The 70,295-nt window shown below is 51.8% G+C and overlaps 1 protein-coding gene across 1 annotated transcript; it reads left to right on the top strand.

Moving 5' to 3' along the window:
• Positions 1–31,359: 31,359 nt before the first annotated feature.
• ALX4 (ALX homeobox 4) lies at positions 31,360–69,977 on the top strand. Its single transcript, XM_042791230.1, has 4 exons — positions 31,360–31,884; positions 58,730–59,040; positions 65,706–65,834; positions 67,945–69,977. The coding sequence occupies exons 1-4, from the start codon at positions 31,482–31,484 to the stop codon at positions 68,266–68,268; spliced, it is 1,167 nt and encodes a 388-aa protein (XP_042647164.1). The 5' UTR covers positions 31,360–31,481; the 3' UTR covers positions 68,269–69,977.
• The last annotated feature ends 318 nt before the right edge of the window (positions 69,978–70,295 follow it).

Raw genomic sequence — 70,295 nt, 5'->3', positions numbered from 1 at the left:
AGCCATGCAACTCATTATATTATTCTTATTCTTACGCATAATAATTTCCATTGATTTTTATAAAACTTTATGAAATCTTCCTGGAACCTTTCCTAAAGGTTACTGTCAAGTTTGCCACAGTCAGGAACTTATCTAAGTGTTGGGGTACCCCCTCAGATCAGCACCCCCATTTGAGTTCATCTCAGACTGTGGGGTAAACGCCAGCTCCTCTGCATCCTCTTCCTCATTTCTGGCTTCTCTTCTCCTGATGCTCCCACTTGAGCGAGTGTCTCCACTTTATGCAATATAAGAGCTGGGTCTGGCATGAGAACTGTCCACAGCTAAACACATGGATCCTACCGCACCGAGAAACAGTCATTTATGGGGTCTGACAATGTAATGGCCCCGTGACGCCCACTTAAAGCATTTGTCCCATCAATGTGGGGATGCAGAAAATTCCCTCTTATCATTGTGCTTTATTCCTTTGAAGCTTCTTTAATTCCCCTTAACATTTCTACAGACACCACCAAAATTTGATAGGCTGATCAATGCTACATCATAGCCCCACTAATATTAATTGTCCCTAATGAGCCCCGCCAACTCTAGATTTCTGATAAATCAAGACTCTGTGGTAGGTGTTGATGTGATTAACTTGTTTCCCTTATTTGACATTATGCTTTCTGTAATGTAGAGGGCCACCCCCCACAAGCACTATCAGATCTGTCTTCCCAACCCCTGGGTGGTAAATTAATGCTGTCATTCATATTTATCCATGAGTAAGTACTCTGAAATGCAGACAGCTGAGGGGCCCCGAATGTCAGCCTAGACCATAAGCTCCCTGGGGCAGAGATGGCATCTTTATTGCGTTTGTAACCAAGCTGTGCAACTTTCCAGGCTTCACCATTTCATTAGGTGAGGGGATTTGGCTGAACCACAATGTTCAAAGATTAAGTTGTGTAAATTTTTCCAATTCTCCAGGTTTCACTCAGCCAGCTTCAACAAAACGGCTTGTGAGCTTCTGGGAGCCTTTTGATGAACTTCTGCTGAATTTGCAGATGGTCACTAAAATGTAACCCCGGATATATTTAACAGAGCTTCTGGGTTTGCAGCTGAAGTTTAAATGTGAGTTCTTTCATCAGAGACACTACTAAATCAAACTGGGGTCTCTTAAACCATTGTATCTTAGTGATGATTCTCATCCACATGTGAATTTTGCCGTTCAGGTCAACACTCTGTCAAGATCAGATATTAACATATGTGGTTCTGCATCTGCCTCCCGCAACAGAGTGCTACACTTTCCTAACTTTCTCCAGACCTGGAAAGACTCTCCTTTGCTTGGAGACAGCCACAGCACAGCGTGCCCAGATCACTTTCAAGTAACTCCTTTATCTTTCACAGTTGTTTTTTCCTAACATCTCTTTTCCTCTGGATGAATCTGCTTATACAAAGTCAAAGCTTCAAACATGTTGTATTCGTTAACAGAAAAATTCAACATAGTTAAACTATGCCGTAAGCTTCTTTTCTACCCCTCTTCTCTGCTGCAGAAGGAGAACAAAGGTTCTGCCCCAGGAAGGCGGGAGGTGCGGGAGGACGGACTGGTGTAGCTGCTCTTCCTGCGGATGCATGGGAGGGATGGGAGAAGGGAGGGATGGGAGAAGGGAAGGGAGGAAGGAAAAGGGAGGGAGGGAGGGAGGGAGGGAGGGAGGGAGGGAGGGAGGGAGGGAGGGAGGGAGGGAGGGAGGGAGGGAGGGAGGGAGGGAGGGAGGGAGGGAGGGAGGAAAAGGAAGGGAGGGAGGAAAAGGAAGGGAGGGAGGGAAAGGAAGGGAGGGAGGGAGGGAGGGAGGGAGGGAGGGAGGGAGGGAGGGAGGGAGGGAGGGAGGAAAAGGGAAGGAATGACATTTGGGAGAAAATTTTACCACTTTTAGATTCTGTAGATGGAGGCTAGTGGAGGGCAGGAAGAAGGAGATAGGTATCTTGTAAGAAGTGAAAATAATCCCCTGTGTTTACTTCTGCTGAACATAGGAGCATTGACCGTCATCTGGCTTTCTAAGTCATTGGGTTAGGAGGGGCCGAAAGTGGTTTGGGGGGAGCTGGTGGTTAAGTGGCAGAACAAACATGTCGATTCACAGTTCATGCTACAGTGTGTTAAACGGCTCTAAGTAGCTTGAGGACTGCCTGAAACACAGCCCATGGCTGTCTGTCTTGTAACAGTTCATCTTTTATGGCCTATTGCCTACTGTGAAACAGAACATTTATGGCACAGCCCAAATAAAGAGGCAAGTGATTCATCCACATCCAAGATTTTCAAAGACAGGTTGAAGGGCTGGTTAGGTTTTAAATTATAAAGATAAAAAATAAATTATGAGAAGATCAGGTGGTAGGTTTTGATCGATACCGGAGGTTGAATTCCACAGAAGACGACATAAAAACAATACCCCAGTACCTGTCTCGTCCTCCATTTATTTCTTTCCCACTGTGCGTTTCCCCCTGCTATCTCAGGAGTCACAACTCCTCTTAAACGTGAGTCACAAAACTGTCCTGTTCATCTGCATTTGGATATTTTAAGCAACAGGGTCAATGCCACATGAAACAGGCTGAAAGTCAGCCCACGACCAGTGCAGTACTTACGTCCGTCCCATCTCATTCCCCGGAAAGCAGAGGTGCAATTCAAAATGTACAAAACCCTCCACCATCCGGGATAGCAACCGATGAGTGAAGGCTGTTGGGACTGAAAATGATGTAACTGCCCCCACCTCCAGACATAGAGCAATAATGTTTCTTCTAAAAGCAAAATGGTAACAAAGCACCTCTAAACATATAAAAGCCCTTACAAGGCCCACAGAGTTATTTCTGTAGGCAGCCTACAAGCCAGAGTTGCACCGCTTCCAGATGTTCCCCTTCATCTGGCTGCCACGTCCCCATTGTGCACCTGCCTTTCCCCTTACCCTGTAAACATATTATCTTCCACAAGCCAGGACATATCTTCCTGCTGCTTTAACCCATGACCTAAAAGCTTGTGATGGAACTGTAAAAGTTTTTTAATGAAATGATCAGAGGTAAAATGACACAGTAATAATATACCCATCCTACACTATGCGTCTTATCTGCAAAACAATCACCCACATCTTAAGGCAGCTCAAACAGCTGAAAATCCAGAAGATGATAGAAGGTCTGCCCAAAGATGCTGGGCTAAGGTCTGCAGAGATGTCAGCGTGGGAGTGAGGCCCAAAAGTGTGGAAAAAAAGACCCATGATTGTCTCGAATACCGTCAGCCTCAGCCTTTTTCCATGGCATCTTCTCCAAAGACCCACGGAGGGGAAGGTCATCCCGTGTCAGCGGTGGATTGCTTGGGGGATGGTCCAAAGAGCATCCATTTGCCAAATCGGGCAGTTTCAGCAATGTTTTACTCCTCCTCGGCCGGCTTGTGTGATGCTGTTCAAGGCTACTTGCCTGTGCACATGTGTGTGGCTACGCTGCATACCTCGCTATAGTAGCGTATCTTTATTTCCTAGGGGCATATGGGGAAGTAGCTCCATTAAACTAGGAGCTGCAGAGCCAGGCTGGTGACTGCTCAGAACCCACAACCGAGACAAGAAGTTTTGCTGCACCATCAGAGATAGATGTCCATGGTCAGAGCAGGGAGGGATAGTCACGATTTTCAAGTGCTGGCTTCTGCCCACGTGCAGGAACCGTCACAGCCACCACTGCAGGGCAGAAAACCTGGCCGTGGAAATCCATGCAGTGCTTTGAGAACAAAACGTTCCAGTGCGTTTGGTTTGCGATCCCTTGTGCCACAATCTGACTTTGTGGCTTGCCTTAGTCAATCGAGGCTGTAAAAAGTACATGTGTGTTCTCCCACCAAAGGGCAAAGAGGTGGCTTCTCCACCTCAAAGGGAGCGAATTGATGAAATACCAACATTAAGCAATGTCCCCCATTTGGAACCATACAAGACTTGAACTTCAACTACCCTGTAGATATATTAATCAGCTCTTATTTAAAATTATTTTGGCTCCTATTTTCACTTCTTATTATGTCTTTCTCTGCAGATAAGACCCTTTGGTGGGATCCTTCCCACCCATTCTAATGCCTGGTATTATCTACCCCCTTCTAGAGGGAAGATTTAGTATTCATAATAAGAATATCCAGATGGCACTAAGGTAATTAACAATAAAGGACAGCATGCTTCAAAACAGGCCAAATTCCAGTTGCCTGAGGTCTGGAGAAAAAAAGAAATCTCTTAAGAAAATTAGCCCCCAAATTGTCCATAAATTATTTTTTTCCCAGTTTCTTATGAAGCAGTAGGCACTGGCCACCACCCAGTTTGTTCATCCAGCTAGTTCATCAGATCTAGCCCAAGGATTTCTACAGTCAGAAACCAAGCAAACAAGTAGGAGCACCTCAGGACCCGGGGAAAAACCAAAGGCTGGCACCCCAGCTCACTCTGATGCTTATCGTTGCCTCTGGGAGGCACTGACTGTCAGCCTGAAGATTTTCACTGCAGGAAAAATTCCAGATCAGATCTTTGGAATGGTGCAAGAAGGATAATTAATGTCCCCTGATTTTATTAAGAAAAGCTCATAAGGACAAAAGGCACAGAAATCAAAACTGCACCTGAGTTGCAGTTAAACCTTACCCCTTTCTGCTCTGTGCCTCACCCCCCAGGCTTCCTTCCTGCTCCCATTCACCTTCTTTATTTATTACATTTATAAGCTGTGCTTCCCAGACAACACATCCCCTCTGGGGAAGGTCTGCTGGCCCCTCTTCCTCCCTCTCAGTCCCCGCCTCGGCTCCTCCTGGGTCGCCTTCCCTGTGCCTGTGTCCCCACACCCCGTGCTGAGCAGAGACACCTCAGAGCCGTCCCTTCTACAGGTGACAGTATGGTAGGAGATGCCGAGGTGGCTTCTGAAGCCCTCTCTGCTGCCAAGAAGCCACCAAGAAGCACCAAGAAGACGGGGTGTCCCCTTGGCTGGCTGCTCCCCGTGGCGCCTTTAGCTCCTTCTTCAGCAGGGGGGCGGATTTGAACAGAAGGTGATTGATTGTAGAGCCACTGAGCTTTGCACTGATACACTGCATCTTTGTCCATTAACTTCCTTCGGTCGCTATCTGCTTGATCTTACTATTTCAAAAACAGGTAATTTATCATTCTTTTGCCAAATGTACGAGAAGCACAAAGCTCAATCTGGTCAGAATATGTCTATTTTATTTGGTTTTAACGAGGGAAGTTGACTGTTGCAAGAAAAAAAAATGTATATTTAAATAAATATGTCACAATTTCACATTTTAAATGTTTTCATACAAATGTAGGGATTGCCATCTCAGAGAAGCCTGAAGTCCTGACATCCTCTTGTCATGGCTCCAAAACTGTCAGATACTTGAGAAGAAGTTGTGATAAGTGACATGTCAGATATCATCCTCAGGTCTTCATATAAAGAAATTGTCCCACATTCCAAAGCATAGAGTCTAATGTCACAGCCACAAAAATATCATTATCAGTTATCACGATGAGGCATTCCCTTGGTGTTCTTTCAATGTCTGACAGGCAAAGGAACCACCTAAAACATCAGTGAGTCTGTTGGAACATCAGAAGTTAAAGCAAGACCCTGACAATGGTTATTTTTCCCTTAGCTTTGGGGTTTAATTTCAGGTAGCTACTTCAGGTACATGATCAGGTTCTTTTCACTTTTTTTTTTTTTTTAATTAAAAATCGATTTCTAAAACCAAATCTGATTACAATTTTTCCAAATAAGATTATTAAGTAGATTTCATGTACTTGGCTATCTTGACTCAACCTAACGCTGCCGCAGCAGAGATGCTCTGCCACTGACAGCCCTCTCTTTTCCCCGGGGAGCACGGCGGGGCGAGCACGTCCTCTCCGCAGGGAACTGGCAGCGCCCGTTTTGGCAAGGCACACAGCTTGGGGTGGCCCGATTCGGGGGTGGTCCACCTTGCCCCCCGCTGAGGCAGGCTGCGAAGGACGCAGGGACGCGCCACGGGCTCCCTCTGCTCGCTCGCTCACTCCGAGGGGAAGGACCGATGAGCTCGAGGATTTCATGGCTTCTTTGGGCAATGGCTATCAGTTTCAGGGGCCTTCTCAAGGGGAAAATGCGCCAATTTCATGCAGATTCTGGTGAGAAGATAAATTTCACAACTCTTCTTCCCAAGAGGCATGAAACCCATCAGTCATGAAAAAGAGCCCTATCACTAGAGACGCCCTCCAAAGAGGCAAGTTTGTTCAGGTTGGAAATGGCACATAAACTTACAGGACACAAACTGCAGCCTTTACAGGTCATAACACCAACCAGGCAAAGGAATTTGGCTTCTGCTGAGCAGTCCTTTCACATCCAAGACTTCACCCTCCTCTTATTTTCTCAGATACCTCTTTACGTCCCTTCCCTTCAGTCACATCAGCAGGGAGTCCCCTCACCTGACATAAGAGGCCAAAAGCTTCGGACCCCCTTGCACACTCATGTCTGGTCAATGGAGAGAAGCTGAGACCTCCACCGGGACAACGGTCACCCCTTCCCTGTGTCCCCCTGTCCCCATGGAGCACGTTCCTCAGGAGGGGGTCAGACTCCCGGCTCAGCAGCGAGCATTGTTATAGGTAGGTGAGATGGAGGTGGGGATGCACTTAAGCAAAGTCTTTATGATTCTCAGACCTAAGGGCTCAGACTGGTAGTATCCCCCCACACCACTTTTTATCCAGCTCTTCATCCTCAGAAAACACGCCTTGTTTCACCCTGAGCTGTTCCTAATTTTGCCAGAGGGACTACAGCTAGAGCAGTCAGCAAGGCAGTAAAAGACCGTCACATTGCACTGAAGACTCTGGCCTATCTACTTCTCCCAGTCCTCCAGGAAGGCCAGGTGGATGTGTACAAGGCCAGGGAAATAATGTGACTCTCACAGATGAAAATTTGTGTTCTCTGTTGGGAAATATTAGTGCTTTCCACCTTGCCGGGGCACTCCAGTCACACCCCCATGCCTCATTTCCACCCACGGAACAAGGACTTTCAAGGACCTTCAGCCTTCCCCCACTGTGGCCAATGTGCATAAGACATATTTTCTGCTTCGACAAATGTCAATATCTGGGCTAGGGGAGGCTGTTATTCACCAGCATGAGGAATAAGTCCGATACGGTGAAACCTCGGGAAGAGTTTTGTTTAGAGAGTTGAATCCTAGGTCTGAGTAGGTCTGGGCAGACCATTTAGCTCAGTACTAACACTGCACAAGTGAGGGGGGGTTTTAGTTCAGATGCCAAAGTGAAATTTGGGCTAAGTTAAAACTGAAGAGTTGGCATCAGGCTAAAAATTTTTAAGTTTTGAGGGAACAACAGAAAAGCTGACCGTCTTTTGTTTTGTTCCAGCTTCAAATGCTTCCTCCAACTCAAAGCAATTGGGAGCTGTTTGATTTATTTTTCTCTCACTTTCATTTTTTAACTTGTGTCTTTTTGTTAAGCTGCATTACAGTTTTACACTTCTAAAATTATTCATACCACTGCAAAAAAAAAAAAAAAAAAAGCTTAAAAAAAAAAGGTCTTCGTTTGATATTTTCCATCTAACTTTTTCAGCTGAAAAAATTTTGGTCCTTTCAGAACTCCCTTTTCCCTTTAATTTGCCATTTGAAGAGCCAGTCCTGGTTCAGTCCACTAAAAACAGCGCATGCCATTTTGTCTGAGACAAAACCAGACAACCTCTGTCTGCCAAACAGTTTCTGTCTGGCAACTGAGACTTTCAGAGGCTGGTTTAGAAGATCAGGATGCCCTTGTGGCATAAGGCACATCTGACCAGATACCTCGACAAGATCCTTGTGCCAGGGGAGCACCAAAGCAACCTGCAATCGCGTCAGGAGTAAGTGGACGATGCAAACCTGTTGCATCAGTTGAATTCATTGCTGCCTGCAAGGATGGGCACAAGGCAGCTGGGAAGAGAGGGGGCAAGACAAAGACCGTGTTTAAACAACTACTTGGACCTGTTGGAAATAATCAGGTTTTTTTTCTCCGGTGGATTATACCTGCTATGTGTCTCTGTTTGCCCCAGCCTTTTCCTGAGCTGAAGCCAAGGGATTTTTCCATGTCCCCGAGGAGTGTGTTAGAAAAGCAGTGTTTATGTTAAGGGACTTCATTAACATTACGAGTCAGGCTGTAGTACCCAGAGACTATCAGGGGCTGAGCAGGACGGCGCAAACGAGCCCTTGTTCCTTTGCGTCATTGGCCCAAGCAGCCACCAGGCTGAAACCTAACCCTGGCTGCTTGCCTTCAGGGGAAAAAATAAGAAGGGTAAAGTAAACAAGGCCCCTGTTCAGCTTTCCTGAGCCTAGATGGGAATTGCTTGCAATTATACATCAAAACTCAGAGCTGACTCCGAGCAGGCTCAGCTCTGCTCCTCTGCAGCTGTGACCATGGGGAGAAAACCCGTGCCCACAGCTTGCAGCCACTCCAGCCGGCTGCCTCCAACCTGGGCCACGAATCCAGGAAACTCTTAAATACGTGCTTAAATCTACCGTTCCTTAGGACAGCACTGATTCGACACCAGTGGGGCTTAAAAGCAAGCATGAGGTTACCGGCTTTCCTGAACACGCTTGCTTTACCAAGCCTGGGCCTCAGCCATTTGTTACTTTATCCCGATGACAGCTGAGGTTTGGGGTTTTTTGCCTGCAGAGCTCTATCCCCCTGCTCCCCTCTCCATCATGGCAAGCTCAGCCGTGCTGTCCCCCCCCCCCTCATGCCTGCCCGCTCCAACACGTCTCCCGCTCCCGCAGCCACGCTGCCCCCGCTCCTGCTGCCCCCTCCGCTCCGTGGGGATGCCTGGGGGTGCCAAACAGCTGCTCACCTGCCACTAAATCCCCCCCCCGAGCATCCCCTGGGGGTCTGTCCCCCTCCTCTGCATCTCCCCAGGCCACAGGCAGTGTCGGGGCAAGGAGCCACAGGCAGGAGCAAGGGTTCTCCCCACGTTTGGCTGTAATTTGAGGGACACGTACAGAGTTACCCGCAGAATTGCTTAGATAAGCAGAAATGCCCCAGGGGCTCTCGTGACTGGATGCATATCAGGGTGCTAAAAGTCCTCTGCTCCCCGCCTGGCCCCAGCAGGCCGGGGCTCGCTGCCCACCCCCGAGAAGAACGCTCCAGCCGCGACGCCTGCCCAGCCTCTCCCACTTCCAGCGTCACACACGCCAACACCACGAGTCCCCCCCACAAAGGAGAAGGCACCGGCCACTGCGGGAGAGGCAGCAAAATGTACTGCGGGGTGCAGGTGCACTGGGGTCCCCTGCACCACCCCATCCCCTCCTGTCCCCTCCTCTCCCATCCCACCGGCAGAGAACCAGAGCTCCTGCTTTCCCCCCAGCCCTCCCCACCCATCAGGCACAGGGCCCTATATGCACCCAGATAGGACCCTCAAGACTTTGCTGCCCTAAAGCAGCCTATTTTCTAGCCTGCCCCTCATTCTTGGGAAAAGACAACTGGTTTCCACCTGTCCTGTGAGTTCTAAGATTTCCCCGCTTCTCACCAAATCAGCTGCCTGCGAGCTGGGGAAATGTGTCAAGCAAAAGCACTCCTGTCCTTGTCTCGTAGTCTCTGATGTTATTTTATGTATCAAGAAGTTCTTCAAACATAGACTTGCAGAATCTAGAGACTCTTGTGCTGGCTAGATTTTATTTAGATAGCAGTAAAATTTAAGCTTGGGATTTGAAGCAACTGCTGAAGCCTTATTTCACCATTAATTTCCCCTCCTTCCCAATACTGCATAAACCAACTAGGAAAGCACTTCTGGCCAGACAGGGTTCCTCTCCTCTCCTCTCCTCTCCTCTCCTCTCCTCTCCTCTCCTCTCCTCTCCTCTCCTCTCCCTCTCCTCTCCTCTCCCTTTTCACAATTCATGATGATGCATTTAAATAATTGTATCTGTGCATAGAAGATTTCTGGGCAGCCGTATGACAGCCACATTAACACCAGATGAGCCCAAAATTGTTTATTGTTATTACAGTGAATACCAAAGTGAATTAAGAATGATTGATCGGACACTTATTATGACTTGACCAAATATATACATATTTAATAATAGGATGTTTCAGAAGAAGAAAGAGAGACTCTGGCAGAAGAGAAATTAAAACATATTTGCCTCCTTGTTTTTTGTTTAAAAAAAGAACTAATTGGGTGAATTATGTGGCCAGAATTCAAAAGAAACAAAAGTATTCGCTATGCTTAATACCACTGCGCTAACCCAAGGTGACACCTACAGAAATAACTTGGAAGTGTCACTTGACAATCAATCAATTCCTTATGGTCACAAACCCGTTTCAAAAACTGTAGCACCAAAGGTACTAATAAAACTAACAGGGCATTTAAAATCCTTCTGAAAGACAGAGCCGCACCAGGCAGGGAGGATGGCAGGAGCAGGAATGCCCTGCCCGGTGTCCCCCCCCCCACCCCCACCCCGAAGCCCCCGGAGATTCGGCACGTCCCCCGGCGGGGAGAGCTCCCGCGCCGCGCTCGCCCAGTGAAGCCCCCCCCAAAAAAAAAAAAAAAGCAGGAACCCTTATTGAAAAGATTATCTTTCCCATCAATAATCCCCCTCTAAGAGTTCTTTATTAGTAAACCCCATGGCAAAACCTGACATATTTACAGCTTGCAGTAAACTTTATGTATCTGCAACAATATTAATAATAAAGAGCCGGTGACCACAGCAAATCATTCTGGCCTTCAAAATGATCAAGTGAAAGCTTAATTGTACTGAAAAGAGAGAGCCCTGACAAGTTGGAAATCCTTCCCACACACCCTTTCCAAGAAAGAGAACTTTGCCGAGATGAAAAAAGTGTGTCAGAGGATTGGAAACATAAGAATACATATTTTAAAAAAAAAAAAAAAAAAAAAAAAAAAAAAAGCCCAAGTCTGATATCACAGGCTGAGCTGAGACAGAAACCTGATCTTTTACATGGAATGGGCAACATTTGGGTCTGTTTTATGTGAATTGCTCCAAGCTGTTTTGGTTAGAAATGTATAGATTTTAAGGTAAGGCGTACCGTATAGGCAGTGCAGGTCGTTCCCACTTTTGGAAGACGTTCCCCATTACTTTTCAGCTGACAAAGGTAGGGTCCGAACTTTTCTTTCTTTGCTGAGTAACTTATTTGCTTTAACGCTGAGCTGGATTTGGCAAGAGAGGCACTTGCATTTTGCTGCCTGATTGTGCTTTTCAACACTCTTTCTTTCCCTTTCCCTCCCTCTTAAGAATTATCTCATTTTAGTCATCAACCTGCAGAAAATTTTATTTTCCTTGTTGCTTCTGCTGTTACCAAAAAAAAAAAAAAATTATTTCTCAATAATTCTACGAACTTGTCTCTGCTGGGGAAAATAGGAAAAATCATGCTGTTTAGAATGGTATTCTTGAGAGGATAAATCTGAAGAGCTCCAACTGGTTTTATTTGCCTTTCATTTTAAACAGAACAAGAGTCAAATAGGCTTTGTTTCTTATTAGACAACGTTCACATTTCTGCATTCTTATTGTGATTTCTTTGCTAAAAAAAATGGAACAATACCTTCCCATTTTGCCAGTCAAAAATATTTCATTGTCTTTATTTTACTTGGCATAATAGCTTGTGAGTATCTTTATATTGACTGAAAAAAGAGAAATATTCATGGTTGGGAAAAGGCAACTGGAAATGCCAAACACAGCATAAAAATTTTTATAAGAATTGTAACATCTTCCAGGATGTTTACTAAAGAGTCTGTTCCCGCTACAAAAAATATCAAACTTAACTCCACTTTTATTGCTTTAATTATTTAAAACTATATTTTGACAGCATCACATTGCTTTAACATGCATGTTAAAGCAAAGAGGAGAAATATTGTAATTTATTTTTTGAATGGCTGATACGTCCCATTTGTTGATTCAAAATTTACCACTGAAAAACTTAATAAGAAAGCCATAAAACTCTCTTTAATATGTTATGTATTTATGCTGTGCTTACTTGTCACATTTTGGCTAATAATTGTGTAGACTTTTAAAATGAAAACAAAAGGTCTTGACCATGATGTTGTAATTACGCGCAGCGCGTTCGTTCCCATTCCAAGAATCATGTCCCCGCGTTATTCTGCTCTGATAATCGCACAGCGATGGCTTTGTTACGCCGTAATTTATTTTTTGTCTTCAGAGTATTTCTTCTCTAACAAGAGTTCACATTTGTACGGGTAGCATATGTACCGACAAAGAGCTACAAATACAAGTCTCTCTGTCCCCGTGTACGTATATACATAGAAAGAGCAACGGGCAGCAGGTATAGCCAACTTTTACAAGAAGAAAATCCTTCGGGAACCCACTCCATTAATTCCCTGCCTTCAAGCCGTACTGTTTTACCATCGGGGCTTGTGCGTTCGGCACACAAACTTCCTCTGAGTTTGTCCCTTCAGATTTTTATCTGGTTTAAACAGGTTTGGGGTTTTGGTTTTTTTTTTTTTTCCTCTGAGCATGGGGTCAGATCTTATTTGTTTGTTTGTTTTGTGTCATCATTTGTCACAAGGCACATTCACCACTAAATCCAGCTTGCGGCTCTACAATGTAGTTTTAAATGTGTGTCTGGGGGGGGGGGGGGGGGGGGGGTGGCTGCCGGGTGACTTGGTTTTGCTCTCAACTGTCTTCATCAAAATAGACAGAGATTTCATAAAAAGGAGGAGGCAATCATTTTGTTTGAAACAAAAATAATGCAAGCAGCAGAAATCTGCTGCCTACTGCCCCCAAGAAATTACCAGGAGAGACTTTGAGAAAAAGCATCATCTATTTTTGCTTTATGATTCTCTTTAATTTATTTTTATTGTCTATTATTATGTAGACATACATCTGTCCATAAATAGATCGCATTACTTGCTTTCCTAATATAGCTCTGCTAATTAAATCGACCTCAAAAGAGAAATATTTTCTTGTCACATCTTCAGCTTAATTGCATCAAACTTGGAATTAAAAATTGTTTTAAATTCAGCACACTGGGAAAACTCCTATTTCAAAAAATAAAGGAGCATTTTCTAAACTTATCATGATTTTCCTTTAGCCCATTAAGTTTTCCAATAATCTTGAATTGCCTACTTGGCAATTTTTAAAGACGACACCGCTATAAACACAGCTCTTTCTGTATACACAGGGACATGTACATATATATATATTCTAAAGGCAGGTTATAAACTGCACCAAGTTGGCAGCTGTCGGGATTATTTGTGGAGCGAGCGCTTTAGCCTAGGGACGTAGTGGTCTCTTAATAATAAGCGAGGGGGGGAAAAATAATGTTTTCTTTAAATTGGGACTCAAACAGAATTGTTTTAATGAATATCCAGAGCTAGCAGACAAACTCACAGGCTTCGGTTTGCCCCTACTCTAACAAAATTTCCTTTGTGGTTTTCACTATAAGATCAAAAGGAGCCAATTAACTTTTCTATAAGGTAAACAAATGGGGAACTAGAAATATCCCCGCGAATGATCCGGCTGGTGGGGTCGGCCCTTTTGTTGTTTTCCTTTATTTTTTGGGATGCCATTTGCCCCATTGCGGGGGTGCTCCCCCGGGCTGGGGTGTGTGGGGACCCGAGCAGAGTCTGCCCGGCTGCACGGGGCCGGGGAAGGCAGCCCAGATTTTCAATGTAAGATGCTCCTTAGCACTCCAAGGCGGATAATATAAACCGAGACCGCCGTATAACGGGGGAATGGGAGTATTTTTTCACCCTTGGACGTGTTGTGTGTACCACCGAGAGACGAGAGGGCACACGCTGGGGATGCTCCAGGGAAATCTGGGGTAGGTGAGAAGCAGCAAGTTCACGGGCAGACCCAGAAACACAGGAGCAGGGAAGGCAAAAAGGAAAGCATGAGAAAAACTTTCAGCCAAAACCTTTCCAGTTTTCTTTGCACATTGTGAAAAAAAAAAAAAAAAAAAAACACAACCAAACAAAACAACAAAAATATGCAGTTCCTTGCCCCTGCCTTGCAGGTAACCAGGAAACCTGCTCTTTTTAGATTATTTTTTTTTTTTTATTTTGCACACTGTTTGATTTGCTCCCTGACACAGCCTCACTTGCTCGGTTAGCCATGGAAAAGCTGCTTTGCTCTCCCAGGCCGGGAAACAGAGCCCTTGGGATTGCTCCTGTCCGTAGGGAGCGCCATGCTGATTCCCCCAAAACGTCCCTGGCTCTGGGGAGCAGCCGCTGCTCCCCATCATCCCCCAGGCTGGAGAACCCAGCCGTCTCCCTGCACCTCAGCAAAGTCACTTTGGTTTTAGGGAGCGCCAGCTGTATTAATAAATACAAATGACAGGATAAAATCACCTCCCCTGGGAAAAAGGGAAGGCTTGCTGGAGCTCAGCTGTTATGTTTAACTGAAGTGGCCATTTTATCTTTGAAAGAGCCGCTGAAGCAGAGTGTCCCACAGGTAGGAGAGAAGGCTGCTCATTTTTGACAGGACCACGGAAAAGCAGATACTTGAGGAAGGCAGCGAGCTGCGCTGATGCCAACATTCTTAGCTCCCGCGGTAGCTGTGTCAGAGGCAGCTGAGGATCCTCCGATCCCCACCACCTCGTGACGTGGGGCCCAGAGGTTCTGGTTTGGAAAGGATGAGGCGATGCCCCCAGCCCTCCAGCCCCAGCAGCGTTCCTGCGTGGGAGAGCAGCCCCCACGCCAGACAAAATACCCGGGCGCAGAAGCCCCCGAAAGTTTCCGCGGGTGCAATGTGTTGCTTTCGGCCACGGGGTCAGGGAGCCTGGTTTTGCAAGATCTTGGGCATCCCTGCGGTGATCACGTCAGCATTTAATTGCCTTGCAGTGCCAGAGCTAGAGGTAGGAGCAAACTCAGTGGCAGTGACACCGACCCCCGCAGCTCTGGAGTCAGATGCTGCCGTCGCCACCAGCATCATGGAATTACGGCAGATAGACAGGCTGAAAGATGCCAGGACGCAGACGTGAGTCACATACTTTATCACTGTATAAAAAGCTCAAAATACTTCCAAACCTCTGAATAACACAGAAATGCAGCCAGCTCTGGGACGGAGGGCAGCAGACAGCAAACCGGAGCATTACAGAGTAACGGCAGGAAGGAAGGATTTGGCAGGCTCCCCCTCGCACCGAAAGGCATCCGTGGCATTTGGTATCTGGGCAAAACTACCTCCTCCCTCCTGGTAGAACCAGAAAGTTGCAGAATGATGCTCATCTACGTGCCCTCCTTCAGCGGTGCCAGCCCCGGGTCATCCCCCCAGATGCCACCCCGGGGAGCAGCCAGGCATGCCCGCAGCCCCCGGGGACCACGGGATCTTGCCGGCTTCCATTCCAGCGCCGCAGCCTTGCTGAACGAATGCAGAGGGAGGGGGGTTTTTTGGGAGGGGGTGTCTCCTCATGCCGCCGCAGGCTTGCTCCCACGGTTCAGGAGCCCAGCAAAGCGTTTCTGCCCCAGCAGAGCGTGCAGGGTCCACAGGGCAAAGCAAGAGCTTTGGGGAGCAAGGAAAGCAGGGTGATGACTGCATTCAGGTGAATACATTGCTATTTTAATCCTCAAAATGGGTTTCATTACTAGGGGTTTTTTTGGGTTGTTTTTTTTTTTTTTTTTCCCAAGGAGCAGCTAATGATTTCTTGGGTTTTTTAGAACAGGCTTTCCTGATCATGTCACCAGTAAGTGAAATTAAGAGTCTCTCTCCCCGCATTCCCAACCCCCACATCTTCCTGCCAGATCCCTTTGGTAGGGAAGGAGCGTTAGCAATATTCACAGATCCCAGTCATTAGGCCTTTCCTGCATAATTTCTAAAATGCACTAAGAGAAAGGGGGGGGGGGGGGTGGGGGGATAAAGAAAAACCCCTTTATTGTGCTGAAGCTCATAAATTCACTGAGGGATGATTTATAGCAACAGAGCGTAGCACCTAACTCAAGTCAATGCAAGAGGTTAATATGAAAGGTTAAGGAACTTGGTTCTGGCTGATTTATGGTTGGTCTGTCGGCTTTTATCCTGACCACAGCTCTGCAACTGTAGCTTGGGACTCTACAAAGCACAAGAGGGGGTGGCGGTGTTAAAAAAATAATGTGTATTTAGACATTATCCCTGCCTATAAAATAAAGACCCCAAAATGCTTAAATGACCAAGGAGCTTTCGTATCACCACATGCCACTGCAAAAGCAAAGCGCCTCCACTCTTTTATTCCCAGGCTCACAGACCAGAGGGGACTGCTGTGATCATCTCGTTTGCTTCCTGTATTACACAGGCAATAGGTTTTTCCCAGAAGCCGGGTTAAAGCATGTTGTTCCGAAAGCTGCCCAAGCTTAAAGCCTCCAAGGGCCAGGAAGCCCCTCTGCCCCCGGGACAGGCAGAGATGCCTGGGGTGACAGTGAAATAATACCTTGCTCCAAGGATAAATTTGTTTGACACCAGCACCCAGCCATTGCATCTTAGGATGCATTTACACTTGCAGGAAGGAAAAACCCCATGCACGTAGACATTTCTGTTTGCAAGTGCGCGCAGCCAGTGATCCCCCAACCTTCTGTCTCCAATAAGACGACTGGATCATGCTCTACACAGCCTCTCGCTACGAGATTTATTTGCTTGCCTTGTCGAAAATCTTTTCAACTTCCTCCAGTTGCTTGCACAGCCAGAGGAGAGCGGAAAGTGGGTGCAACATTTGAGTAGCAGCCTTACCAAGCATTGCACAACCTCTGCTCCCAGAAACAGGCAGCGCTACTACTGGTGTCACACCGATAGTATTTCCATTAAAATCCACGAACGAATTTGCTTTTACTTTAAGAGGTTCCATCTTAATTCCACATACTACAAGTTTTTAACCTGGCAGTGTTAAGACAGGCACCGTCAAGAAATACGAGTAGGTAGATTTAATGTAAGTTGGCTTTACCAAGCAGGCTGTATTCCTGTTTAAAAAGACAAGCAGTTCCTCTTACAAGACCCGTTCCTGTGAAGCCGTGTATTGGCAAAAGACTTTTGTCCATGCTGATTACCATAACCATTGCGCTATTTAATCCATGACTGATATCAGGCTACTCCGTCTATATCTCCCTGAATCTTCTCTTTCAGTCCCAGACTTCATATTGTTTATTCCTGGGGTCTTGTGAATTTGCCGAGATTTATCTCTGTGTAACTGAGAGCCCAGCCTGGGCGACGGGGAGCAGTTCTAACTGCACGTGATGAAGAAGGGACATAGCGAGGATACTTTTGCAGTAATATTTTGCAGCAGCGATCCAAATCCACAAGAAATTCCTGTGCCTGTAAGTCTATTACTTTGTCAGAGAAAATCAGGTTCGTCCTTCGATTATAATTTTTTTTTTTTATTATTATTAGAATATCAACTGTCTGTCAAAAGGTTTGGGGAGCTGGGCTGTGTCAAGGCTCCAGCCCAGTACTGACCACGAGGTTTTCCCACTCTGGGAAGGACTGGGAGCCAGAGGCAACCCTCAGGCCCTTGGTCTTCCTTTCTCTGCCGTGCAGGGTGGCAGGTAGCTAACTCAGCCGCCCCGGCCAGGGCACGGTGTCCTTGGCCGGTGCCCTTGGCCCTCCTGGTCTTCACCCATGCCGTGCAGAAACCCCGCTCCCACGATTGCCGTTCCCACGCTGCTTTTCCAGCCGCTGCCTCCCAGCGCGGCAGGGAAAGGATGTCCCAGTACCAGCTGGGCAGCAGCACCGAGGGGACAGTATCACTGTCTGTTTGCAAACGCTCCCCGTGCCAAGGATACGCTCCCGGTCAAAAATAGCCTTCGGGTTTACATACGTTGGCTAAACAAATCATAAAGCTTTTAACCCCACTTGAAACGCAAATCTCCTGAGGATTTCTCATCAGAGAGAGAAAAAGGTACCCTTTTGTGTTTGGGAAAGACATTATTTGCTTCTTTGCTGTGTAACTAAGCTTTTTGTTTTCACTTCATTTTCTTTTTGGTCAATTATGGTTGAATGAGCTCAAATTTTAATATCTGCATGTTTATGCTACTATCCACCATTCCTGCTGTTTCTGGAGAACAGAAAACATTGGTTTATGGCCCATATGAGGCACAGAGAGAGAGACAGAGAGAGGAAAGAAAGTTAACTTTAACTTTAGGCAATTCTGTACCAAATTTTTGAAGAACAACTCATGGGCATTTTCCCGCTTTTGGCTCTTAAATGATTTGCATTATATTTGAAGGGCTTAAGAATATCTTTAAGACTTATTGTGCAAAGGTGAAGTACAGAGTAACATTGCCAAGTTATTCTCATCTGGGAAGTGAGGCGTTTGCATAAAGAACTCTAAGTTTTTTACACAACTGGTAAAATGCTTAAATGCTCAATATGTAGTATTCCAAGTAAAAAAATATCATCTCTCCCTCTCCTCTCTCCTTCCCTATCATCAGTTGACAGCAACGGTTAAAGGCCTTCGCAGAAAAACTAAATCATAGATAAAAAAGTAATACAAACAGAAAGCCTCATCCTGCTGCCAAGGAGCTGAACAGCAAAACTTTTATTGACTTTAGTGCAGGCCAGCTTGGGCCAGGCGCACAGAAATTAGGACAAGTCACTATCTAGATTGTATGAGCAACAGAATCTAGACTCAGGGAAAATATTTCCCTTTGGAATCACATCCACCCAAATGTTTGAAATGCTGGAATTTCATATGACTAAGAGAAGGAGACAGCTCCCAAAACTCAACTTCCCTCACAGACCTGGACATATGTTTCCTGGACAGCTCCAAAAATTATATGTATTTATCTTTTTAGCAGGTACAGAAAGAAACTTTAAAGTCCATGTGCTTGTACTAGTTGCACATACGTGCATGTGTATTTTTTTTGGAAAGATGAGCTGGAGAAAGCAGGTTTTTGGACACGTGTCAGAACTGTTGCATGTTCTTGCACCCCTCAGCTCAGACATGTCTTTACAGGTCACAGGTTTAATGCCGTGAGCGGCCACTGCTGTAGGCAGGCCACACTGCTGTATGTGATCCTTCGTACTCTTACCAGAGGAATCTCTCAAGAGTTTTAAAAAACAGTACAATGACCTCGAATTGGTCTCTGGTTCTGCAAAGGAGGCAACGCAAGAGGTGTATCCTCAGCAGACCTGAACAGTAACATCACCGCATGGAGCTTTACTGGAGGCTTTTTTGTTCAGTGGATTAATTCTATTTCCAGATAAATTCAGTTCCCCGTGACCATATTTGCAACTCAAAGGACAGGGACACAATCTTGCAGCCCCAGTCAAAACCCCACCGCTTTTCTTTCACTGCTGTAATTAGTCAGGAATTTCAGAGGAGCACAGTCCGAGAGGATCGGCTTAGCAAATGGAGTCTTGCCTCCGTTAGCAAAACAAGAGAGCGCCTGGCAGCCTGGCAGGTGTGATTATGAGGCGGAGGGGAAGCCCCAGAGTCCGAGAGGACACCCCCAAACCGCCCCCGCCGCCCCTTGCAGCAGGTTTGCTGGGCAGCCGCCGAAGCCAGGGCCCTGACTCAACCTGCCGGGCTTGCACCCGGGGTGACACAGAAACGGTGTCCAAGGGGAGGGGGAGCCGCACACAAGGCTACAGGTAGAGTTTCATTTCGTCCTCAACCATGGAAGTAACCAGACCCATGTTTCCCTTGTATCTGTGAGGTCTCTGTTCATCCGTGCAGTTCAGTGATCTCATCCTTGCTGCTTGTCCCAAGGTAAAATAAATTTATGGACTTAAGGTGACTGAAGGTTTTTAAAACAAATCTCTTCTCGTCCCTCAAGAAATCTAAAAAAATCGTATTTCAGCTCTCTGTTTTGTTTAAATGGCATCACACAACTCCATTGCCCTCCCGGAAATATCACCCAAGAGCTGCCTCGAATATGAGCTGGAAGAGTGCTGATGCAGTTGAAGTAAATCACGCCAGTCATCCAGAGTGAACTGTTATTCCCATTCTCCTTATAAAAAGAATATTAACCTAGTAAAAAAAAAAAAATATAATAATAATACAGAATAGAATGCTGAGTTTCTTGGAACTGGCTATCAGTCCACTGGGTCAATTTAAGGACTTTAGTGAATATATTTCCTTTGTGCTGCTTGAGGCCTTGAAGAGGAACACTCTTCCAATATTTTGCAGTGCCGTGTGTTGTATAAAAAAAAAAAAAATCAGATGGACACATCTCTGGACTCTCTCCTCTTGTCCAGGCTGGCTGGGAGTCTTGCTGATTCTGACTGTTGGAACGCAGTCAACCCAACCCCATGCAGCCCTCCTTCTGAACAGCATTAGCCTTTTTAAGCATCATTAAATTTCTCCTTTTCTGAATTGAGACAAATACCAAGGAGTCAAACGCCTTGTGTGAATCACCCTGATGTCACCAGAGCCATGCTGATTTCTAGGAGGTAAAAAACCACCCTGGGTATTCAATGCACTAAGCCTGCTGTAGAGAATTCTGCTGGGAAGAAAGATGTGAAAACACAGAACAGGTAGAAGGATATGTCTTAACCCCTCTAGAAACGACAGGCTCATATTTCAGACCCATGAGGTCGCAGGCTCATGCGTTTCTTAAAATGAGCCAAGAAGTCCCAAATAGTATTCACTGAGCAGATGTTCTCCAGTTATTCGTAAAGGCATGTTTGATTAATAGTGTTTTGCTGGCATATTTAACAGCCTTGCCCTACAGAGTTGTAGGCTGCTCCACTAAATTTCTGTTCAAGAGAAGGGTGAGAAGAAAGCAAAGGTTTAAACCTAGTGTCTAGGTTTAAAACTAGTGTTACCCTCATTGGAACCACTCATCAGCACTGAAGCCAATAGAGCAAACAACTTGAAGTAAGGAAAAAAAATCTAACGTTTTCTAGCCCTCTTCTGGTTGCAAATACGGTTTTGACAATCATTGGCAAGGAGCTAAGAGCTGTTCCCATTCCTGTAAGCAGAGAGTTTGCCTGTGGGCAGGTCACCGACAGCCTATTGCTTCCAGTAAAGCAGGCATGAGTTCACACGCACCTTAGGCACACCTCATGTGACGTGTGTGTGACTCGGATTAATTCAAATGGAAATAATCACATTCGTTCAAAAATGGAGATCAGAAAGCCCTTACAGGCAGAGTGACACCTTCACTCTGACCAGTGTGCTCAGGACAAAGTCTTGATGCTCATTTCATACCACTGAAAAAGCAGAGGCCCATTGGAAGACACCGTGGGCATGAGTGTCTGTGATTTGGGGGGTTCTGTGCCTTCGATTACTTGATATGACCAGATGCAATGCAGAAGTCCACTCAGATGGCACGGAAATTTCTGACAGTCACAGACAGCACAGAGCCCCTTTGAGGAGAATCAGGATTCAGTCCCGGTAAGGTGCTGTTGACACTTACAAATCTGTAATTTACATCAAGATATGAGAATTAGTGTGAGATGATAGCTGCCTCCACTTCTGGAAATCATGACCATAATATGTAATTTCTTAGAGACCACTTGCCCAATGAACCTAATGTCATAAGCCAAACATCTCAGTGGAGGTTGAGTGTACAGCGTAATTCTGCCCATAGACACCTCAGCGTTGGACGTGAAATCAAGGGTGAGGTTGGCCTGACTGCAAGAAGGAATTGAAATCACCCCTGTGCCACCACAGCAGAACTGTTTGTGACAATTCAGTGCCCTTGACCCGGGGCAGTGAATCTTTCTGATTTCCCTGCTGTAAAGTAGGGAGAAGTGAATGCCATCTATAAGTATTCAGAGACTGAAGAAACACCATGGAAAGGGGAGCACTGGTTGAGCTGGTTGAGCCTTCAGGGACCAGTGGAGTTTGTTCTGAGTGTGTGGAGGCACTGACGGTTCAGTGAAACATCACGGTAACAATATGGGCAGCCTCTGAATCTACCTGGGGTCTAGAGTGATCTGGGGAGAAGAGGAAACCCGGAAAAAAAACAGATCTAGCCACAGCTGGATTCATACACACAAAGGCAGAGGCACAGCCATCGCAGCATGTGCCTAGGATACCGGCCAGGGAATGCAAGGCAAAGTGTGCTTTGCAGAAAGGGCAACCCAAAAGCTTCTGCAACACTTAGATCTGGTTACTTCTTAAGCCTGTTGGCTTCTTCTGGGCTGATGCGCAAAGGTGGGTTTCACGCGCTCTGGATGTGCAGTTCTCCAGGCTTAGCCCACGCAGACTTCACGCACGCGGGCTCCCCGCGAGCCTGGGACACAACTCTCATGAGTTGGCAATCTGGTTACTTAGTGCTGCTGCTCTCAGCACATTTTTGTTTAACCACATCTGAATCAAGGCGGACTCAAGGGTTGCTACTTCTGGGTAAGCAATCAAAAGTTGAAATCCTGTCTGGGTAAATATTCACCGTTGCATGAGGGTTTAAGCTACTCTCGGAGGAGTCAGGAGTCATCTCTGGGAGCGTGCATGCTGGTTTAGGAAATGCCCATGGCTTGTCTGGGTGTTCCACCATATGCCTGCACGGTTTTGTCTTATTTCAGTGGTAAGCGTGGGCTCAGTGCTGGTGCACGTGAAGCTCCGGTGGCTTCACAGAGAAGCAGGTGCTCTGAAAGCTTGAAAAAGCCCTGTCACGTACTCCAAACACAACTGGCAGCACTCCTAGTATCCTGCCCTGACTTATGTGGCCAAGAAGCCTCAGTCTTTAACTTCCAGACTCGGCTATTTCAGCCTCGAGCCTCCACATGTCTCAATCCTTTGGAGCATCCCACCACTGAGCCTTGCTTAACACAGGTACAGCTCCCTGGGGTGCTGTTCAAACATGCCAAGGGAGGAGGACATAATGAGAACCCATGGCAGGACATCTGTAATTTAAGCCAGGATTTGAACCCAGGCCTTGGCAGATGTCTAGGAGAATTTTGCCCAAGTGTGCTTGTTTTCCTCCTTTCTTTTTCCAAGTGTTTGTTTCCCAGTTTGCACTAAATTTTATTGAAAACATCAGGCTAATAGCAATGGGGAGAGTGGTTGAGTAGATTTTGCCTCTTTTTCCCTTTTCTTTCTGGAATGCAGCCATCAAAATAAACATTAAATACAAAATGCTGGGGCTTGAGTTATTACTTGTGAGGGTGCTGGGAAGGAAATTTATAGCAACATTACTGTGTTTTGCTAGAAATCTCTTAATGCACCAAAGTGGAGAGGTGTGTGTGTTTTTTATTAAAATGTTACACTCTATAAATCTGAGCAGCAGGGAGGACACAGGTGGCCCTGGGGCTCAGCTGACCGGACTGTCATTTCTGACTTGGGGAAGGTCCGTCTGTCCGTCCTCCTGCCCCGTCCCAGCATCAGCACAGCCACAGGCTGTCTCCGTCCCATTTCTTTCATTGCTGTTGTTGCTGTCGGGTTTACTCCTTCTTTGTCATCCTTCCAGTCTTCAAGCCACCAAAGATAACAAGTCACACAGAGTCATTGCTCCTGCCTTGATAGTGGGTTTCCTAATGATGTCCTTCAGACACTGCTCCTTTTTGGACTTTCTCCATGACTTTCTCTCTCCTCCTGGCCACAGTTGTGTCCTGATGAGAAGGTTTCGTGGGTGGACGACCCCTAAAAGCTGAGGATGGCTGCTGGGCAGAGATCTCTGGCTGTGGCTGGGCAACACAGTCGGCCTTGTAATTTGGAAACTGGGTGCACACCACCGGGGTTTCTGACTCGGCAGTCTAAATCACACTGGCTTGATTTCTGCCCGAGCTACTGCAGCTCTCGCTGGCTCCAGGGGAAGCTGGAGAAGCTCAGGATCTGGGGAAATCCCAACCGCTTGTGCGTCCCTGTGTGGTACTTCTGCCTGAAAGCCGGGGGCCGGCTGAGCCGCTCACCCGGGAGGATGGTTGGTGCTGCTGAGCGGCTCCTGGGGAGGGGGGCAGAGACCCACCAGGCTCCTGGGCTCTTTCCCAGCTCCCTGCCCATAGCTTGGTGAGAGTTTGGGCAATCTCTTGGTTGAGACAGTTTCTCTGCCTTAAAACAAGGGTGCTTCTCTCCGTGCAAGACTTCACAATAAATAAGCGGCATCCTCATGGGATGTACATCCAGGCAACCCCCCTCTGCCTGCTTCGCTGCTTGCAAAATTTCTTGAGTGCTTTCTGTAAGGAAGAGCAACCCTGGGCCATCCTCTGGAGGGAATCTAGGAGCCCTGCAAACTGATTCCTCATTCATTAGGAATGGTTCTGACACAATCAGCCCTGATCAGATTTTTTTGTGGGAGCTGGGAAAAAAAAAAAAAAAAAAAAAAAAAAAAAAAAAAAAAGGGGGGGTGTGTGGAAGTAGCGTTCCTGGAAGGCTTAAAAAAAATAAACAGGCAAATGAGCAACAGAAAAAAAGAGTCACAGCTACGGTCCAGCCTGGGCCCCACAGCTGGTAGTAGCAGGGCAGGGAGGGGGCAGCGGGGCAGCGGGCAAACTGCAGAGCATCCAGAGAAGAGAAGCCATTATTTGCAAGTCCCCCTTGTCCTGCTCCTCTCCATTTTCAGGACATTTCTGGAAAGGACTTTTCCACGGCTCGCCTGAACTCTTTCCCTCCACCCCCAAAAACAAACCAAAAAACCCATGTTCCCCTTCCTGTACCCCTCCCCGAATTAACCTGCTGAAGAAAGAGGGAGGGAGAAGGGGGTTCTTCCAGCTCCACTGCCCTGGAAACCAGCTCTTGGAGCAGCGGGATGAGGGCAAAGCCACTGCCATGTCCCCGGGGCACGCGTGGGAGCGGCAGGAGTTCCATGGCACGATGCACCATTGCCCTGAGCGCTTCAACCAGGGTGGCTCAAGTAGATTTTGGTGCATAGAAAATAAGTTTGTTCGTGGGGCACTAAGCGCCTGCCACATTGCCGTGATAGCTGTAATTGGGACTCTGTTGTAATCAGAAAAAAAAAAAAAAAAAAAAAAAAAAAGGTATAACGGTTCTTCTTCTTACCAGTGGATCAGGAGTTGCTTTATTTGAAGAGCTCCATTCTTGTTTGGTTCAGGGGTGGTTTGGGGGAGTTGCTTGGAGATTACAACGAGAAAGGTGGATTTTTTTGACGAAAGACCCAGGATGGAAATATCTGTCAGAGCGTAAGGCAAGGAGAGGATTAAACGAAATTCAGCAGCTGGGTGGTGACGGGGCCGGGGCTGAGCCGGGCACCGCAGAGCGCGGAAACGGGCACAGTTCTGCCACTGCCTCTGCGAGCCCTGAACACCTCCTATTTGTCATTAAATATATATATATATATATATATATACCCAAGTTTCCCTGGGAGTGCTTTCCATCCGTCCCCAGCAGCAGGGCATCAGATGCTTTTTTTTTCACCAGGGGATGCTGGAGGTGGGTCGCCGGGCTGGGGCACAGGCGTCCCCGGGGCACGAGTGGAGGGAAACGGGAATGGGGATGGAGGGGAAGACCCCCCCTTTTTCTCGGCCTGCGCCAGCGTGTCCCCCTCCGCGGGCTGTCCCGGCTCTGCCCTGCTCCTCAAGGTCAAGGGGAGCCGCTCCCGCTGCGCTGACAGGTGCACTGGCAGCATCTGGATGCCTTCGCCTCCTCTTCCTCCTCCTCCTCCTCCTCCCCGACCTCTTTGTTTCGGGCGCAGGGCAAAGAGGACATTCCCAAGCCAGCGCACCCCCACGGGGAAATGCGTCCCCCGCGGCGCATCCCCGAAATGTCCCCGGGACTAAAGCCCGGCGCTTGGAACCGTGAGGTGTCTCCCCGCCCCGGGATGATACACAGAGCTCAACGCCGCATCCCTGGGGTCCCGCCACCTCCCTCTGCATCCCTGCACCCTCCCGGGGGGACATCCCCCCCCCCACACACACACCGATAAAACCCACGGGGCAAGCCCGGCCGCTAGCCCGCCGTGCCCCGTGGAGAGCCGTCGGGGCTCTCTGCCTCCCCCACGCCGGGGTTGCGGATTCAAGAAAAAAATTGCCCCTGAATTCAGAGAGAGGTCTGGCAAGGTCACACGCACAGGGGAAAAAAAAAAAAAAAAAAAAAAAAAAAATCGAGGAAATTAATAGCAAGTGGGTATTTTTTTCCCCGCAGGAAGGAATTTACAGATAGCCACTCAAAATTTTAGTCGTGGGATGGCATATAAATATAGGCACACACACCACCCCGCCCAGACTAGGGTCCGGGGGGAACCCGCTGGCCTAAACCTCCCCCGCCTGGCTCAGCCCGGGTCCCACCCGTGTCGGCCGGCTGCGCTCCGCCGCTGCCCACCCGAGGCGCCGGGGCACGGAGTGGGGCGCGGAGGGGGCGCGGGGGCCGCCCCTGCTCCGCCCACCCATTGGCTCCCACGTAGCGGCGTCACCGGGGGCCCCGCGAGAGCAGTGCCAAAAGCAGTGATTTTCCACGGTTTTCTGCGGACGGGGTTGGGGGTGGGGGGACAGGATGGGACCGAGGGGTTTGGGAGGCTCCGGGGATCGCCGGATCGGGCCCAGTCGCCCTTCTCCGGCCGCGGGGACCTCGAGGGCTGCGCGCAGAAACGGGTGGATAAATGCCCTCCGCCGCCTGCAGCTTGAAGCGAGCGCGGCACTTCCTGGAAAAGGAAAAGAAATTAAAATGAAAAGAATAAAAAAACTTTAAAAAATTAAAAGGAAAAAAGAGGTTTTAATAAATAAATAAATAAAATTAAAATTAAAAAATAAAATAAAAATAAAGTAGTAAATAAAATTAAAAAAAAAAAAAAAGAAATAAAAAAGAAAAAGAAAAAAATAAAAGAAAAAAAAAGAAAAAAAGAAGAAAAGTAAATAAAATTAAAAGAAAAAAATAAAAACAAAAGGAAAAAACGGAAAAAATATAATAAAAATTAAAAAAAAAAAAAAAAAAAACCTTGACTAGAAAGCCTGAGCGGAGCCGCTCGGCCCGCAGCGATCCACCGAATCCGAGCGGCCTCCCCCGGCCGGGCAGCCCGGGCACCCGCGGGACCGAGCAGGTGCCGCTTTTGGTGAAAACGTAGAGGTGTACAGCCACGCGTGGCGGGGCAACCAACCAGTGGACCCGCGTGGAGCAAACCTTCGTCCCCGCCGCGGGCTGGCGGGCGGGCGGGCCGGGGGCTGCGGGACGGGAGGCTGCGGGGAGCGGAGCCGGGGGGGTGAGAGGCGGTGGGGGGACCCCAGCCCGGGACGTGGCGACAAAAGCTTCGCCCTCACAAGCCCGGAGGGGCCGGGGCCAGCCTGGCCCGGCTCAGAGCCTCCTCTCCGCTTTCCCCGGGAAGGAGCGGGAGCGGTCGGCAAGTCTCTTCGTGACACCAGGAGCGTGTTTTAAGAACAATCGCCGACATTGCATAGGTACGGCATATACATTTATCCCCGAGTAAAGGCGCCGAGGGCAGGAGAGCGAAGTTAGGCAAGCTCCGCTCCCTTAGAAATAAATAAAGATGTAACCTCCGTTCCGATGGAGACAAAAAAAAAAAAAAAAAAAAAAAATTGGGGGAGATTAGCACGAATATTTTTTTCCCCTCTCTTCCCTCTAGCAGTGGTGTTATAAATAGGTCGCTTTCGGATCTCGGCCCGGTACAAAAGGAGCCCGCAGCTCTGAAGTGACCACACAAACCGATCAACCCAGTGGGGGAACAAACTGGAGGCAGTTTCCAAGCGCAGGGCTCTGCCCAAGAGCCGGGAGGTGTGAAACAACCCCCCCCCCCTCCCTCCATCCCCCTCCCCGGTGAAATGACCCCACTCCCTGCACCCAGCTATTTACTCCCCCACCGCCGGGGGGGACGGGGACGGACTTGGGGTGCTGGACCCGGCCCCCCGAAGGCTCGGCGTCCCTCTCTCCAGCCACCCCGCCGACTGCAGCTCCCGAGCGGCCGGAGCCCCGGGAGGACAGGGGAGGAGGTTTGGGGGGCCGGGGGGGAAGGGGGGGGGGGGGCACCCGTCGGGTTTCTCTCTCTCGGCGTTGGCTGGGAAAGTGGAGAAGCGCGGTTCTGCTTCCTCCCCCCCGCCGGTGCCCGGTGTGAAGGGACCAGCGGGCACCTCTGCTTTTTCCCTGGACGTGATCCAAGCCCGAGTGTTTCAATCGCAGGGAAATCAAGATTTTTATTTCTTTTTTTTTTTTTTTTTTTTTTTTTCTTCTTCTCGCAGAGATCCGCCCGTTATCTCTTGCGCCTCGCATCGGGTCTTCACCCCGGAGCGATGCCCGCTCCTCGCTCCTTCCCCGGTGGAAGGGAAACGGCTCCTCGGGGGGGGAAAAAAAAAAAAAAAGAAAAGAAAAAAAAGAAAAAAGCCAGACAAGGCTGTCCTGGGCTGCTCCCCTCTCCCTGGGGTGTCGCCGGGAGGGGACACCTGGGTCGCCCGCAGCTGGAGCCCCGGCCGTTTCCCCAGGCTCCGTGGGGGCTGCAGTCCCGAAACGCGGGACCACTTGGCTGCCACCCGTGCTCCCGCAGCCCTGTGTGGGAAGGGACACCCGGAAAGTGACCCCTTCCGAAACCAACAGCGGCTCTACCTGGAAACGGTCTCGATATAAAGCACAAATACGCACGGAATTGGCAACCGGTTGCCGCGGACCTTTCGGCCGCTCTTTCGCCCTTCCCTTTTGGACGCATTTGGTGCCGAGACAGGGCAGGTTTGGGGTCACCCGGATGAAAAAAAAAAAAAAAAAAGGGGGAGATCGGGTTTCAAGTGGTTGTGTGTCCCTTTCTACCCCAGCTCTGCCGATGCCCGCTGCCACAGGCGGGGATGTTCCCCGTTTAACGGGGAGGGGCGGCTGCAGGCTCCCCGTTTGCTGTTATATCCCCCAAACTCCGCTCCCAGCTAACGGGGGCTGGGGGAATCCCCCGGCAAACTCGCTGAGAGGACTTCCCGCAAAACCCAACCCAGCCGAAACGAAAACCGTTGAGAAAAGCGCTTCCCCCCGTTATTCCCCCCCCCATCCTCCCCGCCAGATCGCACCCTTTCCCCCGGTAACGATTCCCGAATTAACCTCCCGCTCCCGGGGACACAAATTGGCCATTAGAGAGAGGGTTTTATTGCGGTCCTTTCCGCGGGCTGCGGATTAGCCCTGATTGGGAACTAATGGACTTTTCGTTACAGTTTAATGCAAGGAGGGGCTGGCGGAGAGCTCCGAGCGAGGCAGACCCCGGGGTTTGCTCGGCCAAACCGGAGTGTCCCTGCGAGCCCCGGTACCGCGGCGCTTCTGGAAAAAAAAAAAAAAAAATCTATATAGATATATTAAAAAAAATATATATCATCTCCTCCACGATCCCGGAGCCTCTTCCTTTAGTTTTTGTTCTTGCTGTTATTTAACTTTGCCGAACAGAAATCCCGAGGCCGAGCATAACGGCCGCAGCATCGAGGACTGCCCCTCGCATAATTTCTTTCCGGCTGCTTCTTCGTTCGCCCAAAATAATTGCCGGGGAAGTAACTGGTTGAAAACCCCGTATTTAATGCGCTCACCCACCACCACCACCCACCCACCCCCCCACCCCCCCCCCCCGCGAATCTTCTCGCTGAGTGCGGCTGCGAGTCCGCTGCAGCGGAGCCGGGGATGCGGAAAGCGGGGTACCCGCAGCGCCCCGTTTTCCTTGGCCGCCCCGAAGTTGTTTTTTGGAAAGACTCTCATGCATCGAGTCGCTTTGCTTTTTATTAGGTCGTGGACAAGGGAGAGAGAGAGAGGGGGCTGTGGTGGGGGAGTTTGGGAGGGGAGAGAGAAACGACGAGGAAAAAATTAAGCAAGGTAATAAAGAGAATAAGGAAGGCAAATCCGCTGAAAACTTTCTTGGACCAGAAAGCTGAGCGAGCCCAGCGCTGCTCTGAGGGAGACTCGGAAAATGGTTTGAAATCTAGTAAATGAATCCGTCTCCGGCTGTTTTTAACAACGACCTCGCTAGAAATCCCTTCTGCTTCTGGGGGGGGTGGGGGGAAATGTGGGGGGAATAGGGGGGTGGCGAGGGGCAGGGGGGGCTGTTCTTGTCAGATCCAAGTTAATGGAAACGGCGGTGCCGGTCTTGCTCCTAGAGTAAAGCCGAGGCGGGGGGGGGGGGCGGCTAAGGCCACGGCCACGAGTGTGTGTGTGTGTGTGTGTGTGTGTGTGTGTGTGTGTGTCCCCTCCAGCCCCGGCGGCCGCACCCCCATACACGCACCCAGAGGAAAGGCACGACTCTCCTCCATCTCTCCATGGGAGGCGGGGGGGGGGGGAAGCCAAGGGGAGAAGGGGGGGACACAAGGGCCGAGCCCCGGGGGGAGCCCGCCGGGAGCCCAGAGCCGCTGCTCCCGCTCCCGAAGGGGTTAAGGGCATTTATTTTCTTCCGTTTTCTTTCTTTTTCTCTTTTTTCCCTTTTCTTTCTTTTTTTTTTTTTTTTTTTTTTTTTTTTTTTTGACTGAAGAACTGTGGATGTAGTTTGCGTAATATCTTTATTACTGAAAACTTCAAGGTAAGCGAGCAATAGAAACCAGATGTGGGGATGGGAGGAAGGCAGGGTAAGAGTAAGTGTAAGGGGTAGCAGGAGTTAACCGGGGGAGGAGGGCAATCAGGTTGAGTGGCGGGAGGTGGAGGGGGGCGAAGGAAGGTGAGTATTGATTTATTTTTAAGCTCTTTTTGGGTTGCAATTGACCCCTCAAACCAAAAAGGGCTCCTGCCAGCCTCTGTCCCTTCGTAAGCTCACCTCTGGCAGCCCCAGAAGCCGCGGCCAATTTTGTGTGCACGGCGACCCTGTTAAAATCCCTCCTTGGCGCCCTCCCGCTTGCCATCCAGTTGTTTTACACCTGGAGAGAGCACGGGTTTTAGAGGTAAAGAAATAACGACCAGCAGCAGCGTAGCGCCCGGCGATGGGCGACCGCAGCACCGCCGTGCCAGGGGAGGCCAACGGCTCCCGGGGAGAGCTGCCGACCCCGAAGGGGTTAACGGCGGGGGGAAGGCTTCAAGGCATATAGCTGCGGGGGAAAGCCGAATTGCCTTAAAGCCAGAGGAGGGGGGCGCGGAGGAGGGGGTCCCCGCGGAGGGGGCCGGGGCCAACCGTTCAATCGGCCGCGGTGCTTCCGCCTGCGCGGATCCCACATCTGTCCCTTTTCTATTTTTTCTTACTCATAAAAAACTTTGGGGATTGTTTGTATTTTTTTTTTTTTGGGGGGGGTGTTTATTGCTTTGTTTTTGGTTTTGTTTTGGTTTTTGTTTTTTTTTTTTTAATTTTGTTTGGGTTTTTTTGTTTTGGTTTGGTTTGGGTTTTTTTTTATAACGCAGAAGATATGACCTCCACCCCTCTCTGCTTCCACACACCCCCATACACATACACACACCCCTTCCCGGGCCCCCTCCCCTCCACTGTCATCATCTACATATTAATTGGGGGAGAGGTCTCTCTCTCTCTCTCTTTTTTTTTTTTTTTTTTTTTTTTCTTCCCCTATGTTGGGGGGGAAAGTGCGGAGAAGAGCTTCTTTAGAGTGTAGATAGTTTGGAGGAAGAGACGTAGGGCAAGTGTGTGTGTGTGTGAGAGAGAGAGAGAGAGAGAAGAGGGAGGGAGGGAGAAAAAGAAAAAGACCCCTTTTACTGTGCGAGATCTTAAGGGGGTTTGGAGATCTGGTCAGCTTTCAAGAACATCTGAATCCTCTTAGAGCTCCCTAGCCCAGCTGTGAGTGTGTGTATGAGAGAGGGAGAGAGAAAGAGAGGTTCCTGGTGCCCCTCCAAGCGCATTAAGGACACTCGGGCCTTTTAATTTTAGGAATGAATGCTGATACTTGTGTTTCTTATTGTGATCCGGCTGCCATGGATTCCTACTACAACGCAGCCTCCCAGGGCACAGAAGGCTCCTCGCCTTTTAGGGCGTTTCAAGCAAGTGACAAGTTCAGCCCGGCTTTCCTGGCCAGCAAAGGACAAGGCTTTGGTGACAGCAGCACGAAGTGCCGGAGCCGCTACAGCCAGCAGGAATGTCAGTCCCTGGATGGCAACGCGCAGGCTGCGGGCTCGGCTGGGGCTCCGGCCTCCTTTAACAAATACCCCCCGCAGCAGCAGCAGCAACCCCCCCACCTCTACATGCAGCGAGGTCCCTGCAAAACCCCCCCGGAGAGCAACCTCAAACTGCAGGAGAGCAGCGGCCACAACGGAGCTTTGCAGGTCTCCTGTTACGGTGAGTCCTTGGAGAGGGGCGGGGGGGGGGGGGGGGGGGAAGCGGAGTAAGAGGCGCCCGGGGCTGGAAGGGCCTCTTGAGGGGGGGGTGAAGGGTAGGGGGGATGTGTTGGGGGGGGGGGACAAGTCCTCCCAGGGTCAAAGAGCCCCTGTGCAGCTCCAGCGCTGCCAGGCGCGGAGCACAGCGCGCCCGCGGGCAGCCCCATCGCGGTGCGGGGCTGGGAGGGCCGCTGTGCCCCCCCCCCCCCCGATTATTTTTATTTCCAGACGGGTTTGGAGCCCGCCATGCCCAAGGAAAGCCGCGTTTCTTTCCCCCCCCCCCCCGGCTTTGCGGTGATTTTAATGGTAATTTCGAAGCGGGGCCGGTGCGCTCCCGGGAAGCTCTTGAGCAATTCGGGGAAATCCGCAGCAAACGGGGCGAGAAACAGAAAGAGAAAGGAAGAGCGGGCTGCGCGAAATATGCTCCACGGGGATCCTCTTCCAGAGGGAGAAATTCCGGAAAATATCACCGAAATCCCCGCTTTCCGCTGTAACGGTCTCTCCCACTTTCCTGTCTCTCACTTTCTCCCCTAACAGTCACTCCTTTAATTGATTTCTACCCGGCTGCAGATAACCCACTCGCATCATCTCCGCGGGTCATTAGCGGTAATTAAGACACTCCCTTGCGCTGGCGCTCGGCAGGAGAGTCTGGAGCGGGGTGGCTTCTCCTGTCGTGTCTGAGCGTGGGTTTGAAAACGCTTCTTCGGGAAGTGTCCGCTGTGTGGAGACGATTAGGAAAAAAAATCCAAGAAACCCCAAACACACACATCAAAAAAAACCAAAACAAAAACAAAAACAAAATCCCAAAAAACAAACCAAACAAAAAAAGCACACACACAAAAAATCCATCAAACAAACAAATTAAAAAAAAAAAAAAAAAAAAAAAAAAAAAAGAAGGTTATTTTTCCGAAGAAGAGAAAGTGGAAATTAAATCTCTTCCCCTCCCTCCCGATGATCTCTGTGCGGGCAGAGGGGCGCAGCGCATCGCCGCGGGTGCGGGGTGGCCGTGTCTCCATCCTCGATGGGCCGGTCCACGGTGACCCCCCCGGGCAGGGACAGCGAGGGGACCGTGACGGGGTGTCCGGGGAAGCCCCGATGAGGGCGGGGGGGGCCGGGAGAGACCCGGTTCAGGCCGGCGATGCCACCTCGAGGCTCTCACCTTTATTTTGGATACTCTTCGCCCTCTTTATTTTCCCATTTCCCCCATCTCTAGATTTAAAAAAAGAGGCAGAGGCGCCTTCTCCCTGCCCATCTCCCACACCTCGCCGGGCCGGGCCGTCCATCCCCCACTGTGTGCAGCCAAAGTGTCCTCGCACCCTTCCCTGTCCCCGGATCCAGGTTTACACACCCGGTGTCCTTCCTCCCCTCTCCCCAGGTGGCTCCTTTCCCGGGGAAAATGTCATTAAATCCTCGCCAGGCAGCCGTGCCGGGCAACCGCTCGTTCTGGCCGGGGCTTAAGCTGAGGTTTTCTCCCTCTTTCCCCGTGGGCGGACAACCCCACGCCAGCGCCAAGGCCCTCTCCGCATCCGCGGAGCCCCACGGGTGTCAGGCCGGGGTCCACGGGGGAAGGGTACGGTGGGGCCGGGGAGCCCCCGGTGCCTTCCCGGCCGCCCTGCCACCCTCTCCCCGCTAACCGGCTCTCTTGGGTTTGGAGGCTGCAAACCCCAGGGCGCAGGTTTAGCCCATCATGACGCATTCCAACACCCCCCCACCCCGCCCCGGTAGATCCACGCGAGTTTATCGCCCTCCCTCACACCGCCGGCGTCCCCCTTGGTTTCTTTTCAGTGGGAGCCCCACGGCGGTGGCAGGTCGGGTGACCGGGCCCGGGGCTTGTTGTGAGCCCCGTGTGATGTGGCTGGGGACGATGGGCCGTAATAAGAGACACATGGATAATTAATGGCAATAATAATATTATTATTTTATTATTATTATTACTATTATTATAACGGTTAAAGATTGAAGAGAGACACTCGCTAATAATAGCTGGATAGGGGGTTCGCAGAGCGACTGCAGCACCACTAAACTCCTCGCCGTCTTGTCCCAAAACTCGCCGGGAGCAGGCGTGGAGCCCCAGGAACCCCCTCGCCCGGCCAAAGGGATCGGGAAATCACCGAGCCCGGTAAATCCCCTCGGCGAGGGTGAGAGCGGGGAAAGAGAGAGCGAAAATGAGAGAAATAGAGAGACCTCTTCTTCCTCCGCAGCGCGGGCGGCTAAGGGACAGGGGGTGCAAGGCGGCGGGGGGACACACACACACACACCACAGGAGGGGTTTTTGGAGGGAGCAGAAACAGCCCCGGTGCCTCCCGGTGCCCCCCGGTGCCCCCCGGTGCCCCCCGGTGCCTCCCGGTGCCGCCGTGCGCGTTGTGCAGGAGCGGCAAGGAGCGCGGCGGGGAAGGCTGGCTCCCCGGGGTTGAGAAGGATGCTGGGGCGGTGGGGAGGCTGTGCCCATAAGTCCCTCAATTTAAAAAACACCCCCCACCCCCCGATAAAAATAAAAATAAAAATAAAAATAAAACCTAATGAGCCGGCTGCCGGTTTCCTCCCGCTCCCGGCCCGGCGCCCGGAGACGGCGGCCGCGCACCCGGCTATCACCTCGGGAAAGCCCCAGGCTGGATCCCACGCCCCCCCTTCTTTCTTTTTTTTTTTTTTTTTTTTTTTTGGTGTTTAATTTTAATTCTTTAATAAACAACTCGTTTCCCCTTATAAAAAGGCCCGTGCCTGCCATCTATTGCTCTCGGCTTCTATTTCGAGATCTAAGCCCTTCCATTGCATTGTACGGATAAATATAGGCGGGGGAGAGCTGTGGCTGTAAATACACGGAGGACACGAGTGGCAGCCGCCGAAGCGCTCCCGGCCTGGCTCCGGGGGGGTCCCGGCGGGGCCCCCCGCCTCCCCCCGACCGGCTTTCCCTGCTCTAAATAGGGGTGCGGGTTATCCCCCAAAGCGGCACCGGCAATTAAAGCCGAAATTTTAAATAAAAGCATTCAGGACAGGTTATATATCTTGCGTTGTGGGGGGGAGGGAAGTTTTCAGATGATTTATGTGCTGTAGTAACCTGACTTGCTATTTCTTCTGCGTGGAGCTGAAGTAAGTTACATGTCTTGAAACACATGTATGCATATACTCATATACACACACAAATATGTACGTATGATGCTGTCTAGAAATATGGGCTGAAAAAAAAGATCCTTTGGGGAGTGAAGGTGAATGTGATGGGGATGTTTGCTCAGAGGAAACAGGAGAAAGGAAACGGGCTTTCTCTGACAGAGGAAATTCTTTAAGTGCCGGGTTAGGCAAATAACGACCGTTTCTTTTATTTAGCGAACAAATAAAATTCGCAACTTAAAGCGCGTAATTAATAGAAGTGCAGAAAGCAACTGCCGTCGGAATCGGAGGCTCGATGCGTGCTTTTATTATTATTATTATTTTTTTAAGACATTTTTAATGCATTTCTCCTCTTCCTCCTCCCCCTAACGTAATGTAAACTGCAGGCAGGGCACACAGCAGCTCGCTCCCGGTGTGTGTATGTGTGTGTGTGTCCCCACCTTCCGGGAGAGTGTCCCCCCCCCCAGCCCCCCCGGGCCCCCGCCGATGTTGAAGGGCGCTGCGGAGCTCCCGGCGCACCGGGTGGGTGGGGGGGGGACACACACCGGTGGCATCTGCCCCCTTGCCCCGGCGGGAAGGGGGTACCCATCCACCCCCCCCCCCCCCCAACCACACATCGGGCGATGCCGGGATAAAAGCGCGGGGAGGGGGATGCCGCTGCCTTGATTCCCCACGGGGAGCAACAGGCGAGTGTAAAGGGGGGGGGGGGGGGGGAGCGGGGCGAGGGGGGCCGGGGGGCGGGCGGGGAGGGGAGCGGGGCGGGGGGCGGCCCCTCCCCGGGCGCTGCGGGGCCGTTGCCCGGCCGGGCTCGGCCGGCGGTTCCCGGCGGAGCTGCTGACGCCGCCCTGGCAATCGCCCTCTCTTTTCCACAATAGGGCCACCAGATCTGCCATTCAAGGGTTCCGGCACCCTCCCAGGGAGGGGAGGGAGCTCTCGCCGGGAGTTTTGGCTAAGCCTCTGTTTGAACAGACACTCGGAGGTGCGGGATCTCCTCCGCGGAAACCTGCGGGATTTCCTCAGGGAGCAGGACGCGAAGGTAGGGCTCACGCTCCTTCCCCCCGGCTGCGCAGGAAGATTTTACGCGCGGCTCTTCCCAAAGATGTTTTAGCGCTTTGGCTTGGCCGGTAGATCTGGCTGGAGGCTTTTATAGGATCCCTGACCCGAGCTGTTTATAACACTCATGTGTCAAAGGACCGGGAACCTCCCTCCCTCCCCCCCCCCCCCCCCCCCCCCCGTATTCCTGCTGCTCCCTCCTCGCAGGGAGATTTCTTTTCGCACCAGAGCTGTTTATTTTCGACTTGTCCGCTGGTGATTGGGATTAACTCCCGCTTTAGCCCTCCGCTGCTTGTAACCCCAGCAGGACGTTACCAGCAAGAAGGGTGCGGAAAGAGAGAGAAAGAGTCTTAAAACTTCTACTGGTCTTAATTGTTTTGAAAGCAACACAGCGCGAAGCAGACGGGAAAAATACTGATGGGGAGAGAGATTTGGAGATGCTTACTGAGCGCGTCTTTTCCTAAGGGTTTGGTGTAGGAGTCCTATTAACAATATATGCTGATGCCAGATAGCGCAAATGAGCTGTGTGTGTGTTATCTGGAGCTGCAGGCTGTTTATTTTGTGCAGCCTTTTGAGTGTACATTCAGTGTGGTTGCATGACTAACTGGCTGGAGTGATTCACTGGCTGCTTTATGGGTGACTGCTCAAAACAAGTTGTGAATCAAAAGAGATTTCTTTGGCTGTGGTTTCTAACCTCCCAAGTTAAATGCACTCAGGGTTTAAGGGGAGCTAATGTGCAGACTTCAAGCCCTCAGATCTTGAAGATTTATTCCTTTTCCAAGCCCTGCGTTCAAAGCCGTGATGAGTTTCCCTTGTAAGAGGGAGGTGGTGTCTGGGAGGCTCCGAGCCAAGGTCTGCCGCTAAAGGACATCTCCAGCCACAGCCCCGTCCCTTTGGTCGCCCTAGTTCCCAGCTATTCAGCCACTTTCCCTCCCTGGAGTCCTTAAGCTGCTTTATGATCTTGTTCAGGGCAACTCTCAGGTGAAAAAAAAAATGCAGTGCGTCTGGTGGCAGTCGGAGACTTTTCTTCCCATTTTGCAGTTAAGAAAAACTGAGGCTCAGCACCTGCGAGTGGCCTGTGCAAGGCAAAGCCGCTGCCACTCAGGGGCATCAGTGTGACCTTCCCAGGGCCATGGCTCTGGCAGAAGGAGAATCTCCACGGGCTGGAGAAGGACCCCACTGCCCGAGACAGAAATCTCACAGAGTAGAGGTCCAGTGTTTGTTTTTGGAGGGGCCTGACCTTAGATTTCCTGACAGCCAGGTGTAAGAAGCTGCAGCAATTGGTGTGTTCTCATATGCTGAGGCCTCTCCGTCCATAAACCAGGCTCAACCTGCACGTTAATGGTCTCATCTTTAAAAAGCAACTCACCAGCATGGGCAACCTACATTGGCCAACACAAGGTATGAGTTGGTCCCTGCTTTTCAGAAAATGCTGAGAAATCCCTGCTCCAAAAGTCGTATGTTTCTGAGGTATTCCTCCCACATATTTGGAAATAAAATAAACATCCCATCTCATTGTTAATCAGCTTGGAAAGCATAGGTTTAATGTCTTCATATAGATAAATTTTCGAAAAGAAAAGAGAAATAGGTATGGATTAGGAGAAGCCTGAGCAGTAACTCAGATAATACAGGACCCCTGTGTCTTGAGAAACATTTGCTAAGAGCTGGATGAGAATGTTTCATATGAGTAAAGCGTTAGAGTAATTTTCCATAGTTACACATCTCTCAGCTGCCTCAACTTGTAAATGAAAGTTCATAAGTAAAGGAGGAAAGCTACTTACACATATTAAATAAATGACCTCCACTTTATTTTCTGTGTAAGTTCAGATGAATCAATGTTATTATACACACTGGTGAATCTGCTTGGCCCTGTTTTCATTCATGCTTGCAAATCGTCTTCATATTTTGTCTGTCACAGAAGTAGACAGGATGTGAAATAGCATTTGTGATCACCACGATACTTCCAGGGCCATTTTTTTGATCAAAGAGAGACAAGTCAGTGAGGAACAGGGCAGAGGGACGCAGGGAGGAAGGAGCAGAGATGAATGAGAAGGGACAGAGGAAGAAGAAGAGGAGATATATTGGACTGGTGATGAGCAGTGGCAGACTCAGCACTCTTACGGGAGGTGGTCTGCAACTGATATTATGGACTATATAAGTATGAACCCACCAGCATCAAATTCTTTATCTCTCTGTTGAGAAGAGCTGTGATTCAACATTGAGGAGCTGCTATCTTCAGATCCTGGCAGGATTTAGCCATGGCAAGCTGGTATGCCATGAGCTATGGTGTCTCCTTATCAGTGCCGATCGAAGACCATTGCATCACCTAACTCGGCAGTTAAATGCTTATTTATGTCTGATTTTTTTTTTTTTTTTTTCTTTTTAGCAAAGATGAGGTTTGAGGATTTATCCTGTTGCAGTTAATCTACTTGCTGGAAACAGATAGTTGAATCGGTATTATTTCTAAATATATTATTTATTAGCAAGAGCTGTGTTCATTAGCTCTAAGACAAGTGGGTTTTCAGCTGGTGATAGAGCTGCTTTAGTCGCTGATAGACATGCTGTACACTGAGGCTGGGTGAAAACTGCGGGGCTTATGAAGATAGCAACCACCTTTATTCAGTAAAAGTCTGAAAACACTACAAAACCAGTGTGGGGGGGAGTCAACAGAAAGTCAAGGCCCATCAGAGAAGTGGATGGGAAATGGGGAACCTGAGGATGAGACAGAACAAGCATTGTGGGCACGCTTCTGTCTGGAGGAAATAAAAGGAACTTGTAATGTCTTGAGATAACTGCTGTCGGATTGCTGTTGTGTTTAGGGAGATAGGGCTTCGTGTGCAAGCATCGCTGCATGAGAGAAATACCTCAGATCTCCCCAGTTCCTCCCTGTAGTGGAAGCTGCCTCCTCAGGTCTTCGGATATTGGCTGGCCTCTTCGTTTTGGGAGCAGTCACACCGGTGTCGGGGTAGGATGCAGTTTCCAAAGAGGGAGACGGGGAGCCGTATTCATTCTTTTGATGCAAGAAGGATCAGATAACAAAGGTACTTGCAGACATCTAACCTATTCAGGAGCAGTGGAAAGTGAAAGGAATTCACACCAGAATCAAATAAAATAATAAAAAAAAACAGTGTTGTAAGCTGTGTGCAGGGAGAGAAGGCAATATCAGGAATTTTCCCTGAAAGGGTCAAAAGCAATCAGAGAATGACTCTGTGCTGGGACAGTGCCCAGAGAGAGCCGAAGGCCCAGCGGTAAGACCCCGACCCCACGAGGTGCTGGGGAACGTGTGTGACACAGGCCAGAAAATGTTTCACCAAACAGGGGAAACGGGGAAACGTTGTTCAGCCTGAAACTTAATAGGAGGCCCGAGCCACAGCAAGGTTTCTGACAGAATAGAAAACCATCTCAAAAAGGAAACCGAAGGCTCACTGGGGTACCAGCCTGCCAGGTGTGGAGCTGGCCCCCGGCCGCTGGGCCTGCCAGGAGGGGCTCGGGTCACCCCTAGGACTGGCCCACAGCATCTTTTTTTTTTTTTCCAGCCCCAGCCATGTCACTCGAGACAGGACCCCGTGGCAGGCGGGTGCAGGACGGAGCCTCGCTCCGCAGCCCTTGCTCCCAGAGAAGAGCCCTGAGGCCAAACGTGGGGCTGGGGGGCTGGGGGGGGGGGTCTGTTCTGCAGCCAGGACAGCGGTGCTGGTCTCTGGTTCAGGAGGCTGCGAGAGCTTCTGGAGCACCCCGCGGTTCTTCTCCAGCCTTCCCTGGGATGGTGCATGCCCAGACCTCATCCTGGAGCGGAGTCAGGAGCACAGCTGTGGCAAGGACCCATACCTGAGAGCTGAGAATCACCGAGTTACAGACATAACCTGGCTTATCAAGATTTGGTCTGAACCTTCATAAGCAGATTGGAGCCAGATATCAGTCTGAGCTAGACAGGACACAGCCAAGTGCTAGAAGGCAAGAGGAAGAAGAGACCCACCTAAATTGGCAGAGGACCTGCAGACATTTTGTGTTCTTCACGTCTCCAGATGCCAGTGAGGACTTCCAAGATAAATAGCTGGTGGACCAATTGCTAGACACTTAGACAGATCGTGCAGGAGGCCAGAAACACTCCATGAAGCTGTGGGATTTATGGTGGAGCTTAAATACTGCATTTCAGCCCTTGAACAGAAGTCGGAAAGCTGCTACTGGAAGAGAGGGAAGCCGGTTGCTTTATATAGGTATAAAGTCCTGCGCTAGAGAGTATTTTCATCTAGTTCATACCACTTCAAGCGATTAGAAAAAGGGACTTGTGCAGGACAGAAAGCAATGGGAGATTGGCTACAATATCAAACATGACTGAGGGAGCTCGGTTAAGTGCGGCTCTGATGGGGAGGGGAAATATCCACAGAGAGAGTTGTTATAAATATATGGCTAGTCAGGACAGAGCCTCATAAAAATCTACTGAAAGGCCCAAACTTAACTCAGGAAACCAGGGGACCTGAAGCTGCACATGCAAAGCTGGGGGATGCTGGTTTTAAGTTAGAGTTGAGGCTGTAGCAAGGCTTTGTGGTGCCCGGGGCTGGATGTTACTTTGGTGTTCAGAGAACCCCGTTTTTCCCTTGAAGCTTTTAATGAGTTTGCTTTTGGGAAGGATACTTTTGTGGCTGGTTGTCCTGGGAAACCGTTTTTCCTTGGCCCTGGTGGCAAAAATTGGAGTTCTTAGTTGAACAATGTGTTCGCCTCCATTTAGCAGCGGTTCACTTCAGAGGGAGGGCTATGGGGGAAGCCAAGCAGCAAGAGAGGGGTTTATCACCTGTGCAATTTAGAGGCACCGCAGATGCTCGTTCAGGTACTGCAGTTGGTAACTGAAAGTAGACAGAGAGGGAGACAGTGGGACAATCCAAAATAGAGCCACCCCATAGGTATGAGGGAAGGCAGGGACTGGGGAAAGTGTCCTTGATGTGTGCAGGATACTGGACTGCTGGGATCCAGGAAAATGCTCCGCATAGCCAAGGTGGGAGATGAACTAATGCTCAGTGTGTGCATCACTGTGGCTGGGATCTGGTCAGTGCGCACCAGGGCTTTCAGCCTGCAGTGTTTTCCTTTAAAGACATGGCTTATGCAAAAGAAAGAGGTTTGGGCAATCTGTTTTTGGCGCCTGGCTCTGTGGGCAGGCCTCTGAGCTGTCTCTTTGAGATTGTAGCCAGTTCTTGGACCTCATCTGTTGTTCTGGTTAGAAAAAAAGGCCAGCAAAGGCTTTGCTGGGTAATATATTAATCAAAGGGTGCTTATGCCTTACCATTAATAGATAGTATCTGGGATGTGCCTTACTAGGTTCATTTTGGTTTCCACAGTGGATATCTGGAGGTGAAAACGGCTTTCTTGTTAGCACAAGTCCATAGCAAAGTGTAGCGTGGGTCTCCCCTCCCGCGTGTAAGGCAGCCCTCACCCCAGAGACCAAGAGAGCAGGTAGTGTGTGGCCAGCCACCCAGCCCCTGCGGTGCAGCCGGGGCTACGCGGGGTATGGTGAACCTTTTGATGGGATCTGCTAGTGGTTTAAAAACAGACTGTCGGGAGCTCGAGGTTCCCAGGCTGAAATGGAAGCCCGAGTGGAGGCGGGTGGTTGAGAAGAGGCGTAACGCGCGCACCCCAGGCAAGCGCTCAGGCAGGGTCGATGGGGCAGCGCTTCCCCGACGCGAGGGAGGGGAGCACGGCGCTGTCAGCCTGCCCGGCCTCGCAGCTCCAGGCTCGGCTGCAGGCTTGCCGGAGTTCCGAAAGCTCCACGTGCTCCTCGTGGGAAGAGGAAGCTTCCTCGGTGGCTGGAGGAGCGCGGCTCAGGCATTCTCAGAGCTGAAGCAGCTCCCGTTGAGCACAGCTGGGGGTGCCTGTGGGGTGGGGACAGCACCGACGTGAGACCATAGTCACCAAAGGCTAGTTCTGCCAATGCCTTATTCAAATCCTTTTTCTTTTGGGCAGACGCCTTCCTCAACAGGACAGCAAGAAAAGATTGAGACTGCATCATTTTTTTTTTTTTTTTTTTTTATTTTTCTCTCCTTTCTTTCACAGTCTGCAGGAACTAAAACGCTCCTGCTTCATCCAGGGTGTAGATATAGGTTTGCAAGGGCAGAGTTCAAGGAGCTAAAAGGATCCCTCAAAAAAGGCTCCTGGTATCAAGACAAGGTGTGATTTAAATAACAACAAAAACAAAACCCAAACCAACCCATTCAGCAGCTGTGTCTGCTTCTGAGTATCGACTCTCTTCAGAGCAGCAGGGTAGAGCTCTCTGGTCATGGTGGGAAAGCTTGGAATTTAAAGATGAAATGTTGTATAGGAGATGGGGAAATAAAACAATGGGTGATGAGTATTCATGAGAGCTCATTATACCCAAAACACTCAGAAAGGAGGTTCTGAGGTTTCGTTATGATGTCAAAACCATTGGACATCTTGAGGTTGCAAAATCCTTAGTCAAGCCAAGAGAGAACTGGTTTTGAGGAAAATGCAGACAGATGTTGGAAAATTACTACAGGAAATGTGATGCATTTCTTGCATGCATTGTATTTCAAAAGTGGGTCCCCAAAGATGGGGAGAAACCCTACTGAGCAGTGTCTCCTGGGGACCTTACTTGCGATTCATTGCTGTTGATGTTGTTGGGCCTTTGCCTGAGTGGAATCTGCCAGACAATATTTGTTGGTAGCTATGGATTTCTTTAGAAAATGACCTGAAGCTTACCCAAAAAGGAACCAAGAAGCTGTGATTGCAACCAAGCTTCTAAGGGATGAATTTTTCACCATATTTGGGGACCTAGACATGAAGAACGTGCAGCAAGGCAGAGGCTTTGAGGCCAAAATATTTCGGCAGGTTTGTCAGATGGTAATAAATGTAATAGGAGGTAGTCAGTGTCCTATGGATGGTGGAGAGGGGAAGCTTGGCTGGTGCTGGGAGGATGCATTGAGCCAACTGCATGACACTGGGCCCCATTTACACCGCCTGGTGTAAATGGGGCCCAGTGGTGTTCCTCAAGGCCTATGGCATCTGCCTGCCCCGTGTTGGCATCTGAGAGACCTTAGTGTGTCTTGTACAGCACCAAAAACCTATGAGTGGGCAACTGAATCGCCCCCCAGATATTTTACAAGAGAATGACAACAGGACTGAGACTAATCCAGCTCTTTGTTCTGTTGATTTTAATGACTTTCAGAGAAGCAGAAAAAGAAAGTGCCGTCTGACTCCAGTTCTCCTTTTCAAACATTAGCCAGGAAACATAGCACACTCCTTGCAAGAATTTTGTACATTTAGGTCATTTTGCATGTACCAGGCCAGCCTGTCTGGACTTTGTAAAAATCAAGTGGAAGGGCTCAGGTTTTTCTAGAGAAAAACAAAGGTGAGTATTGCCTCAGGCAACATGTATGTTCTCTGATGTAGGCTTCTATGTAGAAACCTGGCTGATGCCACATCCCATAGAGGTGGAGAGAGCAGGAGACCAAAGCAGATAAACCATGGTGTGTAGCAGTGACCACATACATGCAGTAACATGTGAGAGGCTGGTGGGTCCTGTCCCAGGAGGAGTTATGAGGGGAACTGAGAGGGTCCCGAAAGCCAAGAACGCAGCTGTGGATGTCGAGCCTGACAGAAATTAGTTCCCTACTGGGGAAAAATAAGGAATGGCTTGGTGTAGCCTACAGTTTTCATTAAAACCAAAAACGTTGCTGAGAACTCCTTCTCAGGGGGTCAAAAGGAAAGGGAGCAGCCGCCGAAAGCCTGCAGTGGCATCCCAGTGGGAGCAGAGTCAGTCCAAGCTGGCTCTGTGAAACTGGCCTGCCGGGAAAACGCGATACGAGTATGTAAATAGCTAAATTGGTTGCTCTGACGCTCTTCCTCCCTGTATGTCTGAGATGGAGCAGGTCCATGGGTTGGGGTTGTGCTGGCCGGAGGCTGAGCAGGAAGGGTGGGTTTTTTTTCGGGGGTGCCTGGCAGCGGTGAGCGAAGCGGCTCCCTTTCGCCAGCGGTGTGAGGAGCCGATGAGGGCAGCAGATGAAGGCGCCGAAGACTGCTCGAAGCACAGCCCGGAGCAGGCTCGGTGTGCCCCGGGGCAGGGCCAAGCAGGGGACCCGCCAGGGTGGCGGGGAGAGCAGCGTGGCACCACGGCTGAGCCCCACGGGGCTGTCCCTGCCCGCTCCTCGCCCTGCCGTGTCCTGCACGAAGGGACGTTGTGTCAGGCCACACCTTCCCCAGGCGGGCAGCTCTGCTCCACAGCCCCCAGCTCTTCTGGTAGAGTTTTCTCCCATTAAATAAAGAGATTACACGCTGGCTTCCAGACTCATAATAATCTATAGAGCTTCTTGCTGTAGCATCTGAATGCCAAAGTCCATTTACTGACAGGAGATGAAACACCAAAGTTTTATTGTCTATTTACGTCAGATTATGTTCTTGATAAAGTTACACACACACAAATCCCCCATCCCTCTGAGCTCGGAGTTATTTTACAAAGGATTTACTTACAAGGGAATGTTATTTAGTCTCGTATGGACTACAGTTTGAAGCAAATTGGACTGTACAGCAGTAGTGCTGTCCCTGTTTATAAGTCTTGGCTTCATCAGCTGTTGGAGGTGTCAGTGGGGAAGAACGGTGTGATTTGAGCTGATTCAGGATGCATCTTTGCTTTGGAAAACAGAGGACATGAGCTGCAAATACTTGGAGTCCCTAATTCCAGACAAGCTTCTCGGTACTGGCAGGCGTGGCACCGGGGCTCTCTGACCCCTTCTTTGGGATGGAGAACCTCCATGGTTTCCTCTAGCACTAAAACCTTGGCTCTAAAACCCTGGCTTGTTGGAAGCTACAGCCTCCCAACTGTGTTCACTGAAGGAGTTTTGTAGTTTGGAGCCCCATTATTTACATCCGACTGTATATCTTCTCCTGAGAGCAAAAATGAATTGCAGCTGAAATCATACATTCCCGTACAGGCATGTCTGCCTCTTGTGAAGTCTACAAAACCATGACCCAAATGTACAGTGAGACAGTAAATCCGAGAAGACAGCGCCCGGGAAGCCTAGTCTGAGATAAGAAGGATGGAGAAAGCAGCCCACCATACCCCCCCGGCAGCTTCCCTTGGGGTCCCCCCGAGCCCAAGGGCTGGGGATGCTTTGGGGCGCGGAGGCCAGCTGGTGCCGAGTGACCCCGCTAATGCCAGGAGTCCTCAGACACTGGGAACCGAAGTGTCTATCTGTTCTCCCCAAACCTCATTCTTTCCAGACCCGTGAGGTTAGGCTTATTTCTAAAGAGTGGGGGGAGGAAGACAGAGCGGGTGAAAAAGGGTCTTGCTTACTCTCAGCTAGGAAACTCTGAAACAGGACGTACCTTTCAGACAGGCACTTTCAACATGTATTGATTCCAGCCCATGTTTTATGACTGTGTCATTTATTCTCCCCTCCAGGCCATCCTGCCTGCAGTTGCTCTCTCCACGTGCTGTTAAGGCCTCCCATCGCTTTCCACCCTGCTAGAAAAGGCAACTTTTACACTGGTTTTACACAGCCAAGTACTGGCGTAGGGGTGGCGTCTTCTTTAGGCAGAGCCCTTCTGAGTTGGGGGCTGTGTCGGCACACAGACACCCACACGTAAGTCAGGAATCTCCCAAAACAAGGGCTCCCCTAAGGGAGTATTTGGGGATATGGAGGGCAGGAGGAACCAAGGCCCCTTGCAATATATTTGCAAATTGTGAGCAAGGTATGATTTTTTTGAGGTCTGTCTGGGGCTCAGGATTGTTGTTGGGATGATGTTTGTGAGTAACCTTTGGTCAGCAGATTTTGTGTGTGTGGTGGTGAGCGGAAGGTAGGTACGTGGTGGACGCATGGGATAAAGGTCTTTTCCCTCACTGCATGAGCACCACTGGCAGAAGTAGGTTTCTGGGGCAAACACTCATTTCTCGAGCTCCTAAAGATGATTTCTGTAAATATTTGTTAATGTTTACTTGACAGTTGCAGTCACTCATGTCAGTATGATCCCATCCTAGAATGTTAACTGGAAACAAACACAAAAGTGAGCGCAAGCTCAGCTGATGTGGATACAGTTTTTAATTTTCACGGTCATCATCTTTCACGTAATCATCCAGTTCCGCTGAGAATTCGTGGTGCTCCAGGAGCTTCACTGTCTCTAAGAGTCCTGATTTATTTGTTCTCTGTTAGGAAGTGTATTACCAAAGTCACTGTTGTTTGTGTCTACTGTCTGACACTTCCTACCAAAATCCTGCTTCCAGTTGCTTCTAACTTAATGATTTGGCCTAAAAGCTTCCACGGCAGTTGTTTTCCTCTGGCTGTTCTTTATAATACTAATTTTTTGAAAGTTCACCTGAATCAAATAAGCTGTTTCCAAGAATGTAGCTAAAACTAAGCACATGTTTGATTTCTGCGTGTCAGAAAAAAATCTGACAATGTCTTTTTTTGTAAGTTCTGGTGCACTGTGATGTGGAGCAAGATGGTCAGAGTTGCAGTGGAGCTGGGCTTTGGGTAGGAAATGTGCTTCGTGCCTTTCCTGTGAAAAATTATCTAAGAACAAGCCTTAAGGAGTTGTGGCTCTCAGTTGCTCAGTACCGACAGCTTTGATTTTCACACCTAAACACACTGCAGATTTCCCGTGTTCTGGGCCTATTTCCACCCAGGTCTGAACTCATCCTCCTTGCAGTCGCTGTATTTCCCCGTAGATGGTCCAGCCTTGCTTGGACCCAGGCGAAGTAGGGGAGCACATTGTTCGATGTAACTACAGACACAAGAAAAGCTGTATCAGGGGAAGCATCAGGAGGCTGGGATAAGAAATCTGGACGTGGCAGAAACTTGGTTTGAAGCATGTTGGATTGAACGGGGGCTTAGGACTAGGTGACCAAGATACAAAGGTATCTCATGTTTTAGGGCATCTGCTGGGGCTAACAGCACCTTTGTCTCCGAGCTGCAACAATATGAGTAGTACCCTCAAAACGCAGGCTTAGCTACCTCAGAATGGCTGTTGTGCACTTGGTGGCTCTCGGTCTCGGTTTGCCATCCGTACAGCACGAGCAATAGCGGTGCCTCGTCCCACCGGGCTTGTCGTGGCTCAGGCATCTCTGTGCAACCCCCTGGTACGGCTCGGGATCGAATGCCGTGGGCAGCCCAGAGGACACTGCTGAACAGGGTGTGAGTGAGGATTGCCTTCACCCACCCGACGGTGAGAAGAAAATGGGGAACCGTTCACCGGGGGTAGGGCTCCAGCATATATAACCTGAAGACCCAGGAAGCAAGAAGTACATTAGAAAAGAAATAAGAGGAAAGGCGCGAAAGCCCTTCGGGCGGTGCTCTGGTCCCGGCGTTGGGTGCAATCGTGGTGCCGTGCACGGGGGGGTCCCCCCCCTCCCCGACAGCGGCCGTCCCTCTGTGCCAGCGGAGCCACGGCAAACGTCTTCTCCCACTCAGTCTGTCCCCAGCAAAATTTGGTCGCACAGTGGTTTTATAAAGGAATTTGGTGATGGTGAGAGGTCCACGTCTTGGCCCAGTTCGGTCACCGGCACGTGCAGTGGCCAGACCCCAGTACGCTGTGGGAGGGCAGCTCCCCGGGCATGGGCAGACTTGGGGGGAGGAGAAGTGAACCACAGAGGTGGAAAAGAAAGTAAAGGTCAAATTCTCTTGGCTCATGCAAACCTACTTCTGTTTTGTTTGGGTTTTGCCCTGTTTTGTTTTGTTGTTTCTTTTTCCCTGGTGACAATTCAGTGTGTTTCAAGGTGAACTAGTCCTCAAGTGAAATGAAATCCCCCTTCCCTTCTCCGACCTCGGAGTGCGTAGCGCTCTGAATTACTTGACAAGCACAGTTTACCCTTTGAGCAAGTCACGACTCTGCTTTCGCACGTAAGAGCACACTTCTGTGGCTGTTTTCCTTGCTCGGTACTACCTAATGGATTTTTCTTAATAACTGTCATTGCCCTGCACCTCGCTATTCTCAACTTAAAAGGGAAAACGTAAGTTGCTGGCTGCGAACACTGTTCATTATTCATTTACCAGAGGGATCTTATGCACATTCATCCCATTTCCTCTTAGTGCCTCATTATCAATAAACCTTTGCCTCACTGCTTCTGTAAATCATTTTCAGCCCCTTCCTTTGCAAGCCATGTGCTTGGGCTCTTGCACAAATGTCTCATGAGAGTAATTGGCCAAGTCATATAGTCTCATTTTTACTCCTTGATAAGCTGACAAAACTTCATTAAGATGAGGTTATTGAACGATGCATATATATATTTTTTTGGATGAAGGAAGCATTGCACTTATACCACGAAGCAAGCAGGGTTTCCCAGTGTTTTCCTGAGCACAGCGGCTTGCATCAGTGATTGGTGTCATTCAAAAGACTTGGGTTACCCTGGCTCCCATGGGAAATGTGCACCTTCTCCCTGCTGTGACACGAAGGATGTGGAGACACCCTTCCAGAGATAAAAGTGCATTGAGGTGGGGATTAGATTTTGGGGCTGAGGAGAAATGAGTGAGAGTTTCAAACATCCTTTCCCTCCTCCTCATGGCCCCGACAGAAAGAAACTCAAGGGGTGGGAACACAGCACCCACGATTGACGGGGGGCTCCCATGGGAGGCTGGAGCGGCGCTGGCGGGTCCCCACCGTGGTGGCTGCTCCGCACGGCAAATGCCAGCGGTGGGTGTAGACCCGCAGCCAGACTGGGACAGGCTGGAGGGATCCTACAGAGGCCAAGAGTTTATTAAACTTCAGTTTAACTGGAGCTGAAATATGTGCCTCTAACGCAGGGCAGCAGAGGTTAACGGAGTCCTTTTTTGTAGACGTTTTATGACGCTCTTTGGGGATACATATAAGAAGATCGGGGCGTTCCAAATCACTTAAATAAATATTTGTTTAGACTGTGTAAGGGACAACTGGAGTTTCCAGGCAAGTTGGTCTTAGAGGGATTTTTCTTTCTTTGCCCTTTCTCCCCAGCTATAGCGTAGACATGCTGCGGTTCACGGCCAGGCCACGCAGCCCAGCTCTGCCCCCCCAGTACCTCGAAAGAGCTCTTGTGGTGGGTGAGACCTTGAGGCCGCCGTGCACCCCCTGTACTGCACGGGGGGGCTCATGGGGACTGAGGACATCAGCCCCTGGCTAGCAGGGGTGGCTGCTGCCCTCAGACCCCATTGGGAGTCCAGGCTCCCCCTTCTCCCTCGGCACCAGCATCTCCTCGGCAGGAAAACCCTGCAGGGCTGCAGCACCCCCCCCATCTCGTGACCCAACGGCAGGGAGATTATTTTTTTGCAGCGAGTGACCTGAGCAACGGGGCAAGGAGGAGTGTAGAGGTTGGGGGAAGCAACCTGCCGCCGTCAGGTTTGCTGTCAGTTATTTTGTCTTCCTTCTCAGTTGACATGTTCCCAGGTTTGTTGTGCTGCTTCTTGCTTCAGTTTGTGATTTTTCTGCCCTCCTTCTCTCTGCCAGTAAAAGCTGATGCCAGTCTGTCGCCCAGCCCCAGTGACTGGGAAATGGTGGGTTGGGTAGCCAGAAACCTAATTTCTTTCTGGAATACTTCTAAAAGCCTAGTGCTGGTAGGAACATTAACAAGTCCCAGACCTGGCTGGCCTTGAGTTTTGCAATGTGCAGTCAGAATGGAAATAAGTTTTAGCTGTGCTTCCAACAGCGGGCAGGTTTGGGGAAGGCTGAATGTTTTTCTTCCCTAGTCTGGGCCTTTCTTTACTAATCAGCTGTGTAAAACTGAAGAATGGCAGAGTTATTTTGTTAAAGAACCTGGTCCAAACTTTGGCCCAATGTTCAAACTCAACCCTTTCTGTGGTTCAGTGAGGTTCAGCCAACTTTGGGTGTTTTCTGTTTTTACTCTAGCTTTCCCATCGCTCCTGCTTTCCAATTTCCCAGCAAAAATGTTAGCACCCAGATCCCCCTGAGATGCACTGGACGTGGGTAGCGATGGGGCTGCCGCAGCACCTCATCCAGACCCCGTGTCCCCAGCTCTTCTCCACGGGGGCACCGGGGGTGAGGAGCAGCCGAGGAGCTGTGCCGGGAGGATTTGCTGGGGCTTGTCTGAAGTGCATAACGCTTCCCTTTGGGCGTAAGGGTAGTCCAGGGACACACATATGCTGCAGTGCTTTGCTGGATTAGGGCCGCAGGCTGGCTGCTTCAGCTGGGCAGAGCCCACGCAGACGCCTCTCCGGCCGGTGCCTGCAAGCCTTTTGAAGTTCGTCTGTCACTAATTTGAACCAGGACTCCATAAAGCAGAGGCAGCTGAGCTCTTGCTCAGCTCGTGACAAAATGGCTCTCGTCTCCCTCTGCTCTGAGCCCCTCTGCTCTACCGGTTATTTCAGGTTGCAGCTCCAGCCCCGTTACCAGCAGCACAAAACAGGCAACTGGAAGTCACCTCTGGGAGGCAGCTGAACTTCAGCAATGCATTGCTGCCTCTGCTGCGATGAGGTTGCTTTTGCAGAGCAGACAGAAGAATGCAGAGAGAGACAGACCGATGGACCGACCGACAGCATGAGCACTGTCCGGGCAGGCACAGGCACATAGGATGGGGTGAATCATTCTCCAAGCTGGCAGAGGGGAATTAAACCGTGCCATAGCCAGACATCACAGCAAGGCTCAACTCATTTCAGGCAGTTTTGCCTCACCAGCCTTCCCCACCAGCTGGAAGGAACATTCCCCCCCCGCTCTCCACTAACTAGATCGCTGACTGATATCTGCTGTCACACGTGATGGCTGGCGGTTCCTCGCTCGGCGAGTGGTTAACACGGAGGGCAACACACACTGAGACCGTGGGAGGTTGCACCCGTGCCTCGTGCCTCCCTCTCGCCCCGCCGGAGCGGATGCCCTGCTCACCCCGCGCCCCGACTTGGACAGAAATTGTAGGGGAAATCTCTGGAGGAGATAGCAACTTGTAGTGAAGACACCCTGTTTTGCCTTGCCGTGCTCAGGCAAGCGGTCTTTTCAGCTCCTCGCCAGTGCCCAAAGGGCGTGGGTGAGGTTAAGATGAATACATAAATCTGCATCCGATGGGGAGGCTTACGCGCTTCCTTTCAGAGGGAGAGCTCAGCCCTTAGTCCTGCATCACCCTCATCTGGCTCTCACCTCTAAACAACCCCCAGCGTTTCCCCCGCCGGCCATCGGCCCCAGAGCCCCCCCAGCACTGAGACCTCTCCCTGCCGCGGGCACGGGGCCTGACGGAGCAGGGAGCGGGGCTGAGCCCTGGCTACCTCGAACCCGGTCGTCACGTCACTTGGCTGGAGATAACTTCCCAAACGAGGGAGGAGCAGCCTTGCAACCTTGCCGTATCTAGATTTTTCGAAAGGAAACGCAATCCTGAGAGAACTGGAAGATCCTCCAGGAAGGCCGAGAGGCGGAGGGGGCAGGTGCTCCCCCAGATGCTGACAGCCGGGTAGTGACACTCAGCTCAGATGGGGGTGGGACAGAGACCCAACCTTGGCTCAGCGTGTCAAGGTGTGCAGGAGCCTAGATCGCCTGTCTGTGGAGAAGGAAAGTCTTCAGCAAAGAGCACAGGGACCTGCCTGCTCTGCCTTTCATTTACTCAAGGCTCTGTGGACCATTTGGGACTTAACTCCCAATAAATAGCTACTGGCCTGTCTGTAGGTATGAGTCTACAACTGAGACGATCTCATTCACTACTTTATCCTATATTGGTGATGCTGATTTTTTTTTTTTTTTTTTTTATGAGCTCCCGTGTTTTGTCTTATTCAGTGTTGAGCCTTCAGAGCAGTTAGGTGCTCACATCTGGTTCTGAGGAACTTGAGAAAAGCCAAGACCCTCGGGCAACCACAGCCATGGCAAGACAATGCAGGATTGCTTTGGAAGGGGGAGACTACTTATCCAAAAGGTATCAAATTCTGAGCCAAAAGGAAACTGAAAGCCCTTTCAAGCCCCTTTCTGATCCTCGCCTGCCTCATCCATCTTCCTTGGCAGGCAAGCACTGGGGATCTATCAGTTCAGAGGTACTTAGGTGGCCTTTGGTTCCCATGCACTGGTTTAGGCGGAGACACAAATAGGACATAGCAGAAACCCACAATTATTTCCCAGCTGTTTGTGACATGCCCACAGTGGGAAATAAAAGAGCCTTTTAAAATTACAGTAGCGGGCCCATCTTGACTGTCATACTTTCAAGCAGGCCTTCGCACATAGCCTGGCATGCTGAAAACCCTCAGCGCTGTGCCGGGGCTGCCTGTGGGGGATCTACAGAAGGTCTGGCTGCCACTGAGCTGCACAAAAGTGACTGTCACCTCCCTCCGCTGTCACTTGGAAACCCATCTTGTTGCTGGCCCTGGCGTGGCAGAGCACATCCCCAAGACACTCTGTCATCCCCCGCAGGCACTGAAGCCCCTCAGGTGTCAGAGAGGAGAGACCCAGGTCACGAAGAAATTCATGGTCTCACCAGAGAGAACCAAGACACCCAGCTCCAGAATATTTGACATAAACGATAATCTCCTTTCACATTCAATAGTGAGGAAGCCATGGTAAGCAACAGAGCAGTTGTTTAATTTTCTCCCCGTGGAGGCAATGGCAGTACATTTTCTTACTCTTTTCTTGTATCCTGTTCTGGGAGCCAGAAAGTCAGCTGCAATTACAGCAGGTTCCTAGAAGCATTTTCGTGCCTTCAAAATTTGCTAGTCAGCTCTTTCATGCTGTTCAAATGAGTGTGCCACATGAAGAAGGACTTGAGGCATAAACTGTCCATTTTTACTCTAGCCACAGCTTCTATGTGGAGTTTTCAGAATTGATTTGTTTATATAAAAGCCAGTTTTGTTAGTGTCCTTTAAATAACATCAAAGAGGAGCGAGCAGCACGTGTTGCATTTGTACAGGCGATGCTGAGCTCTCCCCAAGTAGCCACAGGGTGTGTGAATTCAGCTAATCAGACAATAAAGCAATATGTGCCCTCGAAAGCAGATGTTTGCACTGGGAAAAAAAAAAAAAAGAAAAAAAAAAAAAGGAAAAAAAGCAAGTTTGGAAAAAAAAGCAAGATGAACAGCAACTTGCACAAACACATACACACACACACACACACACACACACGTTCCCCAGGCTCGCTGTGATGTAAACGTCTCAGCAGCACTAGAGTTAATGTTTATCAAGCTGTCTGTCCCCAAACCCACGCAGAGATTTGCTCCAGGAGAATGAAACCAGCCGGGCACAAGAGGGTTTAACTGCAGCCAGGGCTCAGATGGTTTTGACTCCTAGGGAAGCATCTCTGAGGCACATAGACTGGAGACAGAGACAGTGACTTAAGTTATCTGCTGGCTGCAGGGCCACCGAGAGCCTATGGACCTGCCGGCGCTGCGTGGCACCTTTGGCACCGTCCCCAGACTGCCTTTCAGGAACAGAAGGAGTTTTGGAGACCTTTCTGATCCAGGCCTTAAGGTTGCTCTGCTCAGAAAAATAAGTCTCTTCTCGAAGAGAGGAGCCCGAGGTGTGGTCTGAAGGAGCACAGTAGAAAGAAACCCCCATCCCCCCCCCCCATCATCCTTCCACAAGTAGGTTTTTCAGCAGGAATTTGCTCTGTCTGTAATTAGCTCCCCAAGGTGGCCAGGTACTTCACAGCTATTTTCAGTCTGCGGGTTTCAGTCCATCCCCTCTTTGCTGTAGAGCCTCAGGAGGCTTCAGGCAGCAGGGCAGCAGCTTTGCCCGGGCTCGGCAGGGGTGGGTGGTGTCCGGGCAGAGGAGCACATCCATGCCACGGCCTCCTCAGCACACGGGGAGGTCCGTGCGTGCCATGCCATGAGCAGAGGAGCTGCCCAGAGCCTGTCCCAGCCTTCCTTCGGGCTCGGTAGGAGCAACCAAGTGAGCTCCTTGGCTGGGATAAATGGACAGAACATGCTTTCATACAGGAACCATCCCCGCTTTCTGCAAACTTAAGGGTCAGAAAGGGCTGGTCACAAGGTGATGTGTTCATCCTTACCCAGGACTGAAATGGAGATGCTCCAACCAGCTCGTGCAAGGTTAACTGCAGCTTCCAGAACAATTCCAAAGGCTTGTGTCTTAAGGAGCCTCCTACCACCTGCATTTAAGAGATGAATGCTACCCAGATTTACACGTCAGTTGGGCCCTAGAGTGAAGATTACGTATCTGATCATTGCTCACAAAATCAGTGATGCCACATTCAGCTAAAAAAATGTGAGTCTTCATCTTTAAGCTCTTCTCTACATCTGCGGACTGCAAGAGCGCTGACTCCCTGAACAGAAATAAACCTGAAGATTTGGGCCTTTATATGTCTAAAATCCATCTGCTCCGCTTTATACTATATAACCCAAAACGTGGATTTTTTTTTTTTTTTTTTTTCACATGGTAGCCTTGTGCTGACTTCTAGACTGCAATGACAGACAGGAGGCAGAAGGCTGCAACAGACAACTTGGGAACAAGTATAATGGCTTCAGCATGTGTTAAGGCAAGATCACAAGGACTGGATAAGGTTACTACGGCCGGCCAAGTCCTGGAGGTGTCCTGGCTGGGCTGTGGTGTAAATCTGCCTCCATAAGAAATATAGAATACACTGCCCAAACCCTATCTAGGCAAAATTTTAGCACTGGTATTTAAGCAAGAGTTGAGAGAATGACATTAAGAGCCAGAACTGGATTTAAAAAGTCATCTTAAACATCTGCACTAGAGGTTTGTGTTTTTTGCTTTATTTTTTTTTTTTTAAAAAAAAAGCATCGTCATTATGAAAAGTAAGAGCCAGCTCACGCCTGTGCAGGCAGGGAGAGAGGCATCATGAAGTGGCCAGTGCAGGAGGCCACAGGGAGCTGGGGATGGGCAGGGGAAGAAAAACCCCCGTGCCCACGCCTGGGCAGCAAGGCAGAGGCCCCTACACCACTTAGTGCGGGAGCAGAGCGGCAGCTTGGTGCAGCCGCACGCTGCCCGTGCCTCTTCGCCTGGAGGAAACAGCAAACAGCCCTGTGCTGGCCGTGGCCCTGGGTTTTGCTGGCCACGGAGCTGTCTTGGAACCTCGTGGGCTGTGGGGACGCGGCCGCAGGACCTGTGTCTGTCAGGAAGGAGCTGCGGCTTGTCACGCGTGCGCTGCGCAAAGGCGACCTGTCAGCTCCAGTTGGGCCCTAAGTTGCGTATTTGACATGTCCCACTCTCCACTGCCAAGTGAATGCCCCCCGGCTGACTTTGCACCACATTAAATTTCACGGATAAGCTTGTCCGTGGCAAAGCTTTTGCTTCATCACTCTCCTGAAATAGCACGCTTTAGGACCAAAACAGATACGAGCTGTGAAGCCAAACATTGTGACGGGATGGTTAAAGTGGCCGGTGCCTCCAGGAAGGTGTCAGCAGAGCAGCATGATGCCTGCCCGTCCCCGGGGCTCCCCCCGTGGCCACGTTCACGTCTCCTGCACCCCCCTTCCTCCTCCGTGGGGTTCCCAGGACAGACGTGGTGGGATTGGAAAGGTGTATCCCCCCCAGGTGAGCTGAGGATGCAGGCAGCCCTCCTGCCCAAAAGGGAGGGAGCAGCGGGATGCTCGGGGCCCACGTGTCCTTTGGCAGCAGACACAGGGTGACTCAGGGAAGGTCTTGGAAGTGCTGATGGTCTAGCAGGGAGCCAAGGCTCTGGGAGAGCAGGGTCTAAGCATGGGAAGCTAGAAAATATTCTCCTTCTACTGCTCTGAGGGCAAGGACGAAGTCGTGAGCGGTGAAGGAGGCACCCAGCAGTCCTGTTGGGCTTGTAAGGCTGCAACGATGCTCACATTACCTCCTTGTCATGGAGATCTTCACAATATGTAACTCAAGGTCTCTCTAGGTTTGATTAGAAACAGACACCCCAAACTTTGCACTGAAACTTTGAGGCCATCTCCAGTTACAGGAAATCTGGGCATATCCATATGCAGATGTATGCAATTTGTTTCACTTCGGCAGTTAGCGTGGCTGTTTTGAGGTCAGGGAGCCCGTTTCTAGGGAATGAGAGCTCCTCCTTGGGATGCTCAGCCGAGGGCGGATGCACGCCACCCTCCCCCGAAGCCTCCTGCCCTCCCTCCCGCCGTTGCTGCCCCTCTCACAGAGCCAGCTCATCCCTCCCGGTGCCCGCAGGGGCTGGGGGGAAAGGAGCCCGTGTCTGCTGCAGTGCGGGAGCGTGCGAGCGGCGCGGCCGAGACAGCGAGGAGGGGTCCGGGCTGGCAGCGGGTCGCTCGCTCGCTGGGGCTGGTGGCATGGGACGGAGAGAACCATCGCTGCTGAAAGCCCGGCTCCCGGCTGCAGTTCGAGCGAGGCAGGCGAGGAAATTCCATCAGGGCCGGAGCTTTTCTGTGAGCTTGTGTGGGGTTGTGCAGACCCTTCCCCAGCCAGCCGGAGCCGGTAAGAAACAGCAGAGAAGTTCCCAAGGAAAGGCCTCGGGTCTTGTGCTTGCTGCTGGGGACCTGGGAGTTAGGGAAGCAGCCAGCACAAAAGGCACGGGGGAAAATGTATTGAGCTCCCTGACATCGTAAATAATAAAAAAAAAAAAAAAGAAAGGAGGAAAAAATTTCTTGGCATACTTTTATTTATTTATTAGTCAATCTCTACTGACTCTCACAGGCGGTAGCCCATTGTTGCAGACTTTCCGGACTGCTGTTATCACTAGTTTTGAAAATAAATAATACCCTGGCCGTATCATATGGCTTACCCGGGCTGCGGGGCAGGGCACTGCCCCAGCCCGTTTTGGACGGGTCCGTGCCCCGGGAGCGGCAGAGGCGGTCAGCCGGCCGGAGGGCGTGGGTACAGAGAGGAGGCAGGGTGGCAGCCGCTGGCCTGGGCACTGGTCCCCGTGCCCAGGGAACAAAAACCTTGGCAAAATGTTCCTGAGGATCAAAGCGATGGGAGTTGAGATAGAGACCATCAGGCTTTGCTGGGCTTTACAGGGAGCTCCTCAAAAGGCTGAGGGAGGAGCGTTAGAGAAAGCAATAACTCCATAAACACGGTGGGGTGGTAGTGGCAGATAGCTCCTGCGTCGCCGGTGCCTTCAGCCCAGGTCTGCCTTCCGCTCCCCTGTACTAACGGGACAATTTTTTTTCTCAAATCCCTTTCACAGCTCATCCTCCCAAACTTAAACCTGGGCTTTCCCTGCCCTCATGCCCGAGGGTGACAGCTACATTTCATCCTCCTGCTTTCATCCCAGTCACCTCCATGCAGTCCTTCGGCTGCGAGAGTGAGAAAAGGGCGAGGATACTGGTGGGCTTTTGGCTGTGAAGCCATGGCAGAGGCATTCTCAGAAGGGCTAAGCTGTAAATATACAGTGAATTAGGTGGAAGGATGTTGTAACGAGGGACGAGTGCTGGAAAAAATGGGGATTTCCAAAGACATGGGTTAAAATGCCTGAGCTGGTGTTAATAACCCTGGATATGACACTTCTGGGGACAAGCTCCCTGTGGGGACATCACTCAGTGGTGGAGCTGTTTCCCAGAAAGACTGATCCTGGACTGAGAACATTTAAAAATAGGCTAATGTGAATTTATATATATATATATATATATATATAAAAAAAAGCATTAGCCAGTTGGCATGTTCTCGGCGTGGTAAGAAGAGCACGGATAGGAAATACCACTGCACCCTTTCCTTCCCAGACCTTTAGGAGCTGAGCGCAGTGGCTCAGGGTTAAGCCCTGCAGTAGGGATACCATGGTTTTTGTCCAGAGATCCCACTCAGGACTGTGGGCAGGAGTGACACTGGCCTGTGCAGCATATGCCGGGTGGGTCAGTCGCTCACACAAATCCCTCTTTTTCTGGTCTGGGGACACGGAGCTCGGCAGAGCAGTGGCAGTGGGCAAGCAAGAGCCACGGCCACTTGCCGTGGGTCCCCAGCAGTGTCCTGCTGGCGTGGCAGCACTCTTGGTAAGGAAGGGGACACCACTGTCACCGGAGGCAGGAGGTGGGCAGGAGAGGACGCCCCATCACAACACCTTTACCTGTGCTTGAGGATACATACACCCGGTTACAGAAGCTCAAAGGTGGTTTTACTCACAGCTCTTAAGCCTTAGAGAGGAACCAGCTCACTGCAGTGGCTGAAAGATCCACCTCCTGCTTCGCCATACTGCCCTTGTACCTCGTGGCCTGCTAATTATTAATTGCTCAGGGCAGTCACGCAAGAACAGCCTCCTTAGGCTGCTGTCAGACTCCTCTCATTTTTCCCTGCCCCGCACACAGGTTGGGGTGTCTCACACCAGCCTCTTCCGTGGCACTAAGCGCCGGTCATAGCCCCCGTGCCGAAAGCAGCGCAAGTCCTGGCGGAAGGCTGCGGGGGTGACGGTGGGGTGTCAGTCAGGAACACCTCTGCTGACACCCCAGCGTCGCCTGGGGATGCACGAGCAGCCACCAGGACCCCACCGAGCACCACGCGTGGCTGCGTGGCTTTCTACCGTGTGGCGCGTGCCCCTGGTTCTCTGCCATGTCTTGTTCAGCAGGGGAGCACAGAGGGGCTGGTGACCGGGGACAATCCTCCGAGTCCTGGGTTTGGGCCCCTCTGTGCTCAGAGACTGAATCTGGTGGTTTTCCTGCACCCAGGGCAGCCTTCTGCCTCGCCTCCCTCCTCTGCCTCTGCCCAGGGCGGTGCCACCCTGTGTTCAGGGCCCGCTGCCCAACTTTAATAGGTTGAACTAATCAATTGGTTGAAAATTTTACATCTATTTCCTTCTCTCTCTCTCTCTCTCTCTCCCCCTGCCCAAACCTGCCCTCCTCTTCCCCACCCAAATAGGTAAGGAGAGCAGCTTGGGAGAAGCCGACTTGCAGCCGAGCTCTGACCCTTCGGGAATGGACAGCAGCTACCTCAGCGTGAAGGAGGCCGGGGTGAAAGTGTCCCAAGACAGGGCCAGCACGGACCTCCCCAGCCCCATGGACAAGGCCGACTCAGAGAGCAACAAGGGCAAAAAGCGGAGGAACCGCACCACCTTCACTAGTTACCAGCTGGAGGAGCTGGAGAAGGTCTTCCAGAAGACCCACTACCCCGACGTCTATGCCAGGGAGCAGCTAGCCATGAGGACAGACCTCACCGAGGCTCGTGTACAGGTAACGGGGGAGGGCCTGGGGCTGGGCGACGGGTGGGCGAGCCGCAGGCAAGTCCCCCCCTCTCTGGGGGGTGGAACCACGAGCCCCAAGAATGTGTTGTCCCTTGCTGGCAGGCAGCCGAGCCCTAGCCAGAGCCCGGGAACACCGTTGCAACCGGGACGGGATGGGGCTGGCCAGCCACATCTGACGCTGGTGCCAGGTCCTTTATTTGGGCTGGTGGCCTCAGCTCCAGTGTCAACAGAATCACCTCTTGTCCTTGAGGTAACGGGGCAGCCGGCCGGTAAGCCTCACCGTCACCCTAAACAAAGCCATTATAAAAATTACTTTCTTCAGGAGACTCAGCAGGGGATACAGGTTTAGTCTGGGTGGGAGCAAGCTTCCTCACAGTACAGGCTCCTTCTGGCAAGGTGGCGCTGCAAAAGTGACCTGGATGCTCAGTACCAGCGAGCACGGGGTGACACAGGGGAGGCAGCTCTTGTTGCCTGCTGGGCTAAGCAGGCACGGAGACTGCGCGGGGCTTGGTGATCTGAATCCAAAAGGTGCTCCAGCCACCTGGAGAGGAGCGGGAGAGTCAAACAGCCGCCCTGCGATCTCACCCGCCTGCACCCAGACGGGTGCCGGCTCCCATCAGCTGGCTCCCCTGAACTAACCTGGGGCTCCAGCAGAGCCAAACCCCACACCGAAGGAGCGAATGGTCCTCTGAGTGTTGCCGTCTCCTCCGAGTCAAGGTCAAACCGAGCGCAGAAGCGTCTGCGAAAAGGAGCACCATCGCTTGGAGCGGACGTGCGGGCGGAGCTCACGCCTTGACGGCCACCGAAGGTCCCGCTGAAACTTAAGCTCTCGTTCTCCAGCCCAGCTCATCCTGGGACTGCTGCCTGCAGGCATTTATCAGCTCACCACCTGCACAACCTGCAACACCATCAAGAAGAGCTGGCCCGTGGGGACATCTGATTGTATCTCTTACACCAGGAAGATCCCCAGGCCGCCCGACTTGCCCTTAACCTTTACAAGTAGTTGTTGCAAACAGTCGAAGGAGTCACGCCAGCATCCTTGCATAAGCCCATTTTAGTCTGTACGCATACTTCCAGTTTCAACTAGCTGCAGGATTTTTCCTTCCTGCTTGCCTAAATCGGTTTGCAGGGCTGGTGTGCTGTTCTCCCCCACAGCTGTTTCTCTTCAGGCCAGATACGGCTGCATTTCAGTAGAAAGCAGCGCGATTCCCGTCGGTCCCGCACGTAGCATGTCGAGCACTGTGGGGTGGGCAGAGGAAGGCAGCACTACAAACACCAGCTCTTTATTTCTGCCACTGGATGCAGCCCTTGATTTCCCAGGGCTGTATCACAAGCGCTGATGGGGTCTCCTGGGAGGCCAAGCGCAGCATCAGGTTACTGACTGCCCGGTGCACGAAATCCCTTTCGCTCAGGAACGAGAATGAGGTGCTGGAGGGTGGCGAGCTCATCCTGCTCGCCTCTGAGCCAGGGGGCACAGGTGGCACGTCCCAGTTAGCGTGCAGGGCCAGCTCGCAGAGCCAGGGCATGCATGCCCCACGTTCAGTACACACGCCCCACAATCTCAGGGTTGCGGTTTTTTCCCCCCCGCTTCACCACTGGGTACCACTGCTGCCAAGGGCAGAAGCATCTCAGGCAGCCAGGAGGAAATCTGGCAGAGGGAGGGGGGCAGCCTAGGGGTTTCATGTCGCCCTGTGATAAGCACACCAGCAGCCCGCTGGGCTTCTCAGGAGGGAGGATTTTGGGGGCCAGGGCCTTAGTGAATCACCTTAGCGCCTGTCTCCAGCTCTGGGTTGTGTTATAGCTTGTTTAGGCTTGGCTTTGGCCTCCCACCCCTCTGGGCACCTCTGCTCAGCCGAAGAGCGGGCACGGGGAGGGGGCAGCAGCCCAGGAGACCGATGGCAAAGCAAACACCTACTGCAAGGACCAAGGGCCCAACGAGGGCAGAAATCACAAATTATCCACGAGCCACTTCTTTCCTCCTGCAAGCCAAACAGCCGCTATGGACTCAGACACCCTCCGCCGAGCTGGCTGCCGTGTGGGGGGAGTCTGGGCAGCCCCGTGGGCTTTGAGGGGAGCTCAACAGTCCTTTTCCCAAGGAAGGGATGGCGAGTGTCCTGGGTTAATCTCACAGAGGCCCGCTTCAGCTGCCTGCAAGGCTGAACTAAGCAAAGCGGCACGGCAGGGAGGAGAGGTGAGGCGAGGAGCCCGGCGGGTTTGAGGTGTGATGCTCCCTCCCACGGCTGAGCCAGCTTTTGGCTGGAGGTCATCCCCTCGGGCCAGGCTCAGCTCCCCGGGGAGCACAACCAGCCACCACCACGCTGCAGGCGAGAGCAGATGCGGAGCCCAGTTGGGCAAGCAGCAGCTCTGGCTTTTTTTTTCTTTTTTTTTTTTTTTTTTTCCCCATCCCTTTCCCATGCTCACGCTTCATAAGTGAAATAGCTGCCAGAGCTCTCGGTGCCTGGAGAAGAGCTCGTGCCAGCAGCGGGCATGGGGCGGGCTGTGCCGCCTGCGGAGCCATGGCATCCCGCAGCCTGGCCCCTCTCCTGCTCCATTTTTCTGCCTGCTTTGGTTTCCAGCTGTCAGTGCCGGTGTCCGGCAATGTCAAAGCTAATTCCCCTTGCGTTTCAATGCAACGTTTTCCCTGCCTGCCTCCCCTACCCCCCCAAAAAAACTGGTCCCTCGTCACCAAGCACTGTTAAGCTGCTGCCCGTCCCTGTTTTCTGAGGCGGGAGCCGTGCATAAGCCCCGCGCAGAGGCAGAGCCACCCAGCCAGCGAGAGCCTGCTAGGGCTCAGAAACAAACCTGCAAGGCTGTGCAGCGGGCGCTGTTTTCTTGTAGGTCCTGCACAGCGTGCATCTCCCAGTCTTTTCTCCTCCTCTTCCATGCCTGGGGCTGCAGAGCTCCAGAAAGAGCTCCTGCTGCTTGGTACCTGAGCTTCTTCCAGCCCACCCTGGGCTGCAGCAGATCTCTGAGGCGGTGGCACTAGAGAAACACGGTAGACACACACACGTGGGTCCTTCCCTTTGCGTGCACACACGCACCTACACATCCCCAGCCCCCCACCAGCCTGGCCCCGGCTGCTCATCTCTCTTGGGCTGTGAGTATCTCTGCCTCCTGGCCTGCCCTGGGCAGAGGAGAAAGAGATGGGGCTGGAAGGAAGCTTTGCACCCAGGGAATATAACCCCTCGGCCAGCCCCCCTCAGCGCCAGCCTTATGATTGCTGGGACTGTTAATGAAATGTTTTCGGCAGTGACCCTGTGATGCGGCGGGGGCTTGAAAGTGAGAGGGAGATGTCAAACTCCACTGTAGCGAAATCACCGCCTTGGAAAAAAAAGAGGAAAAAAAAAAAAAAAAAAAAAAAAAAGCAAAGCAAAGCAAGAAGTAATATATCTTGATCCCTTTTCCCCCATAAAACCCTGGGAGGCTGGTGGAAGGAGCGGAAAGACTGAGCTAAGCCTGCAGGAAATTAAACATGAAATGAAAACAAGCTCGAGTTATTCAATTCTCTCATCCCAGGCTCCAATTTCCCATTCCAGGCCACTGATAAAATGGTGTCCAGTTTCAGCGCTCAAGGATGAATTCTGGCTCTGTTCTTGCAGGCTGGAAAGCAAAGGGCCGGTGCCCATCTCCAGGAAGAGAGCAGACGGGCTGGCCTTTCACAGAGGGATGGGGTGCTGGAGGCAGAGAGGCAGATGGACAGACGGAGGCTGAGCTGGGGGAGGAGGGCAGCGGGGCTGGAGGACAGGGACGGGGAGAAGGGGTGCTGCGAGGCTGCCGGGGGAGCGCAAGGGGCTTGACGGCGGCGGGCGGCTCTTTGCATCAGGGCAGTGATGCAGCAAAAAGTGTGTGTGTGGGGGGGGGCTTGAGCACAGGGTGTGGGGCAGCAGGCTGGAGCTGGCCCTGTGGTGGCCACCAGCCCACCCACCCGTGGCCTGTGCGGGGTACGTGGGGCTCGGTGGCGGGGGCAGCACCGGCTGGGCTGTCCCCAGCCCCTCCATCCCCTCCCCTGCGGCACGTCAGCTGTGTGTGCATATGGATTTAGGTACCAGCATATGGCTGAATGTTTATGGAGACATGAAACATTTTCTGTTCTGTAGATTTTTATAGGGCTGATTTGGTACCTCGGGGCTTATCAAAGCATTGGCTGCGGGAGTCAGATACATGACATTACCCTACACTCCCACCCTAATTGTAAACACTGAGCTGCAGCCCACAGCGACTGCTCATCCCTGCATGAAGCACCCCGTCCTGACCCCAGAGGACACGCTGCACCGACCGCTGCGACCTCCGCTGTCACATCCCCGTCCCACAGCAGCCTCTCCTGACAAAAGGTGACAGGCAATGAAAGGAAAATGGGCTTTTGCTGGGTTTTAGATTTGCTTTTTAAAAGCAGGTGTCTGATAAGGTTGAGGAAATACTTAGGATTAGTCGGGGTTTTTTTGCTGACATCTTCACATTCTATGTTGCCCTGCCTGCCCTGCTTTCCCTGTGGAGGCCTGGAGAAACCCAGCTGGAAGACACCAAACAGCCTGAAAGGACTTGGGCCAGAGGAGAAAGGAGAACTTTACAAAGCGGTCCAAACCTTGTCGCAAGCGTTTTGGAGCAGTGGCTCACCGCCAGCCCTCGGAGCATCTCCAGAGCCCCCGGCACCAGCAATTGGACTGAAGCTGCTCTTCTTTTTCAGCCTAACGGCGAGGGTTTGCCACAGCCTCCCGGCCCACCAGCCACGTGGGGCTTGCAATTCGGGACCTTTTGCTCTGTCAGCGCCAGTTCAAGCCAACGCACGAGCAGCAAAGCAAACCCCCCCCCCCCCCCCCCGTGCCGGCCACCCCGCTCCGCCTCGGCCGGCCCCGGGAAACCTCCCCGGGGGCTCCGGCAGCCCGGCTGCCGCGGTGTCCCCGGGGATGCCGAGCGTACACGCGGATGGTTTTGGGGTGAGGCTGTGGGGCGGGATGCTCGGGCAGGTGTGCGGGCAGGCCGGTCGGTGCCGTCGCCGGGCAGGGGAACGGCCGCATATGCCTGGCATATGTTCCGCCCCGGCCTCGCCGCGCAGCCAGAGCTCTGCTCCTTACCTGCTCCGCACCCCTCTGTGCACAGCGGGGCCTCCTCCGCCCGCGGAGGAACCGGGTCACCACCGCTAACTTTGAATCTGTAGATCAAAGCGGCCCGAGCCGGGCCAGCCCTGGGACTGGCCTGCAGCTGGGCTGGAGCGGCCGTGCCAAGTCGAGGTAGAAGAAAAGCAGACAGATGCCTGGGGCATCAAACCTGAGCCAGGAGGACGCTCTCCATGTGCAGCCTGTGCTCAGCTGGGATCATGTTAGGCCTTTTCTGTTGGTGCTTTTTGCACCTGCTGAAAATCCTCGTAAGGTTTTTTGATTTGGGGGTAGCGGTGGGGTGGGGAGGGGGGGCGAGTCACCTTGGCTGCCCACTCGTGCCATGGGGCTTGGCCGTGGTGGGGAGCTGCGAGGGACAGGCACCGGCCTGCCTAAAAGGCGGCGGGGAGAACTGAAGCAGGAGGACCTGAAATTACTTTTCCAGGACAAGCAAGAAGGTCAGCTCAGACCGAAACCCACAGACCCTCCAGCCTGTTTGTCTCCCAGTAGCAGCTTTGCCGGCACAGGCTGCAAATGCCACCTCTCTCCTGTTCCACCCAACAACCCCCCCCCCCACCCAAAAGCCAGCCTGCCACCCCACCCTGTACCAAGTGCCCGGCTCACCCCGCTATCCTCCCAAGACTTGAGCTTCCCACCCAGATCCCAGTTTCCCCAGCTGCCCACGGGCAGGACCAAGCTATTCATTAGTGATGCCCCCCCCCCCCCCCCCCCAGCAAGTCACAGTGTAAAACTCGAAGCAGAGCGGAGCGGCTCCAGGACTGCTCCTTTCATGCACTGGCGTGACCTGCACAACCCAGCCCCTGGTGATCGCCTGCATCTCTCAGTGCCTTCAAAGCGGCTCTTGATTGATGTGTTTCCCTGACTCACAAGCTTCAAGAGGCTTTGAAGACACTGGGCCAGGCTCTGATCTCTCTTAGGCCGATGCAAATCAGGAGCAATGGTGCTGACAACAGTGCAATAATCCACACTGATGTCAAGCCAGTAAAAATAAGAGCAGAAGCAGAGTTTTGGTCTTTCCCCTGCCTTGAAGGCATCTGAGCAGCACTGTGAAGCAGAGCTGCAAACCCTGCAAAGAAAACTCGGTGTAAAGCAAAGGGCACGCAACGCTGTACAAGGGCACTTGTCCTTTCCTGCAGCTAAGGAGGGAAGGGCTGTTAAAGCTTTTCTAAATTTTTTTTTTTCGCAGTTCAGAAAAATAAGACTGAGAGTTCAGTGAGAAGTGCAAGCTCTCGGCCAAGGGCATCATCATAGCCAGGATTAGGCTCGGGGAAAGCCCCAGCACTGCTGCTTTCAGCCTGGCAGCTGAAACACCTCTAGTCTGAGACCGGCTGACGGCACGAGAGTTGCAGGCAGCACCTGGGTAACACCGATTTAGGGGTGTGGGGAAGATCGGCTATCCCCGGGCATCACCCAGACACACACCCCCCCCCCTCCACCCAGGGATGAGGGGCAGGACCACCGCTGCCTCGCAGGGCTTGCGGCCGGGCTCCGCTGCCAGCAGCTCCCCTTGTTCACAGCCCCCCTGTCGCCCTCTCCCCAGGTGTGGTTTCAGAACCGGCGAGCAAAATGGCGCAAGCGGGAGAGGTTCGGGCAGATGCAGCAGGTCCGCACCCACTTCTCCACCGCCTACGAGCTGCCTCTGCTCACCCGTGCTGAGAACTACGCCCAGGTGAGTGCATCGCCCCCCCCCCCACCTTGGTCTGTCAGTCCCAGCGCCTGTCGGACACACCGCCTCTGCTCCCAGCCCCTCCCTAAGCGATGCTTCGCTTCTCGGGTTCATCCACCAGCCCTCAGGCGAGGCTGCCGGAGCGCCGGGGCTGTATCACCATGCACCGAAGGGCCAGGAATTATTTAGCTGGGTGTCCTGCCCGGCTCCCTCCTGCCCTGGCCTGGAGCAGCTGTCTCTAAAGCGGGCACCAAGCCCAGCCCCCAGGGATGTCGTGCAGCCACCCTTCGGGCCCAGGTCACTGCTGTCCTCCTCCCATCGCATGTGCTGCTGCCCACTGATTTCCCAGTGGTTTGGAAAAGGGTCAAAAAAAAAGAGGGCTATTTCATGCCTAAAACCCAGCAGTTCCCAGGAAGGCCTCTCGTTGCCATGCCTAGGTTTCCGTGCCCCTTCTTTAGGCGGTTGGACAAAAGCATTTTTCCCTGGGCAGATTCCCACCGCAGTCTCCCAGCGCTGGGCTGTGGTGCCCGCAGCGCACTCGGTGACGTCTGGGGACGCTCCCCACGGGACTTGTGGGTTTGTGCTCTGAAGGCGGGGTGGCAGCAGCCTTGTTGGAGTATCTGGGGCTGCTCCCAGGGCCTGTTGAAAACGTTCCTGCCCTGGCCCAGGAGGCAGGTGACAGCCACCTCCCCGCCTTAGATTCCTGTCCGGGAAAAACCTGTCACCACAGCAGCCACCCGAGTTTTGGGCCAGCCCCCATTTCTCAACACTGCCTTCAGACCATGACAGGGCAGACGGGCTCTGCCCCTGCAAAGCACTCCCTCCACCCTGCCCGCTCCTTTTCCCGCCGCCCAGAATTTGCTCGAGGATGCGGTTGTGCAGGCGTGATGCTCTGAACCCGACTTGTCCTCCCAGATGGGCTGGGAGCCCTCCCCGCCCCGGCTGTCAGCTCCCTCCCCAGCCAGCGCCGCACCAGAGCTCCCCCGCAGCCAAGCCAAGAGCATTTGACCTCTCTCCTCCTTGGCGTCTCCCCTGAACTGAACAAGGAGCCCTTATGAAACAGCCGAGAGATGCCAAAGCAGCTTTTCAAGCAGAGGACACCCTCAGCAGCCTTTTCAGCACTCCTTTCTCTTGCCTTTGTAACTTATACTGCTCCCTCCCTCCATACTGCCCTCCTCTCCCAGCCCTAAAGATCAAAAAAAAAAAAAATGAAAAGCGATTTGCAGGAGGTAAGAGATCAGAGAGGGCCCAAGGGTGAGCGGTGAAATGGGGCGGTGGGATGAAGGGCCCTTTGCCCTCTCGGCTCCAGCCAGCCGCTCAGCTCCTCCCCACGTTCATCCTGCGTGCCCCCTGTCCCCGGCCCTGGCTGCAGCACACCTACTCCCGCTGGAAAATACTGAGCCCCTCTGCTCCCTCCTCTCTTCTTCTGCAATATTGTTTTGTGAGTGATGCTGCAGGAGCCCACACGGCTGCTCGCGGCGGCCCCGCGGGGCTCTGCTCCGCAGCAGGGCGGGCGATGCTTCCTCGACGGGCAGCGAGCCCCACGGGGGAGAGGGGCAGGGAAACTGCCTGTGCTGGGGGGGCTGCGGGCAGCCCAGATCAACCGGGCATGTCCGTGTGGTACGGAAAAGCCCTTGCCTAGGCCAAGCTGCGCCGAGCTGGGGCAGGACAGTGGATGGGCAGTCTCGCAGCACCCCTTTCTGCTTGGTCCCTCTGTGGTTGGTAGGCCCACAGAAACACTGTGGGTGGCACCAGGTTGTCTGTGCCGTGAGCATCCCAGCTCCAAAAAGCACTTGTGGTGCCAAAGAGAGAAAAGGTTGGGAGGGGGAACAGAGAGACACGATGGCAGAGGAGGGGCACAGGCCTGCTCCCCTGTGAGGTAGTCCCCCGCACTCCTTGCCCCTGGCCGGGCTGGCACGCAGATTTGGGAGCGGACTCGCTGGCTCCGAGGGGGTGGGTGCAGATGTGGGGACCAGCATACCGCACCCCACCCCACCAGCTGCCCCTCAAGCAGCAGGGGCTGGGGACAAGCTGTATCCCCCTTCCCAGGCCAGCCGCCGGCTGCATCCCTGATGCTTCTTTTCCCCCCACCCCCTCCCCGCCTCCCACCCAGATCCAGAACCCCTCCTGGATCGGCAACAACGGAGCTGCCTCCCCCGTGCCCGCCTGCGTCGTGCCCTGCGAGACGGTGCCCTCCTGCATGTCCCCCCATGCTCATCCCCACGCGGCCGGCGGCGTCTCCGAGTTCCTCGGCGTCTCCGGCCCCGGCAGCCACGTGGGACAGACTCACATGGGCGGCCTCTTCAGCACGGCCGGGATGAGCCCCGGCCTCAACGGCTACGAGCTGAACAGCGAGCCGGACCGCAAGACCTCCAGCATCGCTGCCCTGAGGATGAAAGCGAAGGAGCACAGCGCCGCGATCTCCTGGGCGACATGACAGGGTTGCAGCCCCGCGCCCACGAGACACGGAGAAGAGCACATGGGGACAGCCGAATAAATCCATCCGCTTGGACTCCAGACAGCAGTTGCCTCCTCGGGGATCTGAATGCAGCACTTTTAGCTACCCTAGGCATATAAAGTACATATGTTAACGTAAGTGGAGCGTTTCCAGCATGAACACGGCAGCTCCTGGCTTCCTGGGATCAGGCAGGGAGAGGGAGGCTGTGGAGCAGCACCTCTTCCAGTGAGAACTGGGTTGGGAGGATGCGGCCCCTCTCACCGCCACCTCCCCAGTAACCTGGGCATTTTTTTCTCCCTGCTCCTTTTTCTGACACCAGATCTGCCTTTCCAAAGAGCAAGAGCCCGCTGGCATTTCAGTGGCTTCTCCCATCCCGCCACCCCCCTCCCATACACACACATACTGCTTCCCCTCCTGATTTGCCGACAGTGTTGCTCAGATCCGTTCTGCCCCGGGGCAGGGGACTGGATGGGGACTCTGGCACCAGCAAAGAGGCACCTCTCAGGCTGCTCCCATCCTCTTAGCGGGAGCCACAACTTCCCACAGCTGAGCGGGGAACGCAGCTGGGAAGATCCCCGAGGCTAGAAAGAAGGCAGCGTTAGCCCACCTCCTTCCACCCTGCTCCCTCTCCAGCTTGCAGTCCGAGATGAAGCACAGAGCCGCAGAGGCCTCCTGCGGAGGGGATGCCTCTCTTCCCAACACGGCACGGGGCTACCACACTGGGAGCCTTTGCCAGCCCTCTGGTCGCCTGGCACCAGATGGATGCACCCCGGCAGACGACAGCTTGCCGGCACGGCCCGCTGCCCCGGGGCGCGCCTGGGGTTTGCTCTGCCACGGTTGTGGTCGATGTCGAGGCTCATGTGCGTGGTGGGGCAGCCACACGTTTTCCTCTGGCTTTCCCTGGGTTGGGAATTACTATCCTCAATTTAAGAGACAGCAGCCGTGGGAGGGGAGTTAAGAGTTGCTGTGTGAAGCCGCGGCTCCCCAAAGAGACTGCTCTGAGGCACAGCTCCAGCGTTAGCACGCAGAGGTTGCGTGAGGCCACGGGATCCCTCAGTACACCTTGGCCTGGGGTCCGATACGGGCAATGACAGCCCCTCCCCGCAGCCCTGCTGCACGCAGCCGCTGTGGGCACCTCTGGGCAGGGGACGGCACAGGGAACAGGCTGGGAAGGGACCCAAGGCTGGACCAGACAACTCTGCCCCATCCCCAGCCGCCCCAGATCCTCCTCGCCTCGCAGGGGAAGCAGGAGATGCCTGGTTTGTCCGAGGCAACGTGCCCCCCCCCCCCCCCCCCCCCCCGCTCCGCTTTTCCCTCCCAGTGCTCTTTACCTGCACAGCGCTAGCGGTTCAGTAAGATCTCCCTTGCAAGGCTAAATCCCTGAGAAGCTCTTCCACAATCTGGTAGTGCTAGGAATAATTTTGGAACGTCCTTTTGCACCACTGAATTATCACCAGGGGGAAGCTGAAGGCCAGCTGAGCATCACCACCCACGCTGCGCGGCAATGCAGGCCGAGCTTGAGCCGGGGCAGCCATCTCTGAGATTCGAAAGGGAACTGCACGATTTTACTCCCATGAAAATTCGCGTGTCACCCTGCCCTCCCTCCTTACGCTCAGTGTTAGGGGATCTTGTAGTTCAAGGTCCAGGAATATTTAGTGGTCTTGGAAAAGGCTCCAAATAAGCTACAACCAAATGTCAGGTTTCAGGTTAACGAGATATACAAGTATTTCTATAGCGCCTAGAGTGCCGCACACTACCTAAATGATACACCGTTGCTAGATCCAATGTAATATATATTTATTGGATTAAGGAAAGACCAGCAGTACTGTCGCTTTTCTCTCCTCAGAAATGCTAAGAGATGCCTTTCCTTGGTACTCACGGGGAACGAGCACGCATTTAAATTTAACCACACCACGTGTACGATGGGGGCCTCTCCCATCACAAACAGCCAGGACTTATGTCCCAGCCTAAACATCCAGCCGAGCCGTCGGGCACGATGGCTTAAG

Source organism: Tyto alba, unplaced genomic scaffold, assembly GCF_018691265.1.
Source record: "Tyto alba isolate M040663 unplaced genomic scaffold, T.alba_DEE_v4.0 Super-Scaffold_18, whole genome shotgun sequence".
Taxonomy (NCBI): domain Eukaryota; kingdom Metazoa; phylum Chordata; class Aves; order Strigiformes; family Tytonidae; genus Tyto; species Tyto alba.
The sequence above is the reverse complement of the archived record's forward strand: the minus strand, read 5'-3'. Positions and strand labels throughout refer to the sequence as shown.

Coding starts and splice junctions, on each gene's coding strand:
- ALX4 (XM_042791230.1), top strand. CDS start 31,482: ATGAATGCTGATACTTGTGTTTCTTATTGTGATCCGGCTGCCATGGAT. Junction 31,885..58,729: donor TTTGCAGGTCTCCTGTTACG/GTGAGTCCTTGG, acceptor CCACCCAAATAG/GTAAGGAGAGCAGCTTGGGA. Junction 59,041..65,705: donor TCACCGAGGCTCGTGTACAG/GTAACGGGGGAG, acceptor CCCTCTCCCCAG/GTGTGGTTTCAGAACCGGCG.